Source organism: Lytechinus pictus, chromosome 11 (assembly GCF_037042905.1).
Source record: "Lytechinus pictus isolate F3 Inbred chromosome 11, Lp3.0, whole genome shotgun sequence".
In the NCBI taxonomy this organism is placed as follows: domain Eukaryota; kingdom Metazoa; phylum Echinodermata; class Echinoidea; order Temnopleuroida; family Toxopneustidae; genus Lytechinus; species Lytechinus pictus.
In genome coordinates, this window is record NC_087255.1 from 2,919,839 (window position 1) to 2,980,786 (window position 60,948).

At 37.6% G+C, this 60,948-nt stretch overlaps 1 protein-coding gene across 2 annotated transcripts; it reads right to left on the minus strand.

The window, feature by feature from the left end:
- Positions 1–14,543: 14,543 nt before the first annotated feature.
- LOC129270685 (uroporphyrinogen decarboxylase-like) lies at positions 14,544–51,769 on the minus strand. 2 transcript variants are annotated; one of them, XM_054908001.2, is made up of 9 exons: positions 51,591–51,769; positions 38,673–38,778; positions 33,386–33,465; positions 32,549–32,647; positions 28,022–28,183; positions 25,351–25,512; positions 21,642–21,779; positions 19,629–19,729; positions 14,544–18,966 (listed from the first exon to the last, which is right to left on the minus strand). In XM_054908001.2, exons 1-9 carry the CDS (start codon positions 51,609–51,611, stop codon positions 18,729–18,731), a joined length of 1,107 nt encoding a protein of 368 aa, XP_054763976.1. In that variant the 5' UTR covers positions 51,612–51,769; the 3' UTR covers positions 14,544–18,728. The 2 variants fall into 2 exon arrangements, with proteins under 2 accessions (XP_054763976.1, XP_063962499.1); XM_064106429.1 differs by having other exon boundaries at positions 51,404–51,599.
- Between the last annotated feature and the right edge of the window lie 9,179 nt (positions 51,770–60,948).

Here is a 60,948-nt window from a genome sequence, read left to right on the forward strand (position 1 = left end):
TATTGAATTACAAATCAAATATACACATAAAACTCATTAATATATTATTTATCATTTGCTTAATGATATATTATAGTTTAACAATCTGATTTGATGAGTTTTGATGATAAATTTGACACCCATACCTACAGTGTAGGGGAGATCGGGGTTAGTTGGAACGCGGGGTAATGTGAAACATTGTAATTTTCTTTAATGCCTGTAAAATAAATTTATGCAATACTGCCCTCAATTTATTGCTATTAATAAAACAACCTGTAAAATAGATTTATGCAATACTGCCCTCAATTTATTGCTATTAATAATACAACCTGTAAAATAAATTTATGCAATACTGCCCTCAATTATTGCTATTTAATAATACAACACTGTTGTATTATTAATAGCAATAAATTGAGGGCAGTATTGCATAAATCTATTTTACAGGCGTTAAAGAAAATTACAATGTTTCAATATACCCCGCATTCCAACTAACCCCGATCTCCCCTACGATTCCAAATTGGTAAATTATAGCTGATTAGCCAATTTGAAATTTGTAGATAACAGTGTAAAATTAACATTAACATTCATCAAATGGTTTTTTGAAACTATAATATCAAACACAGCTTTATGTGTATCTTTTATATATTATTGGTAAAATAAAATATATAATCGGCAAACTTATTAGAGATGTAGTTCGTCGCTGACGTCACAATTTTGAACTAACCCTGCGAAAATGGCGATCTCCATTCAGAGACTTCGAACCTGAAGAAACCCAAGTTTGAAGAGGTGGAACTCCGTACTTGGAAATTGGATTGGGGTATAAGCAGATTCATTTTGATTATCCTGTATTGTACAATGCCTAATTAGCTTGTTGTACGCGGGCAAATGGGAGGCTTAATGTCAAACATTCCTACTGTTGCACACGTACCATCCTTAATTCACCGTTGCATGGTCAGGAAGAAGGTGACATCACTAAAAATTAGGATTGAAAATGCATTGCACTTAGTAAATGCAAGTGCAATATGCATAGGGCTTACTGGCTAAATGAGCATTGTTGCTGCAGATCCGATACACATTTGACGGATTTTGCCTTTCACTTTCAATAATTCTTTCTTATTTTCATAGATTAGGAAAATATTGATAATTTTTCGTATTTTCGCTAACTTCCAAGGCGCTGTACAACACGAATAGCGAATATTCTTATTCATGCAATGGTGCAACATTTCGCATTTGGTGAAAAAAAGAGACGCTCTATTCACGTCTGCTACGCCTCGTTGAATAGAGCATCATTCTTTCACCTCACTTAAAGGTCAAGTCCACCCCAGGAAAATGCTGACTTGAATAAATAGAAAAAAATCAAACTAGCATAGTGCTGAAAATTTAATCAAAATCGGACGTAAAATAAGAAAGTTATGACATTTTAAAGTCTTGCTTATTTTTCACAAAACAGTGATATGCACAACTAGGTGAGTCAGTCGATGATGTCCATCACTCACTATTTCTTTAGTTTTTTATTGTTTCACTTTTTATAGATTCGACAATAAGGACCAACTGGACTGAACCATATACATGTAGTATCAAACAATGCTAATTCCACATGTTCAGGGAGGAATTAATCATTTTATCAATTGACAATGAGGAGAAAATAAGAATATTTCATAAAATGAAATACAAAATAAATAGTGAGTGGATGACGTCATAGTCTCCTCATTTGCATACCAGCCAGAATGTGCATATAACTGTTTTGTGAAATTAAGCGAAACCTTAAAATGTCATAAATTTCTTATTTTTCATCCGATTTTGATGAAATTTTCAGTGTTATGCTTGTTGGATTTTGCTCTTTTTATTCAAATCAACTTTTTGTTGGGGGTGGACTTGTCCTTTAAAGTATTGCACCATGGCACTCATGCCTATTCACTATTTGTATATTTGTCAATGATATTATGTGGTATTTATTGGGGGTTTCATTTTCCTTAAACTCTCCATCCATATTTTAAAAAGTTTTCTTTCCATCCAAAATGGCATTGTTTTGTGCTGATGACATCCTTTTTTTGAAAATAATTAAATTGTAACATCCAAGCGACAAATGATACATTCACTCTGAAATGAGATGATAAAAAAGAAAAAATAAATACTCCCTCCCCCCTTCCATTTAAGAAATTCAATTGACATTTTTTCGAATGCCTTTGAACAAATAAATGAATATCAATATTATTACAAATTTTATTTGATTATAAATTTTCATTCTTGTAATTAATCTTGAGAATAAAAACTAAGTTTAATTTGATTTTTCAGATCATATCATAGAACTCATAAACAGTGTATAACATGCAATCACTGATCAGTATAAATTGAGAATGTTTTACAATAAATTTTGATTTCAAATTAACTTTGCTTGACAATTTACTTTTTTGTCTCACCTGCATAGCAGAGTGAGACTATAGGCGCCGCTTTTCAGACGGCGGCGGCGGCGTCAACACCAAATCTTAACCTGAGGTTAAGTTTTTGAAATGACAGCATAACTTAGAAAGTATATGGACCTAGTTCATGAAACTTGGCCATAAGGTTAATCAAGTATTACTGAACATCCTGCCTGAGTTTCATGTCACATGACCAAGGTCAAAGGTCATTTAGGGTCAATGAACTTAGACCATGTTGGGGGAATCAACATCAAAATCTTAACCTAAGGTTAAGTTTTTGAAATGTCATCATAACTTAGAAAATATATGGACCTAGTTCATGAAACTTATACATAAGGTTAATCAAGTATCACTGAACATCCTGCATCAGTTTCACATCACATGACCAAGGTCAAAGGTCATTTAGGGTCAATGAACTTTGGCCGAATTAGGGGTATCTGTTGAATTACCATCATAACTTTGAAAGTTTATGGATCTTATTTATGAAACTTGGACATAATAGTAATCAAGTATTACTGAACATCCTGTGCAAGTTTCAGGTCACATGATCAAGGTCAAAGGTCATTTAGGGTCAATGAACTTTGGCCAAATTGGGGTATTTGTTGAATTACAGCCATAAATTTGAAAGTGTGTTGGTCTAGTTCATAAAACTTGGACATAATAGTAATCAAGTATCACTGAACATCCTGTGCGAGTTTCAGGTCACATGATCAAGGTCAAAGGTCATGTAAGGTCAAAGAACTTTGGCCACGTTGGGGGTATTTGTTGAATTGCCATCATATCTCTATAAGTGTATTGGTCTAGTTCATAAAACGTGGAAATAAGAGTAACCAAGTATCACTGAACATCTTGTGCGAGTTATAGTAGTTTTCAAAATCAGCACTGCTGCTATATTGAATCGCGTGATGCAGGTGAGACGGCCAGAGGCATTCCACTTGTTTCAGTTTATGAATGAAATCACTTACAAGCATTTTGCAGATTTTGGGATATGATCCTCATTTCTGATCTCAATGAACTATAATATATATTTCTTTTAAGCTCCTAAATTACAGAGTGGGCTTTTAGTCCAATCTAACAATCAAATTAAAATCTTATGTATAAAAAAATAATTTGATTAAAATACTATGCATTTAGTAACATACATGTATGTAGATCTGAATGATAGTCATGCATCACTGATTTTATTGAATTTTTCATATGTGACACAACTTTAATATTGTATCATTAGAAGTGACTGATTATGTTTCTCATTGGTTAACAATATTTTACAATGTCTGAACTAGTTTTTGTCTCACCTGCATAGCAGAGTGAGACTATAGGTGCCGCTTTTCCGAAAGCGGCGGCGTCAACAGTATTGAAATGACAGCATAACTTAAAAAGTTTATAGACCTAGTTCATGAAACTTGGAATTAAGGTCAATCAAGTATTACTGAACATCTTGCCTGTGTGTTTCAGGTCACATGACCAAGGTGAAAGACTCAAAGGTCATTTTGGGTCAATGAACTTAGACCATTTAGGGGGAGTCAATATTGATATCTTAACCTAAGGTTAGGTTTTTGAAATGCTATCATACATGTAACTTAGAAAGTATATGGACCTAGTTCATGAAACTTGGCCATAAGGGTAATCAAATATTACTAAACATCCTGCCTGAGTTTCAAGTCACATGACCAAGGTCAAAGGTCACTTAAAGTAAATGAACTTTGACCAAGTTGAGGGTATTTGTTAAATTACCATCATAACTTTAAAAGTTTATGGATCTGATTCATAAAACTTGGACATAAGAGTAATCAAGTAACACTGGACATCCTGTGTGAGTTTCAGGTCACATGACCAAGGTCAAAGGTCATTAAGGTCAATGAACTTTGGCCATGTTGGAGGTAATTAATAAATTGCTGTCATAACTTTCAAAGTTAATGGATATAGTTTATGAATTGTGGACATACATGTAGGGGTAATCAAGTATCACTGACAAGTCTTAGGTCGCATGATCAAGGTCAAATGTCATTTATTGTCAATGAACGTAGTATTGTATCATTACATGAATGGTGTTTTTGTGAATAATTATGTTTTAGTAGTTTTCAAAGTCAGTACTGCTGCTATATTGAATCGCGCGATGCAGGTGAGACTGCCAGAGGCGCTCCACTTGTTAAAAATAAGAATCTTGGTAGTGGTACTCTCTATTACATGAAATATGATAGCAGAGCACTCAATTATTAGGTACATATGTAATAATTTAGATTCTCTCTTTGCCTCTCTCTCCATATATGATGTCTTCTCATACATGTAGCTGTAATTCAGAACTAGCCAATCACAGTGCTCTCTCAAGTTCAACCAGCCAATCACAGTGCTCTCTCAAGATCAACCAGCCAATCAGAGTGCTCCACCATCAACCAGCCAATCACAGTGCTCTCTCACCATCAACCAGCCAATCAGAGTGCTCTCACCATCAAGCAGCCAAACAGAGTGCTCTCTCACCATCAACCAGCCAATCAGAGTGCTTTCTCACCATCAACCAACCAATCAGATTCCTCTCTCACGATCAACCAGCCAATCAGAGTGCTTTCTCACAATCAACCAGCCAATCAGAGTGTTCTCTCACCATCAACCAGCCAATCAGAGTGTTCTCTCACCATTAACCAGCCAATCAGAGTGTTCTCTCACCATCAACCAGCCAATCAGAGTGCTCTCTCACGATCAACCAGCCAATCAGAGTGCTCTCTCACAATTAACCAGCCAATCAGAGTGTTCCCTCACCATCAACCAGCCAATCAGAGTGTTCTCTCACCATCAACCAGCCAATCACAGTGCTCTCTCACGATCAACCAGCCAATCAGAGTGCTCTCTCACCATCAACCAGCCGATCAGAGTGTTCTCTCACCATCAACCAGCCAATCACAGTGCTCTCTCACCATCAACCAGCCAATCAGAGTGCTCTCTCACGATCAACCAGCCAATCAGAGTGCTCTCTCACCATCAACCAGCCAATCAGAGTGTTCTCTCACCATCAACCAGCCAATCACAGTGCTCTCTCACCATCAACCAGCCAATCAGAGTGCTCTCTCACGATCAACCAGCCAATCAGAGTGCTCTCTCACCATCAACCAGCCAATCAGAGTGTTCTCTCACCATCAACCAGCCAATCACAGTGCTCTCTCACCATCAACCAGCCAATCAGAGTGCTCTCTCACCATCAACCAGCCAATCAGAGTGCTCTCTCACCATCAACCAGCCAATCAGAGTGCTCTCTCACCATCAACCAGCCAATCAGAGTGTTCTCTCACCATTAACCAGCCAATCAGAGTGTTCTCTCACCATCAACCAGCCAATCAGAGTGTTCTCTCACCATCAACCAGCCAATCAGAGTGCTCTCTCACCATCAACCAGCCAATCAGAGTGCTCTCTCACCATCAACCAGCCAATAATCAGCAAGCTTCAGTCTCTTTCTTCAATGATTAATAGCACTATTCTTGACATCACCAATACTGGAACTGAACTCGTGCTGTCAAACCACCCACACCATCTGATTGTGATTGCATTTTTAATGAATTTGCTGAAGAACTTTGGCAAATTAAGTATTGGTCTCTAATGATTTTATCATATTATTATTTGTTGATAACATAACTGATATGAATTTTAAGCTATTTTGGGCTTCGTTTGAGAGGGAAAAGAATAATCTGCCAATTCTTTGAAAATCTAATAAGATTAAGAGTATTAATGTGGGACTTCAATTTGCTTATTGTCTTTTACAACCATGAAGATGGTGAAGCTGTTATGATGTGATTTGTTACTATGATTGTTTGTAGAGAAACTACAGAAGATATGTTCTGTATTCAACTAATTGTGTTTCTTTATGATACAAATAATTCTTTGTATAATGGGGTTTACAAATGGATTTTTATCCATTCATTGATTATTAAGAATGATAGGAAGGTGTGGATGCCGTGAAATAATCAAGGTTTGTATTTCATTCCAATTGGCTTTGAAAAGGACAAACACACACCTACTCTATGTTCATCCACTCATTTATCTTATCAAGGATTATACATTAAATCAAAGTTGTTCAGAACAACATTTTATGCTATTTTGAAGAAATATTTGTTTCATTACAACTGACAGTGCTTACAGACAAAGTGTGTTTTACTTTAAGAGGGGGTGCATGAATGCAAAAGTCATATGATTGTATTGTACGCTGTACCCTAATTGGATAAATCTTAGCTAAGATGACATTCAAACCAGTTAATGTTGTCCCATAAAGTATTGTTGGTCATTTAATAGGAAGACCAAACTTGCATGGCTGATTGCCCAATATTGTGCTTTGTTTGCTCTCCAAGATAATTGCATTACTTGAATAGGATTGAAGCAGTTATCTTTCAGTTTCCCATTAAGTTAGAAAAAATTGTGTGGTGTAAACAAGGGACAAAAATGGATCGGTCAGTAGGTATTTTTTCTCTTTTTTTTCTTCCCATGTCATGTATGGATGGTCTACTGCAACATTCACCAAAGGTTGGTCAGGTTATGCCAAATAAACTATATTATAACAAAAATAGCAAGTGTTATTACACCACATACATGTATGTAGATCCAATTGGTTTTATAAGATCCAGATACACACTTGTTTTCACTTGAAAAATAGGTATTTGTGGTAACAAACTATTAGAATCATAAAGGAAATATCAGATAAACAGTATTACTACTTTTTGGCAAGCTCTTAATTTCTTTTATTCCTGTTAAGAGTGGAGAATTGAAGAAGTTATCTATTGTATGCAAATTGTTGTCTTGAACTCATGATTCCATCCATTATATTTCTCTCTTGCTTTATTTTCAACAATAACTTGCATGGCAGTATTATTGTTCAATGTAATCGACAATGATTATATAGATTTTATCAGGTAATTCATATTACTACATTGCCAGTAATATCTTAATGTCTTGCCAGTAACGCAAACAAATATAAGTCTCTAGTAAATCTCAAATCTATCTTTGTACAATCATGTGATGTAATAAAATATATAGATTTTATATCCAGTATGTGCTACAAACTCTAAATACAGTTCAACTCATTATACGATGTATTTCATTTTCTTTAGCCTCAGCTTGTACTAAATTGTGTATTTTTGGTGTGTTTTAATAAGAAACTTATGTTTTTGATGATACAATTTGGCAGTATTATGCAAGATTTTCTTCCAGTTGTAATACTAGTGATATGTATAAGAATAAATTATGTTCTTTCTAATCACAGAATATCATACATGTATGTATTACCTGTATGGTAAGTATTGTAGTCCTGATGAAGTGAAGTTGTAGTTTGTGAAGAAAAATATGTCAGGAAAACAACTCAAATAAAACAAAGTGCCAATGTGTATTGGCACTTTGTTTTATTTGAGTTGTTTGTAATTTTATTAAGAGCTTTATGAAGCACCCCTAACATGTATGATTGTTCTAGCTATGCAACTGTATTCCTACAACAAAGATTCCCAAAGGATTCATTTTCTTTCAGTTATATCATTTGTAGCACTGGCTCATCAAAATGAATAACTGGGCTGCAGCACACACGAAGCAAAGGAAAAGTACTCCATGACTCAAGTATATCGGCCATACTAATACACAAGAAAAATAGAGAAATGTGTAGAACTTTTTGTGCACTTGACCTTTTGGAGTACTATTAATGGTCTCAAAAGAGTGTTGTAGCTCTATCCAGCTATTGATGGGCTAACTCCTTTCTAGCTGCCATGTGGAGGATGTACATTTTTCAGTGCCATATCGATGTTACTTCTTAATGAAGAAGAGAAAAGGAGAATGAAAGAATTGATTTTGCCATACATGGTCGAAAGCTTGCATTAACGTTCCTTTTCAACTGAGGACGCTTTTCAGTGTAACAGAGCACCGATACCAAATACACTCATTCCTATTTGATTCTCAAATATCCACAGATACATATGATGTAGCTAGAGGATTAACATTGACTGCTTCAATAGCACCTGCCTATGTAGGCACCTTACATTGTATTATACATTATATAGTGGCCAAGGGGCTAGCTACATGTAGTTGTCCCTTTGAATTCAAAGTATGAAAACCCTCATCAGCTCAATTGCTTCTCTTGTTTAATCATGTCTTCCACCACCGCCTCCATGAGGAAACTGTCTACAGCCATGCTTGGTACAGGTAACTGCTAAAATTATGTTTGGGAACTTAGAAGTCATAGATTCAACATGAGAGAAATTTGACTTAAATAGAAGAGGTATAACAAAATCTGACTTGATGGAATGTTAGACTTATGTAATACCTGTAGTTTATCAGTTGCAATTCAAGACAATATTAATGACCAACATTGTTTATTACCTACAGTACATGTATATGCAGTCAATAACAACCATATACCATTCTACACCCTTTTTTACTCATTGGCAATTTAATTTGAATAGTGAATAGTGTGTAATAACTACTGGAGGTGCTATCATTTTCTTTTTCAGATGTTTATATGAATATGAAAAGATTATAAATGTGTTTTATGCTGATGAAAATCTCTTTATAATTCACACTTGATATTAATATCCATATGTGGTGATGTACTTGCCAGAGTGTTACAGCAAACAAATGAGCTTCTATTGACTATATGATTTTGTATTTTTTCATATAACTTTTATAACATATTAATTTTGTCTTCCAAATAAATCTTTCGGTTTGAAACTAAAATTATCTCTCTTTTTAAAGACTTAAGATATCTTTCTTTGGATTGTAAAATGTACATAATAAACATTCCTTATTTTGTGATCTTACAATTGTAGATAATGTAGCCTTAGAATTAGTGTGTTACAAACATGTTTTATATATGATTATATCATTTTATCTTTCCTTTCATGTATGATTGTCTTTTGTATGATAGGATTGTTTTTATGCCTGTGAGTTATGCCCACATGTATTCATTAACCATCAGAGTAATGTTATATATGCTTTGGTGTATAGTGCAAAGATTGGTCACAAACCTCTAATACTCTGACTCCCTTTCAGCTATGATAGTATTCCTAAAAAAAAGCAGCTTATGTCTATTAATATTTTGTAACATCATGATCTGATAGCATGAAAGAAAGTGCCAAAATATTTTTTTATCCTGAAAGTTGACAAGTGCTTTTATAATTTTACTTTGCACTACTGGTTTTATTTTTGTGAATGTTGTCCATAATTTTATTTGCTAATCATTGGACTGGTGTTCATATACATGTATATCAATGACAAAGTTCACTAGCAACTCTACTCTAGAATATGATGTATTGTTTTTATGTTTTGTCAAGTAGTAGATCTTGGGCACACATTGACAACTGTAATACATACATATAAAGCTGGGTTTATATGCCATGCTGTTAAGGGTTAAAATGCATAACATTAGTATTGGTTAATTGACATACTTTTTTTATTTTACTAAAAATATCCCTTGCAAAATGTTTTACATGAAAAAACACATTTTGGGGACTAGGACACTTCTTAGACATGTATGTTACCGTTACGGGGGGGGGGGGGGTACTTTAATAGTGTAAATGTATGATACCTATGCCACAGTAGTTTAGTTATTAAACTTTTTTTGTCCCTGGTATTCCAATGATTTATATTTCTTATCTTGTATTGTTTATACTGAAATGTATTGTTTTTTTTAATTTTATTTGCCAAAAAATAATAATAGTATGTGCCACGGTCGAGACCGCCATTTTCAGCCTAAGTTTCCGTTCCAGCTAGTATCACCAATTTAAAAGCTATAGAAATTCCCATTTTTCCCTGTTCCAGAGACCCTCAAATGTGTGGTTTCTCGTTCCAGTGCCCGGTATTCAAGCAACGCTCCGAAAGACAGAATTCATGCCGTTCCAGAGCATTCATTTTTAGCAATCGTTCCAGAGACCCCCATTTTAAAACCAAAGTTTATTTCCAGAGCCCCTGATTTTTGTTTTTGGTGCAGCACACAGGTATCATTTTATAATTAGAGTACTCTTCCCCCCCCCCCCCCATGGTATTATAAGTGGAAAAGGGATTTTCTTAGAAAGTTATGCAATATGCTAATTGTGGGAGATAAGAACATTTTTAGAATATATTTTGTCAATAGAAAGCATACATAATTACAACAGACCTTTGTTATACATGTATGTTATTGTAGCAGCACATCTACATGTACATGTATATGTACTGGAAATAACTTGTTCTGGATCACATTTGTTTGTTTTAATTTTCGTTTTTTCATGCAAAAAAATATTTTATACAGTGTTTTATTTCTCTGTTAAAAATATTTCATAGATAATGATGGTGATTCAAGACATATTTTGATATTTTTCTTTCTTTCTTTTTTAAGCTGGTAATCTTTCCATACACTGGTTCTGTGATGATTTTCTCTAACTTTTTTGATTGGGTTTTTTTAACATCACAATAGAAGCATTTAGGTTTGTGATATCAAACTTAATTTGATTGAATTAATGTTTTTTTATTGTTTTGCCTTAATATCAGATTTTCTTTTCAAGAAAATGATGTCTTCCAAAATGGCAATGAGAACAAAAACATCAAATAAATTAAGACTTAATGATATATCATACTTTATCTGTTCAATTCAATAATTAAACTTGATATGTTTATGGAGAAAAAATATCATGGAAGTTGCAATCATGATCAAATTTTAACCTTGCAAACATGAAATGATTTTGCTAGAGTCAGGTTATCAGTGGTATTTCTCTTTTGAACACAGTAATTCATCTACAGTGTAATACTTTGCCTTTGTAATTGGTAGATTCTTGCCAAAGTATTAAAAAGCTAATTTTTACGTCATTTTTGTGATTAGTAAAGTAGACCTCTTTTTAAAATCATTTTGTAATGATATAGTCTGTTGATAAAAAGACTACATAAATATATTTACTTATCATCAAATATGTGTGTTGTGTGCATATATATGTGTAGATTTTTTTTAGAGGAAAGTCTGCCCTGGATAAATGAGTTTGGACCTAAAAAGAGACAAATGTTTAACACAAGCCTTCATTTGATGCAATGATAGTCAACGTCACCTGGTTACATGTCCATCTTATTGAGAACAAAAGCAGATCTGGGCCCTGTCTCACAAAGAGTTACAATTGATCTATAGCGACTGCACAGAAGCGCTGTTAGCAGACCTGCCAACCAGTACGTTTTTGGCATATTTAGTACGTTTTTGCAACCATAATACGGCAGTACATTTTTTTTTTTTAATGTTTTTTTTTTTTAAATCGTAATTTATTGAGAAAAATCGTCTCTATACATGTATGTCTCTATTTCATAAAACTTACATAAATGTGGTTATTAGACCAATGTAATTTCAGGTAACTTGTTTTTTTTTCAATCATTTTGTTAAAACCATGGTGAGATATACACATGTTTAAATGTTTGTTTTTTTCATCTGCAAGAGCAGTGCGCATTTTAGCTTGCATGCAGCTTGAGCGCCGCAATGAGCGAGTGCGCCACACATTTTATTATGAAATACACTTCTGGGGGGGGGGGGAAATACACTTTTTTTAATCACAGAATACACTTTTTCATTCCCAGAGGTTGGCAGGTCTGTGTTAGTGAAGGTGTTGTTAGTGCTAACAAGTCACTAACAAATCAACCACTAACACCATGAGCAGAATAAACGCACAGAAAGCGCTGTTAGGCACAGGTGTTGATAGTGGGTTTGAGCTTTATACATGTACATGTAGTTAGGCAAAATCTATGACATACTTAAGTGATCTATGTGTGGATTGATACAATGTTAGGGCATTTATCCCATAGGCTCAATGTATTATTCCCATTAACAGGGGCTTAGATTTGCAACAGAGATTCTTTGGGATGACATTGTACCGCGGTGTTAGTTACTGAATACTGATTATCTTAACCATAGTAGGTCCCCAGGTTCTGTTTTAACATAATTCATAGACCTTAACATCGATGAAAAATGATTTATGAATGGCAAAAATCAATCGTTTGAGAGGGGGGAGGCTATATAGGTTTGCTCGTAGAGTGGATGAATGACTTCCGTCTATGGAGGTGTATATAGGGAAGCAGGATGTGAAGTATAGTCATACAAACAATTGAACATTGTTTTAAAAATGATTAAAAAATATATGATAGAGTTTTGCATAACTTCCGTAAAAATCATATTACATACATGTATACTGCAGGCGAGCTGATGATGGCATTTGTCATTTCCCCACTTATAAATTTATATATATGAAATTATGTTCATTTAAACTGAATTTGTTCTTACAGTGGAAGTTAGATATGACCACTGTTTCAGTAATCATGACCATTGACAAGTTTTACATTGGCTTACACGTAGTGTTGAAACATAAATTTACCAGTAAAATCAGGAAAAGGGGAACGAGGTATACACTGTAGGAACTTTTCTATCTATGACTTTTATTGGATTAGCAATCACAAACATAATCACTTTGTTGGTATACTTACGGGGAAAAACAAGGTAATAACAGCAGTAATAATAACCATCATGAAAAAGGAAAATGGGACTCGGCTTCGTAATTCCATTCTAGGATATTCATGGTTGCATGGATAGGCATCAGTGTTTTCATAAATACTGTACAGTGTTCACTTCATTCAGTTCATTATCTTTCTTCATTATTTTCCATTGAAGAATTCTGTTATTGATTGAAATTACAGTCTTCTCATCTAATTTCATTTACTTTTCTGTTTGCTCTCTTGATTGAAATTACAGTCTTCTCATCTTATTTCATTTTGTTTTCTGTTTGCTCTCTTGATTGAAATTACAGTCTTCTCATCTAATTTCATTCTGTTTTCTGTTTGCTCTCTGGAGCACTGGCAGATCCAAAGCAATATTCATTTTTTTAATGTAAACATGCCAGCCATTTTTACCCAAGTGTGCCCCCCCCCCCCCCCCTTTGGAAGCAATGAAGGACTTGTCTAGTTTTGTTGGGACAATAACACCTTCAATTTTAGATGTAAACATATATATTTTTTATTTGGGGGGGGCTTGTCAAACTTTCTCAGGAAAATGTGCCCCCCTTTTAGAAGAAACTGGATCCGCCCCTGGGCTGGCGTGCCCTTTTAATTCGATCTAGGTCTATTTTCAGGTGTTTAAAGCACTTGATATAAAAAGGGGACAAGTTTTACGCAAGACATTCAAGAGATATTAACTAACATTGTCACTATCGGTGCCCTTGGCACTGTTAGTGAATAGTTCAAACAGCGCCATTGTAATGTTAGTCTAACAGCGCTAGCTAGTGATTGGGCTAACATTATGCTTCTGTGCGGGAAAAAACCTTGCTACAGTGCTGTTAGCGCTAACGTTTCTGTGCGGCCGGTACTGATCAACCTTAACTGTATGGAAATCCATCAATATCATAATTTTTTATACAGGAAATTTGCACAATATCCTTTGTAAACAAAGAAGCATACAGAATTTTCAAGAAAATAATGAATGTATGAATATACCATAAGTGGAGGAAATATTTTGAACAAACATGCATTTTAGATGTTGACGTTGCTGGCTTTCCAAAGTTGTGATTGATCAGATCAATCGCAAGACGAAGCCCAGATTTGATAATTTACAAACAATTTTCCTGGTCTTGATTGGGTTGGTGGATGTCCAGTTTCAGAATATACCTTTCAATCAACATGCTTCAGCTTTAGAGCAGCAAAATTGAGAAGTAGAGGATTTTGATCTCGCCTACATAGCAGAGTGAGACTAGGTGCCGCTTTTCTGATGACGGCAGCGCCGTTAACATTGAAACCGTAACCAACGTCAAGTTTTTGAAATATAACTATGAAAGTATATGGATCTAGTATATGACAACTTGGACAAGAGAGTAATCAAGTATCACTGATTTGTTTAAAGACTGAAGTAATCATAGGGAAGTTGTTTATGTATGACATCACACAGAGGCCTATACCCATTTTATTACTAATCTCATTCAAACGGTCATATTATTATTTATTTAATTGATCCATTACTTTTTTCTAGTTTTTATACAATTCAACTTGTTTCAAGGGTTTCAATCACCTTTAATCATCAATATCACATCCCTCAATATGAAAGTCAAAACTCATGTGGTTGGTAACAAGTAAACATTCATAAATCATATTAAACTAGCACCACAGCTGAAATAAAGGCTTTGAAAACTCTGATTTCATATGAATAGCTAATGTAGTGTATTATTTATTGCAACATTTTTGTCATTTGAGTACAAAATATACATTCATAGCCCTCTAATAAAACACATAGTGCTACATTAACCCAGCTCAATATTCCTCCTTGTAATAATGACCTATACTGTATTCAAGCAAACAGTCCCAAGTACAGTTAACTTTACCCAAGACCAAATAAATCTGTTTCAACTTAAGAAAATTTAACTAAGACAAGGTACGACTTGCAGATGGTAGAGTTTTACTAGTTTACCTGCATAAGCTACTACTAAAATATTGAATAGGCACTTTTCGCTCAACAACAGAAACAGATTTCTATGACGCTAGTTAATTTTGGAAGAGACTTTAAGTATGACATTTGTATGACGTGAAAATTTTGACTTTTGCAACGGGGACATTAGATCTGCGGTTGGTGTGCAAAATTCGAGTTGCTACTATGGTAACAGTGACATCTCGATTTAGGAAGATTTTTAGAGCCACATGATTATTCGCCGTAGAGCTCAAGAGAGCCTCTGTAATATGAAAGCAACAGTCAATCAGCGCCTCTAGATAGATTCTTATATTATTGCACACTCTGTACAGGGTACAATGTACCTATGCCTAAAATAAGTTCTTGATTTTCCCATTAAAACAAGATTTTTATCAAAATGAAGGTCTATAATGGATTCAGGTTTTGAAAAAAAAAAGAATCTAATAATCATCACCACCTCGGTATAATTTCCTAACAATGTTAGAATAATTTGAAATATAATCCCCCATTTCGGGGGAAAGTAAAACATAATGCCCACGGGGCATATGTCCTTCACATAGTGTGCGAGATGGCTTGCCGTTTGGGTAGCAGCCAGAAAAAGAAAAAAAATCTGGATAGATTTCCGACGGACTTTGCTATGCAGATATCAACGCATGCGAAATGGTTTAGCTGGAGAGGTGAATATGACGCACAGATTTAATTGCCAGCGATCCACCAATAATCCATGTTAGATCGATTCCATGGAGTGTAATGATATATACCTAAGCCTTAATTCAGTAAGATTTTTATCCCTCGACAATATATACTCGATTTGTTTGAAGAACCACTTTCTCATACACGCCATGATACACCATGTAGGCCTAGCTAGCGCTTCTCATGACATGTCTAGCCCAGTGGAGTGGCGGGCATGCTGTGATGAGCAGTCGTACGTGAAAGCACGGGATTTTCTCATGTCACAACTTACAAAATGGTTATGGCATGCGTGGTGTCGCATGCGTTGATCTAGACATGTCGCTGTTACCATACATGTACATGTAGTATTAACAAGAATTTTGCACGCGAACCGCAGATCTGCTGGGGCCCGTTTCATAAAGGACTTGCAACTGTTGTAACTTTTCCATTATGGCAACTACCATGGCAACTACCATGGAAACTTTGATTCTGATTGGCTGCTGAGCCCTGTTACCATGGTAGTTGCCATTATGGCAGAGTTGCAACAGTTGCAAGTCCTTTATGAAACGGGCCCCTAATGTAGCCGTTGTTGTGGATGCTAAAAACTCTGGCATATTTTAATAAGGAGGGAGAGCCTGAAAATAAATCGAAGAATAACCAAGACTTCTTCTTACAAAACAGAAATGACCAAATAAAAAAAATATATAATTTCAGCCCTGAATATGATTTGAAATTACTTTTCTGTTATGATTACTATCCATTTCTTTATTCATCCATCCATCACTATTCGTACTTCACTCTTCCTAAAACATCTCAAAGTATTTGTAATATAAACCCTTGAAATAATAAAGTTGAAATGATTGTCACATAGAAAGCAAACACTGAAACAATACAGAGACCTATTTGTAGAAATGGGACCCCTCTTACAAAGAGTTAAGATTGATCCAATCAATCTGACTACATGGAAATCCATCAATGTCATCATTCTTCCTACAGGAAATTTGCACAATGACCTTTGTAAAAAAAAGAGAAGCACACTGAATTTTCAAAGAAAAAACACCCCAATGTATTCATATCAATAAAATATTTTGGAAAAAAAATGCATTTTAGCATTTTAAATGTTGATGATGCTGACTTTCCATACTTGTGGTTGATTGGATCAAGAACAAATCTTTGATCTCAAGAGAGTGCCCAGATCTAACAAATCAGCTGGATCACTGAATAAAGGCTGTTATGTGGTTTCTATGAGAGAAAAATATCACCAACTTATAACAAGCTACCCTAACATAATAATAGCAATTGTCCAACAATAATTCAATCTTATCTTATGGACAATGAGATAAATATAATGGAAGACATACTGTACATATGACCCGCATTCCACAGAGAGCAAGACCTACAGCTGTAAGACAATGAAACTTCCTTGATCTTTCAAAGGTCTTTCAATCAACTTTCAAAGATCTCTGAGGTCTTTCATAATTCCTGATTGATCTTTCAATGGTCCTCATGAGTCCCAAAACGTTTTGAAGCGGTTCAAAACAATCTTTCAATGGTCTTTCAGGAAAGTGGTCTTCTGGTGGTCTTATCGTTCTGTGGAATGGGGGCCTAAGAAGTTTTTCACAGGTCTTTCAAAGTTCTTATTAGTCATTTAGTCTCTCAAGATTTTTGTAGAGATTGAAATATCTCTATAGGATCAGTCTAAATCCAGCAAGACAAGAAGTATCAATCAGTCTTTCAGAGTCCTTTGAGGAGTCTTTCTGAGCCATTCCACAGAGATGACAAATTTCAGTGATCTTTAGAGACTGATGTAAGACCTTGCCAAATGTTGGTCTTTCAAAGGTCTCCCTTCTGTGGAATAGGGGCCTTACCTGTAGGCATTCATGATTTTAAAAACATGTACAGAATGGCAAGAGCAGGATAAAAAAATAATACATGTAGTTGCCTGTCCATGACATCAATTAACATAATTTTTACCAACATCAGCATAATCAACAATACTATGAAAAAATTGTTCATAATTTGCATTTTATAACAAGGAATTTGTATAAATCTGTTCATCCATTCATTCAAGTATGTTAAAATATTCACTATGATGATAACAATAATAATAGTTACATTTATATAGTGCTTCGTACTTTGTGTTTCTAAGCACTTTACATTGTAATAATTATGGCCCCTGTCATAGGATCCATCACCGTTCCTCACATAAAGTGCATCATCTCCACTCCCTGGGGAGTATCCTGGCCTGACAACCGTTTATCGGTGCACACATGCCAATCTAATTACATTGACGTTCACATCCTACCGGGTACCCATTTAACACCTGGGTGGAGAGTGACAAACCTTGCCTTGCCAAAGGATATGAGTGCCGGTTGGGACTCGAACACTCAACTCTTGGTTTAAGAGTCAAGTAATACCTCGGTCACATTTGCTCTACGGCGGCCATATGGCGAGGCGAAAATACCCATTTTAACATTTATTCGTACCAGCTACATATGGGTGGTTTGAAGTAAGATTCATAAAACTGCTGTTTTCGACTCGCCGTATGGTCGCCATAGAGCAAATGTGACAGAGGTATAACTGAACTACTACACCACACCTCCACATTACCCCCATCCTTTACCTTCTATCTCCCTCTTACTCATCATCAATGAATCAATCCAAACCATTTTCAACAAGAAATTGACTTTAACATAAAGCATATGGTACATACAATAATTATTGGGATTGATTTACATAACAAACATCTTAATTTCATTTGGAAATGCACCTGTGTGGAAACACTGCTTTTAGGAAAGTGGTTGGTAACAGCTAAGCTCTTCTGGGATATGCTCCAATCAAAATGTGGCCTTTACATACACCTGTACCAGTACAATTCATCATTACAATAAGCAGGAACATGTAGCCATTAAAGAGATGAATACATTAAATAATCAAAGTGTTATAAAAAAAAAATCTTTACTCAAATACAATAGCCCATGTGGCATCAGTGATACATACTTTCATGAACAATTTTGTTGTTGACAACCTTAATCAGGTTATTTACCTCACCTCCAAAAACAAACGTGATTTAAAACTTCCATTCATGTCATTGATATTTAAACACCAAGTGACACTTATCCCAACACTACCCTCATTTTCAGTGTTTGATGTTGTGTCTGGTGTATTAATCAAATGCTAACACCAACACTAGTATTCAACACCGTACTTTAAATCTCCTGAGTTGCTATAAATTCCTGATTGGGTCACGCTTGGCCCGTCTTGTTCATATTTTCAGAATGTTGATGAACTGAATCAATAAAAGCCTTTACATGTTCTGGATCAAAGTCTGGATAGATGCCATGCCCAAGGTTTGCTATGTAACTCTGAGTTCCAAACCGTTCCAACATCTGAGCCACATACAAACTTATCTCTTCTTTTGAACTGTAGAGGGCACAAGGATCTAGATTACCCTGAAGTGGAAAGTTTGGTCCAGCTTGAGATCTGGAGAGGCAAGAAAGATTAGAAAGCTTTCAAATTTGAACATGTCATATTTTGAAGAACTCAGTTGAAGAAAATAAGTAAAATTACAATATGGAGTTATCAGACAGCTTTAATTCAATCAAAGAACATGAAATAAAGTTTTTAAAAAAAAAACATTTCCTAGCTAGTATGCTCACCTTGTAAAGTCCCCAAACTGTTATAAAAATCATTGGACATATAGGCCCGAATTATCAACTATGCTCAGTTCAAATTTATGCCTCCATCATTGAATATAATACACATATAACAATCATGGCATCTGTGACCTTTGAACTATTGACCCCTAAATCTTAAATCAGATTATCATCATTCCATTGGTGAAGTAACAAGTAATGATGATCCAAATGAGAATGAAACTCGGGATAAAAAGTCAATAGTTAAAATTAATCTGTGAAAGATGAAAATGCTGGCTTTTTAAATGATTGCAGACAGATGTCAAAGTAGGAATTAGTCACTTTCAAGAGTTCATGTATTATAGTGATAAACTAGTAAAGTACGATAACCTTCACTCTGATAATGCACAAATTATTTCATTTTCAAGTACTGACTAAATCTGAGTACAGTTCATATGGAACTAGCAAGCATAAATTATATATAATATACAATGGTAAGTAATACCATACCTTGCTATTTGTGGCTGTACATCCCAATCTAAACTCATGACATCATAATCACACTGTGATAGTTCATTGATTGCATAGTTAGCTCCTTTGGCAAATACAATCTGAAAGTGAAAGAAGATAAAATGAGCCTCTTAAAGGTAAAGTCTGACAAATGTTCATTAGCTATTAGCATCTAGAAATACACATGTGAAAAAAATAATAAAACCAAAGTTGGTTCATTACTTCGTGTAATTATGACCCCACTTGGAACAGTTACCATGGAATGTAGTTGATCCCTACATTCAAACCAATTCTGTAATGTTACAAAATGCTTCTTATAAGGGTTGTCAAGGCATTACCTGACAACTTCATTTTTGTGTGCAGCCAATGGTGTATGAAACACACACACACATATTGGACAAGGTAAGAGAGGACAAATTTCACTTATTTATTTGTTATCAGTATTTGGATTTATACCTCCTTCTCACTGTCATGCAATCCTTCAAGGCATTTCGTATTATGATCGCAAAATTTTTTGAACCATTGAAAATTTTTCTACGATGAATACAATTGCTACGACTGATCTGGGCCCCGTAACGCAAGGTTAGCGATTAATCGCTAATTTGAAAGAGCAAGTCTGATTGGTGCCTAGTCAGTCTATTAGGCAAATTGCTCATGCAACATTGATCATGATAGGCGATTTTATTTTGCGAATAATCGCTAACCTTTGTGTTACCGGGCCCTGATATGATCTGATAAGATCACTATAATTACTCCTTAAGTACGCCATTTAAATTGTGGCGCAAATCATGACAGTGTGAACGAGGTATAAGAGCAGTAAGTTGGTTTATAAAACTAGTCAATCAATGCATGTACAGTATGCTGGTACATTTAGGAGCCTAACTCTGTGTTCTTATTAGATATACCATGTTTGGTCTTGCAGATCTCGTATATTCATTGGCTCTTCTTGCACATTATTTGACCTTGAATACATGCAGTAAATTGTGTTGTGTGTATATTATTCAATGTAATTAAAAATGATTTACAAACCGGCTTGATTTCCTATTTTCAAACTGATTAATAGCTGCATGATGCAAGGCTTAACCCTAACCAGACAGGGATTTTTTTTTGTCTGTTCTCTAGCCAAGGGGAGGGGCGGGGTTGATTCTCGGCCACTGCAAAAATTGGCACAGTGGAAGTATGTGATGTAATCTACAAGGCTGTATGGTCAATTTTTCTGAAATAGTAAAGATTATATTTCATATGAATTAATTCTTGTAATTTAGGTATAAATCATAATTTTTGCTCTAATACACAAAATAATGTTTCTAGAGTGCTAATTTTTGGTGTAAATATTCTTTGTAGCATTTGTAACAATTGTTTAAAACTTTGGTCTGAAAATCAATTGATGAATTTCATCTGTTTCTTTAGTTTTATCACCAACAGATTAATGTTTTCCCAGCTTTTTGCCAAGACCCTCCGCTTTGCAGGGAACACTCCTTTACCAGAAGAGTATTGGTAAATTCTTTGACAAGGACAGCATGAAAATTATAGTTCATTCATGTATCACAAGTAAATTGGATTATTGTAATAGTGTTCTTTACGGATTACCTGATTCTCAAATAAGCAAATTGCAGAGAGTGCAAAACATATGTGCGCATTTAATATGTCCTCTTCCCAAATTCTCTCCAGTCACCCCATTACTGAGAGAATTACACTGGTTACCTGTCCAGCAAAGAATCATATTTAAGATCCTAATGATAGTCTTTAAAGGTCTTAATGGTCTGGCCCCAAGTTAAATCTCAGATCTCTTGAAATTAAAATCCTGATCACATGACCATCACCTTCATAGCTCATAAGATTCACTCACACTCATGACATTTCAAAAACTTAACCTTGGTAAAGATTTCAATGTTGACGGTTTCTCTGCAGCCGTCGGAGAAAGCACCCAGTTTTTCATAAAGTTGCTTAGCACTACCCTCAGCTTTATGAAATGCCCCCTCCCTATAAACCCGATTCTGTTTACTTTCTTACCATAGGGACAGGATCTACTGACTTGGCTCTGAGTTTGTCTTTAACTTCCTTGGCAATCTGTTGAAGGTATGGAAGACAAAACTTACAAAACATGTCGTATCCCAGGGCACCAGCATGAGAGTCAAATACCTGCAGAAGCTGCCAAATAATGGGGGGAAAAATAAACAAATTATATTTGTGAAAGATAAACATAAAGATTTGAAATGGTCATATGAAACACATCGCCATAGATCAGGTACATAGGGGAAGCCGGGGTAAGTTGTGACACTTTTTGCATTTTGCATGTTAGAATTGATATGAATAACAGTATTGTAGAAATAAGTACCTTGCCTTTAAATTTGATTCTTGGGAAATATTTTTCACCTATATATAACTTTCTACCCCTACAATGAAAGTCATTGTGACCTTTGAAAAAAACGATGTCAAATGGCTCAACTTGCCCCATCTGTGGGGGTAAGTTGTGCCACCTTCTGGGGTAAGTTGAGCCACAAAAACTATGTACAAAAAGTATACAGGAAGAACCAGCATGCCAATATTTTATTTAAAGTCTTTCACTTGCTAATTCTCTATAAATACTAACATCCTCTAAAAGTAAAAGAACTGTCATGTGGTTTTGCTCCTTTCTGCCTGCATATCAATGGCTTTTTAAAGATTTTTTTAATATTATTATTATACATTACCATAAGAATTATAATGGCTCAACTTGCCCCATGTTGGCTGGCTCAATTTACCCCAGCCCGAACTTCATGCGATATTTTCACATCCACACATTTCTTATGCATCCATTATGTAAAAGACTATGACAAGAATGAGAATCCATACCTGGACTAACAATATTGTTCGTATTTTTTTAATTATATTTATAGACCTGTGTGGGTAAAAAGCACTGATCTATTTCAAACCCTTTTCTACTTTTTTGGCTGAAATTTATACTTTTCCCTCTAAAAAAGTACTTTTTGTTTCAAAGTTGTAAACAATGTGGTGGGGTTAAGGGTTATGTAATGGGTCATCAATACATGACACCACCATAATGTCTGAGTCATTCATTGGCCTGGGGCTGGTGGCTCAACTTGCCCCTATGCTCAACTTGCCCCTATGCTCAACTTGCCCCTATGCTCAACTTGCCCCTATGCTCAACTTACCCCTATGCTCAACTTGCCCCTATGCTCAACTTACCCCTATGCTCAACTTGCCCCTATGCTCAACTTACCCCGCCTTCCCCTATATATTACTCTAAAAATATGTACTACATGCACACTATGAGCAGATTATGCTACTTTCAGGAATGAAATCACTGAAATTTGAAATTCTCTTTATTGCCATCACTGCATATGAGAAAAAAATCCAATGAGTGAAAACAACCCATGATTATACATACATGTACTGAATCAGTAGCGAAATGTGGCAACATATTATATACACTATAATACTGGCATATATTGATTTGATTTACAGTTGAGGCCAGAAGTTTACATACACCCAGGAAATTCAAAGAAAAGTTGACACTTGCCAATCATCATAACATTTACTGTATCCTATAAAATATTTGTGCTATCATGACGAATTTGATATCATACAAATGAGTATGTCATGCTCCTTCATCACATTGCTTTGTCATCATGAGCTGAAAAAATTTAGGCGTCATTTTTCCCCCAAATATCTTCATATTTTAGACAAATTAAAAATAAAAACTTGACAAAAACATTTCATATTTTTGCTAGTTACTTCTCAACACAAACATTTTAGATTACACTTTTGTGTTTCGTGGTGACATATCATTATAGAAAATGTAATATAAATCATAGATTTGATATTTATATATTTCTATGAAACAATGTTTGAAAATCTAATAACAAACAATAGAATACATTTGGCATGAATATACATTTGATACCAAATTCGTCATGGTAGTATTTATATTTCTGAAGATATAGTAAATTTTGAAATGTTTGGCAAGCGAACAAATTTCAATAAATTCCATGGGTGTATGTAAACTTTTGGCCTCAACTGTACTTGATTCCTAAGACCTAACATATATAAACCTAATCAATACCACAAATTGTTTAGGGTCAATGTTTTATCTCTTTCATGTCACAAATGATACTCCCAAATCAACACATTCTACAATGGCGTTATACCGGTAATACCGACTGAAATACTCCTTGGAAATAAGTGCACAATCTCCTCAAGGATCTAGTGCAATGGCATAGGCTTACTTAGACCCAAGAAGATTACAACATAGAAATACTAACATCTTCAAATTATAACTTGAAGCAACAATATAAAGACTGGTCACATCTCATGAGATAGCATTGGAGCTGCTAAAAAGGCACTATTGTTAAGAGTTCAAGCTAAATTGCCCTTCCTAGTTGTATAATTCTTTGGTCATCTTAAGTTCAGAAGCTAGTTCTCAGCTGGTATGAAAAACCCTCAAATCAATTTAACATCTCCATTGAAAGGAAGCATTCCGACACAAATTATTTTTGTTGGGAGCATACTGCTTCAACGTAGTCATACAACTGAAGTTTGGAGTGTGTGAATGAAGGTTAATGGTTTTGAAGGCTGTTATGTGTAGGAAACAATTGGTTCCTGTTCAAAAATTGATCTGACAAATTATGAAACATGTTTTGAAACATAAATGCTACATGTACAGTAGTTGTGAAAATCTAAAAATGATTTTGAACATATTCAAATAAGGTGACCAACTAAGTATTCATATGCATTTCTCGTAAAGCACATGTAATTGCTGAGAAATTAACAAAATAAGCATGGTATTTATAAGGCCATGTGTCAGGTCTTTTTTCAAACAATAATAATACTGTGTGTGACAATTAGCTTACAGGAAATTAGTTTGAAATATTTTCATGATGGTTGTGTGGAATGAGAAGTCTACTCCTCTCTGCCAAGACTCTACGTCTCATCTACCCTTCCAAGCCATTGTATCTCATTTGGATTATGGTCCTTATGAGGACTTCTCCTAATCTCAGGAACAGAACACTCCCATCTATCACTTTATGGCCTTTTAATCCCTCTCAACTCTTCAACCCTAACTTGCCCAGGCTATTTTGCGACCTTAAAGTCCTAAGATCTCGGCCACGAATTGCACAATCGCGACAAAGTGGATGACATAATCTATTGGTTATGACTTTTGCAATTGAATAGACGCTGTGTTTGTGTTCAGCATCTCTATTAATAAGTATGGTGAACTTTGCAAGTAGTAGAGCTCAGTCAGTTTTGGTTTGATTTCCGTTAATAGGGATGTGCGCCTTCCTTCTCCTTCTGAAAAAGATATTTTGTCTCAACTTGGCAAGATTTGTCTTTTTATATTGGACTGGACACTCTTATCTACAATTTGAGGAAACAATATTTGTTCTATACAATAAAATAGACTTCAACTAAAATGAACTTGTTCCCTTTTTTATTCATTTCTTCACCATAATATACTCCTAGAAATAGCAAACATCCTAATGATGAAAATAATGACAACAACAAAAACAACAAAAATGATAATAATAATAAAAATAATGATATTAATAATAACAATAAATAATTATTTTACTACTACTAATAATAATAATAGAATAATAATATGATAATAATAATAATAATAATAATAATAATAATAATGATAAAAATAATAATAATAAAAACAATAATAATAAAGAAAAAAAAAATAATAAAGAAAAAAAAAAAACCATTAGGAACATACCTGAGCTCCAGCTAGGACCTGGCCTACAAGATAGTCCACGATGGTGGTAGTAAGAATCTGTAAGAGTTTATGGCTATCCTCTGGCTGGGTATATAACCATTTCTTTGCCTTAGAGAATGTGTTTGACCCCCCACCTTCTATACAGTAAGCCATAAGTGTCCACTAAACAAAGAAAAAAAACAACAGAGGTGTTATTCAATCAATCAGGTGCACAAGGAATCATTTTAAATATAAGCATATTTGTCTCGCCTGCATACATGTAGCAGAGCAAGACTATAGGCGCCGCTTTTCCGATGCCATCGTCAATATTGAAATTTTAACCAAGGTTATGTTTTTGAAAGAACAAAAGAAAGGAATGAAAGAAAGAGGGAAAGAAAAAGGTTTCCTTCTTTCTTTGAAGGAAAGAAAGATAAAGAAAGAATTCAGGAAAGGATGAAGGAAGGGTGAAAGTAATGGAAAAGAAAGATGGACGGAAAGAAAAAAGAAAGAGAGAAAAAGAAATGGGAGAAGTAGGGAATGCGATAAAAACAAAGGAAAGGAGAAAATAGGGGAATGAAAAAAGAAAGAAAGAAAGAAATAAAGAACAAGAAGGGAAGGCAGGATGAAAGAAATGGTGAAACAAAGGAATGAAATAAAGAATGAAGGCAAGAAAGAATGTAGGACAGAAAGAAAGAAAAGAAGGAAGGAAAGAAGAAAGCGAAGGAAAAGAAAAGGAGATGAAGAGAGAAGGAAGGATTCAAGAAAAGAACAAAAGAAGAAATGCAAGAAAAAGATGGAAGGAAAGAAAGAAACAAATGGAAACAGAGAACTTTAGGGTCAATGAACATAGTATTCTATTGTCATATAAATTGTTTTTTTTTCCAAATACCATACAAGCTTCCGAATGTCTACGACCCGATCATCGACCATTACGTCACTAAGGTCAAATCGGGTCACATCGCTGACGAAGGTTGCAGTTAGCAGCCGATAATTTCGAGGTAACTCTTCGTTATTTTTTCTGTTTTTTGTGTTGTGAACCAAAGTTCAACAAAGTTGTTATCTTTTACCAACACAGATGAACTTTCATGATCGTATTCAATAGTTGTTTTTCAAAGACAGCACTGCTGCTATATTGAATCGCGTAATGCAGGTGAGACTGCCAGAGGCGCTCCACTTGTTTGGTCATAAAAGAAAAAGTCTCCACTAATTCTGTACACTCCTTTAAAAAAATATCTGCTACACAAAGAACTTTTTGTGCTACAAATTACGAAAATTATTCCCTGGGTGCAATGAAACATCAGTAATAAAGTATTCCGACAATCTTGCCTATGGTAGAATAAAGGAACATCTTCTGTTATGATGGGGATCTTGGGAATACCATTCAAAATGACGCCAAGTTTTCACTTCTGAGAGGTTAAGAAATGCTAGGCAGACTGTATATACATGTATGTATGACATGTTGACAATTAATATTATATTATTCATCAAGTTTTAAGGTACACTAAAATCAGAATTGCTTTCACTCTATAAAGACGTTCAGTGATTCAAATCCCTGCTAGGAAATTTATTTTCATCAGCAAGAAATAAATCATTGTTGTGCTTCTCTCAAATATTGTGTAACTACATGTAGGTACCAAGCAGTTCACCTGTTGTAATGGCTGCCAGGCTAAATACATACTTCTAAATGCATTGAGAGGCATTTCTAACTCTCTCTTTCTCTCTAAGTGCATTTATTGCCATATTGTTTGACTTTGCCTAACATACCATTTGTCAAAGTCTTTATGGTTGGCTACAGCCATCTCTACATGAGCAGCATTTGAAATTCTTTCCACCCACTCCAAGGCTATCCATCTTCTCCTTGTTTCACCCTGTCAAACCACACTTTCTCTAAGCCTTCTCAAAATAGGATGTAACCACCTTTAATCTTTAACTTCTCTCTTCTATTGCTGATGTGGTTTACGGTACACCATGTGGAGTGTTATAGAAACAGTGGATAGAAGAAGAGAAGAAATGGATAGGAGAGAAAGTGGAGATTTGAGAGTAGAGTATTCTTTCTTGAAAGTAGTCCTGAAAAGGACTGTAAACCAGGAAAGATTGATGAGTTGAGAACAGCTTGAGTAGTAGAGCTGATGAGGAGATGCTGGCTTGATTCGGCGAGTATAGATGATGAGTAGTAGAGGGACTCGATGTTTCGGACAGGTTGACTGTCCTTCTTTAGGAGACGAACAGTCAACCTGTCTGAAGACGGACAGTCATCCTGTCCGAAACGTCGAGTCTCTCTACTACTCATCATCTCTACTCGCCGACTCAAGCCAGCATCTCCTCATCAGCTCTACTACTCAAGCTGTTCTCAACTCATCAATCTTTCCTGGTTTACAGTCCTTTTCAGGACTACTTTCAAAAAAGAATACTCTACTCTCAAATCTCCACTTTCTCGCCTATCCATTTCTTCTCTTCTACTATCCACTGTTTCTATAACACTCCACATGGTGTACCGTAAACCACATCAGCGATTGTACATGCCACCATGCAAACCTTCAAACTACTCTCTTCTAAATCAGACTTTACCATTTGGTTAACTTCAAATTTCCAAACACTCCTAAAGCTTTACAAAAGGTGTATAGGTATTCTCTAGAGTGGATACAGGTGTTCAATTAATGGTATTATCATCCTATCACAGAGGGTGACTTACTGGTGCTCCTGAAAATCCTATAAGAGGGACCTTCCCTTCCAGTTGTTTACGAGTCAGTGTAATTGCCTCAAAGACATAGTTCAGAGCCTCATTAACATTGACTCCTGCATTGAGACGAGAGAGATCATTGGGTGAGGTCAAGGGCTCTGGGAATGAAGGACCCTGTTAAAAGAAGAAGAAATTGGGTAAGGGATGCCAGTTTGAATGAATCATAAACTTATAATACATACTATAAATCTGTTAATTTATTTCACATAATTCTGATTTAAAAAAAAATAATAAATCTCTGTTTGATGCACATATACAATAATAAAAACACACACCCACACTTTACTTTGCATAAAAAATATAATTGATCTGTTACCTTAGGGCTAATCTCAACAGTTCACCTACAAGATTTTTCTTGTGTATTTTATTATTATAATCAAGTATTTCTTTGGTATTTACTTTTTGTTTTTGGAATGGAAATTCTCGGCAACTTTATTCTGACCAGAAACAATTTATGGCAAAAAGAAGCTGCTGAAAACTGCTTATCTAATAAAAGAGAGCCAATGGAGTAAATTATAAAGTCAAAAAGGGGCCTAAGCTTTCGATCCTAGCAGAATCTTCGTCGGAGGCAAAATGACAAACATATAAAGTGGAACAACCATAATATAGACCACAAACAAGCTACAGCAACACTAGAAACAAGGAGACAAAAGGGGCATTAGTGAGTAGAGAAGACCAATCAGGTTAGTGAAGGGGATGAAAGAAAAGGAGTAGGCAGACACAAAGGGAAGTTAGGTGGGTATCTGTGGGTTTAGAGTATAGGGTAGTGGTGATACCATTAGACTTTTTCTGGACTGTAACATCAAGGAAGTGGGTTTCCTGTTGGGAGAAATCAGAAGTGAATTGGATGGTCCTGTGGAAGGAATTGATGTGGTCAATGAATGTATGGAGGCTGTCGTCATCCCTGGTCCAGATGAAGAAAATGTCGTCTATGTAACGCCACCAAATCCATGGGCGACAGGGGGCTGAATCTAACATCTGCTGTTCCAGCTTCGTCATGAAGAGACAGGCGAATGAAGGAGCCATCCGGGTGCCCATTGCTGTACCGAATATCTGTAGGTAGTGCTTGCCCATGAATGTGAAGTTGTTTTTTGTTAGTACATGAGACATCAGAGATTTGATATCGGATATGGGGGGACTGGAATGTCCACTGGCGGCCAAGGCTTCACATGATGCTTGGATACCTTCGTCGTGGGGAATGCTGGTGTACAGTGAAGAAACATCGAAAGTGCCGATGATCGCAGTCTCGGGTATCTGGTCCTTGATATCATTTAGTTTCCTGAGAAAGTCTGGAGTGTCGTGGATGTAAGAGGGTGCACGTGAGACAAGGGGCTTAATGTGGTAATCAACAAAAAGGGAGATGTTCTCTGTTGAGGAACCATTTCCTGAGAGGATGGGTCGACCGGGGTTGCCAGGTTTGTGGATCTTCGGGAGGAGATAGAAGCGGGCAGGTTTAGCATTAGTAGGGGAGAGAAATTTGTGGGCCTTCTCAGAGAGATACTCGCGTTCTTTCATGTCATTCAGTGTCGATTGGATCTGTAGGGAGAAATTACAAGTAGGATCAGAATCGAGGAGTGCATAGTGAGATCGATTATTGAGATGTTTCATGGCTTCATCGATGTACTGCTGGCGGTCCATAACAACGACGGCTGATCCTTTGTCTGCAGGCTTGATGATGATGTCGGACCTGTTTTTGAGTGATGAGAGAGCCTGGCGTTCTTCTCGAGGAAGGTTGTCATGTGCTCTGGTGTCGAGGGTATCTGTGGAGCGAACTTGGGATGAGACAGCTTGGATGTAAGTTTCAAGGGAAGGAACTCTATTCTTAGGTGGAATCCATGTGCTTTTCTTGTAGAAGGGCTCGGGATCAGAAGGGGGTGCATCTAAAAAGAACTCTTTGAGACGTATCCTGCGATAGAATGTAGAGAGGTCTTGGCTAAGAGCTATCTGTTCAACTTCTGGTGGCGTGGGGCAAAACTTGAGACCTTTAGAGAGAAGAGAGGTTTCTGCTTGGGAGAGAGGGGAGGATGAGAGATTAACAACCAAATGGGGGGATACATCATTGTTGTTGGTATGTCGTCTAAATCTGTTTGACCGTTGTCGCTTCTTTGTGAGGTTGCCTATTTTCTTGTTCCTGCGTTCAGTGAGGAGAGACCTGTGTTTAGAGAGATCAGATTCAATTTCATCATTATACTGAAGCCATTGGGTTTGGGTACAGCAAGAACGTAGTTCGTCTTCCAGGCTACTGATGTCAGCTGAAAAAGAATCAAGAGAAGCAATACACTGTTCAGAGAGGATGTTAATTAATCGAACTGAAGCTCCATGTAAGGTCTGGTTCCATCGTTTGCGAAGTTCAGGTGTGAGCGTACCGAGACCGGGAGTGCAATGAAGTTGGAGGCCTGTGGGTATAATGCGATTAAGGGAATAAAATCTGTAATTGTCCTGGTGAAAAGAGGTCTTGAGGGCCTTCAGCTTGATCTTCCTGAGCTGGTGAAATAAAGATAAATGGTTAGTCATGGTAGAAAAGAGACCTAGAACAAAAAAAAGTGTAAAACAAAGAAAATGGATATTCATAACAAATCAAAATATAAAGAAGGAGAAAAGTCGAGTAGATTTGAACTAGACCTAAAACAGAATGATAATAAGAATACACAAAGTTAATTGAATCAAGCTGAAAGAGACCTAGAATAAAAAAATAAAAAAGGTGTAAAACAAAGAAAATGGAAATTCAAAACAAATCAAATATAAAGAATGAGAAAAGTCGAGTAGATTTGAACTGGACCTAAAACAGAATGATGATAAGAATACACAAAGTTAATTAAATCAAGCTGAAAAGTAAAATCGACCAGACAAAGATACCAGAAAAAAACAAAAAACAAAGTTATGCAAGTTTAAGTATGGAAGGAAAGTAAACAAGAAAACACTAAAATACAAATACAGAAAATCAAACATATATGGATAAAACAAGACAAATTAGATAAGGAGGATCACATGGGAGTGATACAACAGCAGAATAGGAGATCAATGGCAAAAAGAAGCTGCTGAAAACTGCTTATCTAATAAAAGAGAGCCAATGGAGTAAATTATAAAGTCAAAAAGGGGCCTAAGCTTTCGATCCTAGCAGAATCTTCGTCGGAGGCAAAATGACAAACATATAAAGTGGAACAACCATAATATAGACCACAAACAAGCTACAGCAACACTAGAAACAAGGAGACAAAAGGGGCATTAGTGAGTAGAGAAGACCAATCAGGTTAGTGAAGGGGATGAAAGAAAAGGAGTAGGCAGACACAAAGGGAAGTTAGTGTAAGTAAGGCCAAGAGGGATTAAGATAATGAGGCAGGCAACATCAAACAGGATCTGGAACAAAACAGTGATAGAGGGATGAATAACTACAGAATTAGTGAGAGGTGGGTCAAACAGGTTACAAAGAAAGGCTTAATAAACTGGTGCATAAGAGTGGGGGGAAAAAAGAAGAAAAAGAATGGGGAACAACTGATAATGTGCAAAAGACATATAAGTATATATGATAAAGCATTAAACAAACTAAGAGAAGAAGGTAAGTGTAAATATGTATCTATAAGTGATATGTATATAAATATATCCAAAAAAGAAATGTATATGAAAAAATATATAAATATATACACATATGGTGTAACTGATATGGTAATCCGCTAGGTGTGACGGGAAAAAACATAAGACTATATGGTAGGAAAGAAAAAAAATCTGTATATGTGAAAAAGAGGAAGCAAATTGCCTAAAAAGGTAAAAGCAAATATAGAAGAGAGGGGGTGTATTATGAAGAAACCATAGTATACATGTAAATAAGCAAATGTGGTAAATCTAAAAGAGGTGAGTGGAGAAAAAACAAACAATTTAAAATTAATTGAGTTTTACCAGTAAAAGTAGAAATGATATAGATTTATGAATTTTGTCTAAAAATTTTTAATGTTTACAAAAAGTCATGTTTTTTAGCAATTTTGTGTCCGACATACACTTACGAAATGTTGCATGATTTTGTAACCAATTACCTGGGACCAAATTTGGTCTCAAAAGTTGCGCGAGACTTGAAAATAAAGTCAGCGAGTGATGTGCTAAAAAAATATTGCGCTGTGGATTTATCACAAAAAAATGTAGAAGTCTTATTAGGGTAAAGTGTCAAAGCTCAATTGGATTGATTAATGCAAAGTAGCATACTTTTGAATGACTCAGTGCCACGATTGCAAGTAATATTCTCTCTTTTCCCTGCTTTTCTGTCTTATTCAAAGAGCACATAGGGACACAATTGTGCACATCCACTGAGCTTGAATTGACCAATGAGTTAATTGGTCATATACATACACAACCAGGAATAAAGTGAGAATGTACATGTAAGTTATCTTTATTGTAAGTTTTATCTTTATAAAACACCCCCCCCCCTCGAATCTCACAGAACCAAAGCACATACACACCCACTCTAATAGATATTATAATGAATTTTACCTTGCCAGGGATCATCTCAACAGTTAAACCAAGAGCTTGAGGGATCACCAGAATATCACTGAAGATGATAGCAGCATCAAGCTCAAAGCGACGTATTGGCTAGCGGTATACAATCATCAAACAAAATACAGTTGGGTTATAAATGAATCAGGGAAAATTACAGGAAGACAAGGAATTCTCTCAAGAATAAAAAAATTTCTCATTTAACGATGACTACTTTCTCATCATGAATATGAAAATGCTTAGACTGACAGAGTTAATTATATAACACTTGCCCTTTATTATCTATCAAACAATTAATGTATTATTTTCAAGAAAGTCTTGCAGCTGCACATAGTTAAAAGTAAACCAAATCAAATATACTGTATAAGCAATTAAATAGAACTGGTCCATACTTCTCATGCTAATTCTGTCTGACTCTGTTGGAAATTACTAAGCCGATTGATTACTAGTCCCTATACACATGCTCAATGTAACACCTGCTCTGCTATAGCCAGGGTAATTATGCTGCATTTACTGTAGAGTGCTTAGAGAAGTCTGATCAAGCAAGTGCTAAGCGCTATGTCAAAGAAAGTATGTTTATCCTTATCTGTAGTAGTGGTTGTAGTACAGTAGTAGTAATAATAATAGTAGTAGTAGTAGTAATAATAATAATAATGGTGGCTACTTATATAGCGCACAGGTCCACCTTTCGGTGCTCATGGCGCTTTAAAAAGGCACTGCAATGTAGTAGTAGTAGTAGTAGTAGTAGTAGTAGTAGCAGCAGCAGCAGCAGCAGTAGTAGTGGTAGTAGTTGTTGTTTAAAGAAATAACAAAAAACAAGGATGATTGCCTTACTTGTAATGTGACTTCACATGCCAACGAAGGGGTCTGACAGACTTTGAAGAAGTTATGTTCAGCCCTCATCTCACGAAATTCTAAACAGAGAGAGAACAACATTAAAAAATTAATTTTCTTTAATGTATTTTGGAGTAGGATAAGCACTATTATATTTGGATGATAATACAAAGCTACATGTATGCATGTCAAAATAAAGTAACAAATCCTATCATTTCAAAATAAATATAGTCTTGTCTTATTGACACAAAGTTTTATTGAAAAATGTCCAGGGTAAGATGCTCATCCAAAATTGCGTTTGTACTGAGGAAGAATTTCTTTACAAAATTAAAACGTAAAAAAAGCTCATCCATTCAGAGTTTTTATAAACAGATAACATGTCAAACATCATATTTCTATTCAAAATTGTGAATAGTATACAAATATTCAAAAAAAAAATTGTTATGAGATCGTTCCGAATATTAGTTGAAAGAGTCTATTCAACGACACGAAGCAGAGTTGAATAGACTGCTTCAACTTGTACCGAATCTTATCTTTGAATGGTCACAAGAATGACAAAACATTGGATATGTTTCTTACAACAATTGATTTGGAGACCAAAATTAAACCAAATAACCAAAATAGATCAAATCGTCAGTGATTATACCAACTGGCTCAAACCTCCTCTGGTCTCCAAAACATGATTTTGAGATAATCGCGTTCAAACTTTGAATGTTTTTCAGACCCCTATAACTTCACGCTTTGAAAGAAATCTTATCAATTATTTATACCAATTTAAAGCATCCATTCTATTCTTTTATAATTAATATGCAGAATTTTGTCTGCAATTCGTAATCAATCTCTTTATTTTTGAAATAAAGTGCATTGTATGCATTTTAGAAGCTGCTAATTTTTCCCCCAAACAGGTGGTTTGAGCCAGTTCGTAAAATCACGCGCACCATGCATACTGATCTTTAGAGGCACAAACCCTGCGCAATCCACGATTTGAGCCAGTTCGTAAAATCATTCATGATGCGCATGATCTTTAGAGGCACATACGCACCGCATACGCGCAGCATCTAGGTCGGGTCGTTGACATGAGCGCGCCATTCCAGAGACTTTGTAGTACACAAAGTATAGTTTTAAACCAGTTCGTAAAATCAAAAGAGGGGGTTCGTAAAAGAATTAAATATGCTCTTATTCTTTAAATAAAACAAATTTTGATCTGAAATTTGGCAAATCAATAGAGTGAATTACGGACTTTCAGAATATGCAAAAAAAAAAAAAAAAAAAAAAAAAATTGACCGAAAATTATGTTTTTGCCGGTTCGTAACATCACTGACGAAATGTTAGGCCTATGGAGGAATGAGTAATATGACTACATGTAGATCTACTTGAAGTATAGATCTGCTCAGGCCTTACTTGAGAATTTAATTTTGCTAAATTTTAGTCATGTGGTGTATGCAGCTTAGTGATGCTGGTACATACCAGGCACAGACCATTGTACATACGTTAATTGAATTTACACACTGCTGGCTCTATTACTCAAGCATGCAATAAGCATCTTCTGGCTCTCTTGGAGAGGTGACTATAATTGCACAAGTGTTATATGTTGGCATGCTATCCAACAAGGAAGTATTTTTGGCCCAATCCTGTTTATCATATTTATCAATGACCAGATCCTGTATCAAGTAATATTCAAATATATGCTGATGATGCAAAGATTTTAGTGCAATGAGAAATGTGTCCAAACTGCCTTGACCTCTCAAGAGGATTTAAGTATCGCCAGTCCAATGACTGGCAGTTAAAATTCAATAATACTAAAAGTAAAGCTCATTCACCTTGAATGAGGAAACCAAGGGTGCGTTTATGCGCCACTTTTTTACCCTAGAATCATGATCTGAATCATGATTCTGCAGAATCACGATTGCGTTTAGTCAAAAGTGAAAATAAACGTCTTTCAAATCACAAACATGAAACACGGAAAAAGGGGCGTTTGGAAAGACGTTTCTGTAGAATCACAAACGAAAAAAGTCGTATAGACGCAATTGTGATTTGAATCATGATTCTATGACGTCACTGTGTCGGGCTACTTTCGTTTTGACTCTTGCCAAGCTCAAGGCGCTCTATATGCTCAGTGTATTTACATAATTATGTGCTACGCATGCATTTCTTGTCATGTTCAAGTTCTGTGTTCGTCATCACATCGTCCACTACTTTTCATTTTTTGGTCATAACTTCAAGTTCTAGTAAATGAATTAACTGGACAGACAATGATCTCAGTTGTTGTTGAGTTAACAGTGTCAATATTAAATTGGATCCACGCTGAAATTCACTTTCGAACACCATTTTCGATAAACCAACAAGATAAATAGAAGCCTGGACAAAATGAGGTATAATAGACTGAATTCTGGAAGCAAAAGATTTTTCGAGAGCCGAAACACGTGCGAAAAACTTCCTCTGTCAAACTGTGCACAAGTGATGCGCACTGGATTGGCCCATAATCTGAGGAGAAACAGCATTGGAATGAAGGCCGTCTAACCGCTGGTTCTGTGATATCGTGATTCATGTTTGTGTTTTGAATCATGATTCAAATCATGATTCTGACTTGAGGTCGTATAAACGCAGCCCAAGATACAGCATGGAAGGTAACAATCATCCATCAAAGAAAAGGACCTTGGCATTCTTGTTGATCAGGTATTAACAATTCACAAGCATGTATCGCTTGCAGTAAATAAAGCTAATCAGACACTTAAAACACTCCTTATTTTTAAACAAAGTGACACTACCTATCGTCAAAACACTCATCAAACCTCATTTGGAGTTTGGGAATAGTCCTAGATTTTATCGACATTGATAAACTTGAAAGGGTCCAGAGATGTGCCACTAAATCACTGCCTATCTTAGCCAACAAACCAAATGAAGAGAGACTCGAACATCTAAAATTACATTCTCTCGTATATAGAAGAAAACAAGGTGACATGATACAAGTGTATAAATTTCTACTTTCGTTAAGTTTTTCATAATGCACCAATGCCTGTGAAACTAGAGGTCACTCGCTGAAAATCTTCAAGCAACAATACAGACTCAACCTCAGAGGGTTATCTTTCAGCCGTACCCCTGGTAATGAGACGAGTTGTATCTATTTGTACTGCACGTATGTAAACCCCTTTGCATGCAGGGTAGCGCGGCGGCACTGTCCGGAGTTACTGAATAAAGGACTGGTCAACTTCAGTCATGTAATGTTAATGAATTGTCTCTGAATCTTTATTTGTATAGGAATACAAATCACTACATCAGCCTAAGGGTTTTCAACAACTGGTACATTCTTCCAGAGCTAGTGGTCATCGCAAATAGTTTGAATATCTTTACAATATCATTAGGCATTTATTAGTCCAAATTTCAATATGTACAGCATATGATTGTAGTGATATGAATAACAGGTGCAAGCATACATGTAACTCTTGGGCATACATGTAGAGCCTGAAGTGAATTGTATTGTATGCCTGCACCAGGCAAGGTGCTACTGCTTATGAATAGAAACATTCTTGGTTTGGTGTATATGAGGCGTGTCCTGAACAGGACCATTGATACATGTATGTATTGAGAGAGTAGACAACATGTACCATGCTATAAAGTAACCTGGCAGTTGACTCTTCATGCTCTTCAACCTTGTACATGTAGTTGTATGTGAACTCGGTTCTTGTAAAGTCTGAAGACTATATTGGAGTCAAAAGCTGAATAAAGTGAATATCAAAATAACTTTCTGATCTCTATACCTGTATCGTTATTTTTGTACCCCGTCTATTTCATGATTTAACTCTCTAACATGCCCTCATAAATATCATCTGTAATTCCCAAGAAAAGATGACTGGAAGACACAAGGAAAACCTTCTCTTCCATATATTGTTCATGCTGATGAATGTCATGTGATGCGCATTTATCCAATCGGCTGTCAAGGGTATATGTATGTGTTGTATAAAAATGAATATCAAGTTGCACAATTTGATAATCAGTCTTGTATTATGTCTATTGCTTTTGAGTAAAATAACACTTTCAGTCATAACAAGAGTGTCGCTATAAAGGCAACATAATACGCCCGTCTGTAACGCAGAAAATGGAGCTATTGGTCAAGCAAGAAAAGTGGAAGATGGCGACTTCGCCTTTGACCTTCTGACCTCAAAATCAATATATTGCTAGGATCTATGCTAGTACCATACACACCAAATTATATGAGCCTAGGTTAAGTTCAACTTAAGTTATCGCACTAACAAGGACTTCAGAAGGGTAAGATGAAAACATGTCACTGCGATCTTGACCTTTGACCTTTTGACCTCAAAATCAATAGGCTTCCTGGGATCCATGCTAGTATCATACACACCAAATTATATGAGCCTAGATTAAGTTAAACTAAAGTTATCACGTTTACAAGGACTTCAGAAGGGCAAGATGAAAACATGTCAGTGTGACCTTGGACTTTGACCTTTTGACCTCCAAATCAATAGGCTTCCTGGGATCTATGCTAGTATCATACACACCAAATTATATGAGCCTAGGTTATGTTAAACTGAAGTTATCGTGTTTACAAGGGCTGCAGGAGGGTAAGATGAAAACATGTCAGTGTGAGCTTGAGCTTGACCTTTCATTGACCTTTTGACCTCCAAATCAATAGGCTTCCTGGGATCCATGCTAGTATCATACACACCAAATTATATGAGCCTAGGTTATGTTAAACTGAAGTTATCGTGTTTACAAGGACTGCAGAAGGGTAAGACAAAAATGTCACTGTGATCTTGACCTTCAACCTTTTGACTTTAAAATCAATCGGCTCAAATTATATGAGCCTAGGTTAAGTTAAACTGAAGTTATCGCCTTTACAAGGACTGCAGAAGGGTAAGATGAAAATGTCATTGTGACCTTAACCTTTTATCTTTTGACCTCAAAATCAATAGGCTTCCTGGGATCCATGCTAGTATCATACAAACCAAATTATATGAGCCAAGGTTAAGTTAACTGAAATTATCGTTTTTAAAAGAAAGAGTTAACGGACGGACGGACAGACAGACGGACGGACACCAAGCGTGATACCATAATACGTCCTGTTGAGACGGGCGTATAAAAAGAAAAAGATGAATTTTCTAAGTTAAAGCTTCATATTATCTGTCAGACAGATTTAGAATTTCAACAAGCACTTTGAAAATATTAATTCATACGTATTTTACAGTACAAAATTATGACAGTAACTCAGCACATCCAAGCATTATTTCAAAGCCTGGAAATTCTAGATACTTTGACATTACTCATTTACCTGGAAGATATCTGCCTGCTTGCCTCATCAACCAAACAGGAACTCTCTCTGTTCTTTCACCTCTTGCTGCTCGGAGAATCAAATCATTCTTCAAAACAGGGAATTGCTGATGGAGAAAACAAATCAGTCAAGGATAATAATTCACGCAGAAAAGAGGAGAAGGGGGAAACGAGAAGGCAAAAAGAAAGAGGAGCAAAAGGAGGAGTGAAGGAGGAAAAGGATGAAACAAAATAGAAGGAAAAGGAGAAAGAAAAGGAGACGAGGAAAGAGGAGAAGGGGAAGGAAGAGAAGAATTCAGGAGAATGAGACAGAATTAAAAAAAAGACAATGGTGTCACATGTGTCTTAAACGTAAAACTCATAAACAACATGACCTTAAAAACATTAAACAAGTGAAACGCCTCTGTCTTGCCTGCATTACGTGATTCAATATAGCAGCAGTGAAAACAGCAATTAAATAATCATTCACAAAAGAAAACACTCATATGATAATACTATGTTCATTGACCCAACATGACCTTTGACTATGATCAAAACAATCATTCATACTTGATTACCCTTATATCTATGTTTTATGAACTACATGTACATGTGTAGATCCATAAACTTTCTAAGTTCTGATGCCAATTAAACAAATATACCCCCAACATGGCCAAAGTTCATTGACCTTAAATTACCTCTGATCTTGGTCATGTGACCTGAAACACGCATAGAATATTCAGGGATACATGGTAACCCTTATGTCCAAGTCCCGGCTTCCATTCACGAGTGGATACCATGCGCGACCATGGGGTCTCGAAAAGCACCCTAAACACGTAATTTCCATATTCTGAAAATGCACCCCTTAACAAGTATTGGTGTGTGAAACCCTACCCTTAACAAGTATTGGAAACAAAACGATACTCTTGGCAAATATTCCCTGAAATAAACCCCTAAACAAGTACAGGAATGTTTTATTGTTACGGGTCCTTCGGTCGTCGGCTTTACCTTATTTGGTTTAGTACGACCCCACCTTCTACATCTCGCGCAAATCGGACTCTAAACACGAAGTGTTGGGGCAAAATGGACATCCTTTATAAAACATTTTAATTTTGTTTTATCATTCCCGCAAATTCGACCCTAAACACGTAATTTTCCTACCGAAATAGACACCCTTTTTTCATTATTTTTGTGTTTTTGACACCCTTATCACGTTACGTACGTAACGTGCCCTATCGTGAAAAGGACATCCTTTTTACGTGTTTTTTTGGTCGCGCATGGTATCCACTCGTCAATGTAAGTGGCCCCCCCGGGGTCCAAGTTTCATGAACAAGATCTATAAACTTTTAAAGTAAAGACAATTCCACAAATACCCCTAACATTATCAAAGTTTGTTGACAGTAAATGACCTGAAACTCGCACAGGATGTTTAGGGATACTTAATTGCTCTTATAAATGTCTATAGTTTCATGAACTAGATCCATAAAATTTCATAGTTACGATGACAATTCCACAAATATCCCCAACATGGTCAAAGTTTGTTGACCCTTAGTGACCTTTGACCTTGGTCATGTGACCTAAAACTCAGGCAGGATCTTCAGTGATACACTATCACCCTTATGTCCAAGTTTCATGAACTAGGTCTAAAAACTTTCTAAGTTATGAAGACATTTCAAAAAGTTAACCTTGGTTAATTTTCGATATTGATTCCCCCAACATGGTCTAAGTTCATTGACCCTAAATGACCTTTGACCATGATCATGTGACCTGAAACTCAGGCAGGATGTTCAGTAATACTTGATTACCCTTATGTCCAAGTTTCATGAACTAGGTTCATATACTTTCCAAGTTATGATGACATTTCAAAAACTTAACCTTGGTTAAGATTTCATGAATGTTGACGACGCCGCCGCCGTCCGAAAAGCGGCGCCTATAGTCTCGCTCTGCTATATGTAGGCGAGACAAAAACCAAGTCCATTTCCCCCTGAATGAAGGTTGTTCACAGGGAAATTGGTTTTGGTTTATTTTATATCATAGCTAATATGATAATTGATTCTGTTATGATGACAAGGCTAGAGAAAGACTCAGAAAATAATAATTAGCAGCCCGTCGTAACCCCTTCCGAACATGTACCGTAGACGTCTGCCAGTTCACAACACATCGGGTGACTGGGCATACCTACCTCAAGTGATGTTCGTGCAGGCTCCACTCCACTTCACTACCGCTACACTACGCTCCACCTACCCGAACATCAAGACAGTGAACTCGTTCGGATACTCCGAGTGGCAAAGGTGGGAAAAAATGCACATTTATTGTAAAAAAAAAAAAAAGACATCAACAATAAATAAATCTAAAAGCTTCTTACTCTTCACCCTTATTTCACTCCATGTCCATCCTCCGGTCATCCTCAAAATTGGTGATTTTTGGCCAGTATCTAATTCCTCACACGTAATTTCACGTCCGATTTCAAAACATCGCACGCGAGGGTCGCAGCCTCAAACAGCATGAATCTTTACATTATATTGGATGGCTCAGAATGGAATACCAGAAATATTCCATGTTTGGAAAAATATTCCACGATCAGTGGAGTATTTTTTTTTATTTTTTACAATAAAAAAGCATTTTTTCCCATCTTTGCCATCAGCGACCGATCGCATGCGATGTTTTGAAATCGGCCGTGAATAATACGTGTGAGGAAAAAGATACTGGCCCAAAATCGCCAATTTTGAGGATAACCGGAGGATGGACACGGAGTGAAATACGGGTGTAAAGTAAGAAGATATTAAGTCATTCATATCCCTCTTTATATTTTTTTTCTTTAATTTTTACGATAACCAAACCATGATTGCCATCCCACCTTTTATGACTCGGAATATCCGATCTAGTTCACTGTCCCGATGTTTGGGTAGGTGGAGCGTAGTGTAGCGGTAGTGAAGTGGAGTGGAGCCTGCACGAACATCGCCTGAGGTAGGGTAGGTGTAGACCAAAAGCTTCGGTCTCTGTTATGTTGGTTGTTCAGCTGGGGCCTGTTGCATGACGAGATGAGCGATACGTAGGAACGTCCTAGGACCATTCTTCCGAGATAGGAAGATTGGCGACAAATCAGCGCTTTCCGTTTCACGAAGGCAATTTTGTCTTCCAAGTCCGCGACATCGTTTGATATCGATAGTATCGGAAAAATATTTAGCCTTCATCGTCACCTGAACCTTTTATTTCTGAATGACGACTTTACATAAAATCCGATATTTCAATAAAAGGAGATCAAATAATGTTTATTTATTACTGATAGTAGAATTGATGTATGGAGCTTACTTTATGAGGTTAAAAGAGAAAAAACTTTAAAGATTCACAAACATAACTAAATAAAATCGAAATTTTCATTATTTCCCTTATTTAGAACACGGTGTCTTTTTAGAGACACCTTTTATTGATATTTCAACGAAAGAGACCCTTGTCCGACATAAAAATTTATTTAACTAAGTAATTTCGACATTTATTAGTTCAATATTCTGTATTTTTATAGAATACTTGTATATAATGATAATTTTGCAAATTATGTGTTAATATGTTATTTGTTGAGGTAAATATAGGGTTTGAATGGAGTAAACAAAATCAACAGTGTCTGATTGTATGAGACTAAAAAGGAAAATATGAGAGGCTGCGTGTGAAAAATCTAATGTATTTATTTTATTTGTCAGATATAACGCAAGAAATACAAATGTGAGTGTTTAGAGTATAAACATACCTCAGTTGCATGATTAGTAACAGAAGAAAATGAAAATATGAAAATTGCTGCAAACATGTCCAAGTGGATAAAGTAGTACTTTGCAATAATAATTAAAACATAGAAAAAGGTGTGAATCAATCCGCAAAGGAAAAAATACTTTAACAGAAATAATGCTAAATATGACAACGATCATAAAAGCTGGTCATATTTAAAGATGATCACTTAATTTATGGAAGTTTATATAAGAATGTAAGGTTTAAGAAATAACATAAAAAATATATATGTTCAACATTTCAAAGTTAAGGAGTATAGAGATTATATGCTATGACATAAGGGCCGAAATGGGCCTACCCTAAGATTTAAAATGCGCCTCTTCGTATGGACTTTCCATAATCTTTTCTTTAATGAACTTATCTTCATTTGTAATGATTGTGATGGATTCGTTAGCTATAGGCTTAATCTGTATCTTAAATTCAATATTAGCTGCAGGTTTTTTGTTTTGTTTCACTGTTTCAAATCCAACAATTAATTTTCATTGATTAAAATAAATCTCAGCAAAAACTAAAAAAAATTATAATGAAAATAAAATAAAAATAAATAAATGATTTAGCATGTTTAACATCTTAGTTTTGTTTGTCTTTTTTTTTTTGCTGAATGTTATTGAACACGTTTTTTACCTTACATAATTTCTTTTAAAGAAATTTGTTGTTTATCTATAATGAGAAAGCATGCATGAGGGGTCGGCTAAAGAGATATAGTGCCACCCATTTCAAGTATTTCAAGTTTATTCTTTAATAGAAAAGGGGTGGGGATAAGACAGAGGGAGAATAGAAGAAAACATATTTTAAAAAATATTTGGCCCTATACATTACCCCCGGGAATAATACATGTAACCCGGAGAAGTTAAAATGACATCCGTTTTGGTCGTCCTGAAATTGATGACAACTAGCCCCCATATAAAAAATAACTTGGCGCCATCCCAGATAAAATGCATCAGAGTGCAACCAAAAAAATGTTTAGAGGTGATATGTCAGTGTGGCTTGCCGTAAATGCATTTTCTCTCAATGCCGACGGTGGCGGGCGGTGTGCAAAGAAGATCATGCCTACGTAGGACATGTCTGGAGGGACTCGGTTTTGGGACTCGGTTTTGGCGCGCTGTGTGAAGGCTGCTTTCCAATTTTGCTGCAAAAATTTGCTCATAAATTTGTCATTTTCTGTCATTTAAACTTGACAGTGGTGGTTATTTATAGTCATTTAGTCCCATACACCTCTTTTGGTGCATGTACTCTATGCTGTGGTCTGTGGACTGCCTGGGACTGACAACACAAGCTCCCCGACCCTGTGTCATTCATCAGGTCTCTACTACTTAGTCCTGGATGCCAGTGTAGACTCTAGTAGTACTTTTGATGGTCCATGGTCAAAGAAATTAATTTAACCACATGACATAGCTTAGATCCCACAAATTGGAGTTACTTTGGACACAGGATCGCGAGAGGACTGATGCAACACACTGACAGCCCCAGGCGGAATATGAGATTCTGACTTCTGAGTATCTGGACTTCTTGTCTCTGAGAGCTGAGCGAGAGCCTCATCACTTCTTAATCAAGTCAGTATACATGTGCTTGTTGTCATCTGCCTGTCAAATATGTGGCCCTGTTTCCTGTTCTGCATGGTGTAAGGTATACATGTAACTGTCACGTCAGATATTGTGAGTGTATTGTACTGCATCTGTCAATCCAACGTAACTGTTGCTGTATGTACATGTAATGTATGTAGTCTCCCTTCATCCTGCTTTGTATGTAGCTGTACCTGTGGAGTGTACTGTTCATCCAAGCCTGTTGTGTCTGCTTAAAATAGCCCAGATTCCATCATCTTGATTGAAGGTGCGATACTGTACTGTCCATCGTCCTTGTTTAGTACTCCACTTACTCATTATCTACGTTAATTTTGTCAGAGATTTTTACAATATCTCTGTGGCAATTTATCTGTCAAACGCACAACATTCATCATGTCAACTCCATGTACACCCTCAAATTCTGCTGAGCCCATGGACTTTCTAATTTCTTCAGAGGGTCGTACAAAAGGTGGTCATAAATTTGTAAACGTAGCACTCGAAAATGATCTGTACGCAAGAATGAAAAATATTGTTTGTGACTCTCTGGTTAGAAATCCTTCTTTCAACCCAGCACACATGGCCGTTCCATATCGTGGCCAAGTGAGCTGTGGCTTCGAAATCTACAATAAGAAAAAAAGTGGAGATGCAGGAAAGGTAAAGAAGTTATCCATCTTATTCTTTGAGGAGACCCACCACATGTTTGTCAGTGGCAAACAATTTCACTTGCTCAACGAGCTCAAGTCTTCCCTTCTCCAAGAAGTCGACCTACAAGTTAGCGATGTCACATCTGACTCCTCTATAAGAGTAAGCTTAAATTGCCTCATGGATGAAATCTACAGGATAGCAAGCTCACCACAGAAAATTGGAGTTAATGCTACAGCCAAGGTATGTGAGTGTTCCCCTGACGAGCTGAATCTGTTGTGCCCCATCTGCAAGACACACGCATGCTACTATACGATCCAATGTCATGTATGCAACATATGGATTCACTTTGAGTGTACAGGGCTGCTGGACCAAGATTTAGCACAGCTTATCAATGACAAGAATGCCCCTTTCACTTGTATGTCGTGTTCTGCTATTACATGTAAGTCTGCCACAAATTCAACCACATCTGTTAACAGCGAGTGTTCCCTGCCAAGCCAGTCCAATACTGAAGAGCAATCAGGCTCAGACCTGGACTTCCTGACATGCTCGAGTGTAGCTCAACCCTTGCCTGCCAGTTTACACCCTCAAGACAAGTCTGCCCATGACAAGCGCAGTGAGTTCTCGCCAAGTCATCCATCCAGAGAAGCCTTTACAGAAGATCAATTTGAAACAGAGTTAGACTTCTTGACGTGCCCGGGAGATGCTCATTCCACAACTCCTAGCCCTCGCTCCTCCATCAATGGTCTGCTACGTCTTTCTATCTCGCCGGAACAGCCTGATGTTACTAACAAATCTAAGGACAGCAGCGGAGAAGCACCTAATGTTCAAGAACATGCCACCCAAACTGAATCCATAATGGCTACTCTTGTCAGCAACCACAATGATTACCCACCAGTTGCTGGTTGTGAATGTGCAGATGGGAAGAAGGATCCTCTGTGCCCGGGAGACAGTAGTCGTGAAGTGGGAGCAAATGATGCTCTACATAATACCAATGATAGCCGACCATCTACTTGCGTGGAGTGTGCTTCTTCTTCCAAACAGTTGAAAGTTCTCAGGGAAGACCTAAAGGAAAAATCAAGTATCAATACGGTCATTCTAATGGAGAATGAGCAACTCCTGAATCAGCTCCGACAGTTGCGTAGGCATTACAAGAGTCTCCAAGACCAGCGTGTTCATGATAAGATCATACTCGGAAATAAGGACAAAGAAGTAGTCTCCTTGAAAAGTGCGCTGGTCAAAAAGGAAGCCGAGCTACGATCCCTCCAACTGCAAGTTGACTTTTTGTCAGCAGTTTGCAAATCCCATGGTCTCCAAGATATATCTCGGTGTGATTCTGCCTCATTGGATAGGTCACCTCCACCTAGTCCATCTGGTGTTAATAGATCACATCCTCCAAGATTACAAAGGAGCAGATTCTTTATAAATAGTGCCCAGCGTCAAAAGAGTAGGGATAACAATAGTCATGAGAAATACCACCATCGCTCACAACCTGGATCATCAATATATAACCATCATGGTCAACAGGCCCGCACCAACCTTTCTTCCAGACCTATGGGTCAACACCAGGGTGGACATCAACAATCAGCTTGTGGAAAAGATCATGCACCACATCGTGGGAGCAACAGCAAAGACTTGTCGCCTCCTTTTCAAGCTGCATACTCTACACACTACGATAAGACTGGCCTATATAACATTCCAACTAGCAACAAATTTGAGAGTTTAGCTGATGATACTGATGTGGTTCCTGGGTTTTCTCGGAATGAAAACAGCACCCGTCTGCCTAATGAATCATTGTTCAGCCACAATGCAACATCAAATGGCTCAATGTCCACAAAGCAAAGCTTGGAATTCACTCAGAAGCAACATCACTCTGGTAGAAGCCCGGTGGTCAAAGCAGGGTCAATGAAACCTCTGTCTCGCCAGTGTACCTTTCCTGTTGTCACACCTGGTGTGGATGGTGAAGAAGGCAGGAATCAAGCTGATCATCTTCCTGAAGGTAATCTAGAGATGTCATCTCAACAGCACCCTGGTGAGCCAACACCTCGCACTGGGGAGGAAGTGCGTCCACACCAACAGTTAGGTAGGAACAGCCGACCTGCCCTGGATAACCGGAACACAGATTCTGCTGAGAAGTCAAAGTCAGGGAGAACTGATGGATTTGTTCTCAACCTCCATCCTTACAATGACCAACACTCGACTGTTCCATCATCGAGAAATAACAACGAGCCATCACAGACTCTGTCTTCCCTGTCTGCTGAAGCCCAGAGGTGTAGCAAGGAGGAAGGGCAAAATTTTGCAGGTTTAGGGACTCAAGATCAGTTAAGGACAAGAGACACTACGTTGCAAAGTTCTCCTTTTCGGCATGGCCGCGCATCAGCTGCAACGTACTGCGGGCAAATGGAGAGGGTATACTACCTCACAGCATCTCTACTGAATATGTTGACAGTCCAATCCTTAGGTCCTACCAGCACGATCGATGTCTCAATCAGGGAACTTCACCTCCAAATCATGGACCTCACAAAAAGCAGTCTGCAACTGCTTCCTCCTCTGAGGAGGTAAACGCCACACCAAGCCTACACATATCTTCTCTCAATACTCGTGGGGTAAAGTCCAACAGAGACTTCATTCTTCTACTACTCAAACAGACTGATTTTCTACTACTTCAAGAGCACTGGATTCATGAGGGTGAACTAGGTTTCTTGAATAATCTTCAGTCAGATTTTCATGCCTTCTCCAAAGCCCATGATCAGCTATGCTCTCTCCCAACTAGAAGAGGCAGAGGAGGTGTTGCCACCCTTGTCAAGAAGGTGCTCCCATGCTCACTAAAGGTTATTCCAACAATCTCTCCAAGGGTACTTTGTCTCCATTTGCTCTTTGGAAAACACAATGTGCTGGTTTACAACTGCTACATGCCTTGTGATGCCTCATCTGAAGCCCTCGCCGAATACCAGGCCATCTTAGAAGAAATCCAATGCATCATGCAGCAGAACAGGTCTAGCAGTGTCATCATTGGTGGTGACTTGAATGTGGATCTCCATAACAAGGAACGGAAAAAAAGAGCATTCAACATTCTTGACTCTTTCATGGCCGAGAACGACTTGGTGTGCCTATCAAGGACACTTGGGGACAGCGAGGCCTACACTTATCAAAGTGATGATGGCACCAAACGGTCCAACATTGACACTTTTTTAACCCACAGCAAGTCTGCTGGTGACTTCTCCAACCTCCTGATCTACAATGATGAACCCCTCAACCTGTCCGACCATTCTCCTATCAAGGTAACCTGGTCACCTGCATCATCTAGTGTATCCGAAGCAAGGACTCACCACACAGTTCCCAGCAACCCTCTCCGCCGTCCAAAAGTCAAGTGGAAGGAGTTGTCTAAACAGATGATCAAGGAGCTGTATACAGAACCTCTTGATGTAGCTTCGGAGGACATTCTTGTTTCCCTTGCGGACGTTATGCCTGATGAGAATCTCCTTGACTTTGTTACTGCCAGACTGCAGTCAGCCCTTGTTCAGACCTCTATGAATCTTCCTCACACAAAAGGGAATGGTAGAGGTAAAGGGAAGACTGAGTGGAGTCCCGAAGTGGAGGAGTGTTATCAAAGGCACATCAACATGTGGAAAGACTGGAAAAGATCTGGAGAGGACAAGAACAGTCCAGTTGGTGCGTTATCTGCCGATTTGAAAAAAGCCTTTCGTGCCAAGCTTAGGCAGGCAAGAGCTGCCTGCAGGAATGGTCTTCTGTCAAGAATTGAGGAAGCCGACGAACACAACGACAGGCTGTTCTATACACTAGTGAAAGAACAAGGCCCTGGCTCTGATGTGCACCAACTCAACCTTGGAGGTCTCACCTACTCTGGGCCCGATATCATCCAGGGATGGACTCGGCATTTCCAGGACCTTGCCACCCCATCTGTCTCCAGTCCTACACAGGTTCTGAATCCAACACATCCTGAGAATATAGACTCCCTTGTTATACACCATCCACAAGGGCTTGACCATCTCTTCACTTCGAAGGAGCTGTCCCTGGCCATCTCTTCCTTGAGGCCTGGCAAAGCTAGTGGTCCGGACAACATCTCTCCTGAGCACCTAATGTACACTGGTTGCACCACTAGGATCCTTATCCTCATCATGATGAACTGGATGATACATCTGAAGCACATTCCTCTCAGTCTTAAAGATGGCCTTGTCATCCCTCTCTTCAAAGGTGGGAACAAGAATCCAACAGACCCAGGAAACTATAGGGGCATCACTCTGACTCCAGTCTTAGGGAAGTTGTTGGAGTTGTTGGTAAAGCCCAAACTTTCCCAACACTTACAAGAACACCAAATTCCAGACCCGTTGCAATTTGGCTTCCAACGAGAGAGGTCCTGTACTCTTACAGGTAAAGCACTCGACCTTGTCATCGAAGTGTACAAGTCCCTCAACCAACCTTTGTACATAGCTATGTTGGATGCCCAGAAAGCATTCGACACGGTCTGGCAAGATGGTCTCCTTTCGAAGATAGCAGTGACTCGTCCACCTACAGTGCTGCTTGATACCATTTCTGAATTTTACAACAGCTGTTCAAGCAAGGTTTTCTGGAAACATGAAGTTGGTCCCTCCTTTCCTGTCCTCCAAGGAGTAAGGCAGGGGGGAGTGCTTTCCCCCATGCTGTACACTCTCTACATCAACGACCTCATCAAGCGTCTGAGGGAGTATCATCTTGGCTGCTCAGTCGGCAACCTATATGTTGGGGTCATAGCCTTCGCGGATGACATTGCACTTCTTAGCAATGAGCCCATGGAACTGCAGCAGATGTTGAATGTCACTTTCCATTACACTAAGGAGTGGAAGTACAAGATCAACCCCTCCAAGAGTGCAATCATCGTGCTCAATCAAGACCTTCTGAACAGTGACAACTCTTGGCAGATCAATGGTGAACCGATTGCACAGGTCTCCTCACACAAGCACCTTGGCATCGTCAGGACTGACAATCTTCAGTATGACTACGCTGCTGATGCTATTACAAAGGGATACAGATCATTTTATGCCCTTGTGGGAACCTCACCACTGGGAGCAAGGGTAGTTCCCCATGTCGCTGCAAAACTATGGAAAACTTTTTGTGTTCCCAGGATGATCTTCGGCTGCTCCAGCATTCCCTTCTCAAGGGCAATGTTGAATCGCCTAGATAAGGCACAGATTCACCTAGTTAAGCGGATTCTGGGTCTACCAACAACATCAGCCGACGAAGCAGTATATCTTCTCACTGACGTAATCCAAATTAGCCTGTTGGTCACCAAGGAAAAGCTCCTACTTCTGGGACAGATCTTGTGCACCGACATGGACAGGATAGAACGAAGGATGCTTCTTCATGGTATCTGTGCCAACACCAAATCCATACAAGAATGGCGTAATGCACTTCAACAACTTAGCCTTCCCCCACTTGATGAACTTGTAAGGAATCCCCCTAACTACCATCTGTGGAAGCGAATGGTTCAGTCGGCAGTGATTCAGGTGTCTGAGGCCAGGCAGCACAACGCCCTCACCAAGAAGACATCCTTGTCCTTATGGACTAGAACACCTAAACCAAAGGCGAAGGATCTGTACCCTGGGCACATTTCCAATCCAAGTCTGCGGTCAGCCATCACCATCCGTGCCCAGATCTCCTGTCAAGTCTATCTGACCCAAGTCCGGCTCGCCAAGATTGGCAAAGCACCTGATGATTGCTGTCGTCTGTGCATGTCAGCCTGCGAGGATGTGGAACATCTGGTTGCTACCTGTCCAGCCCTAGCACCTGTCCGACAGGACCTTATCCAGCGGCTTAAAACTAATCCCAACACCAAGCAGTTCGGACCATGCTTTGAATCCACCCCTGCTCTTTTTGTAGAGTCGGTCCTTTTTTTACCTCCTGGGCGTATTAGCTGCAACACAAAAGCCCAATTACATACGCTTATTCTATACTTCTTACGCAACCTCCACACAACTCGTCAAAACTTACTCAGTACTTCATGATTGCAACTTAGAGCCTTAAATGAATTGCGGCCCTTCCAACGGCGCCGTTGATCTCCGACCTTAGCGGAGGAAGAACACATGAGAGAGAGAGAGAGGTGTCTTTCCAAGGACCATTCTTCGTATCGCCCAAATCGGCTTTGTGAAACAGTTGAGCGATATCTCGTTCTTACGTAGAATGGTTCTACGAAAGACCCTTTCATGCAACAGGCCCCTGAACTCCGTTGGCTTCACTCACCAAATACAGAGACCGAAGTTCTAGCGCGATCTGTACAGGGGACTCAATGGCCATATGTTTATGTGTATTTAAGTTCGGATAAAACAGGGCAGTGAAGTTGCGCGACAGCAGAGGTAAGTCACTGTTTTTGTTCCTTTTAACTTGATTTTCCCCGTTTTTTGGCAATTAATGCCAAGAGGGAATATTAATTTGCATTTCGGTCGCGATAATTTTCAAAAGTTTGATTCATTAAAGACAAAAATTGAAGAGCCCCAACGGGGGGATTTTGCATTGTAAGTGTCTTAGTAAGTCCCCTAATGGTGGCTGCACGATAGCGGGCTTAGCCGTCTGTGTATGAGGAGAAATTTAAAAAATGAAAAAATTTTAAAAAACTCCTCGAAACAGACGGCTGCCAGCTGTCTAGGGTAGGTGGAGCGTAGTGTCGCGGTGCGGTAGTGATAGTGGAGCCTGCACGAACTTCGCTCGAGGTAGGCAATGCCAAGCCCAATGCAATGCCAATGGCCGTCATAAAAAAAACAGTCGTTGTTTTTACTTGCACACTGTACCGGTACTGTAGTGCAGTGTAAACAAGTTTTATCAGATACACTTGCACACTGCGCTTCACTAGTCCAACAATACACCAGACGGTGGTCTGCGCTGTTTCCGGGACTGTTTCCAGAAGAAGAATGCTAAATTTACATCACAAATCAAACAAATATTAATTATAGTTTTATACTCACGTGTCGTGTGGAAGCTGCCATGTTGATGTTTACAACCTCGTATCCACGTGATCGTGATCGAGTGATCGACTGGTGATATCGCGTAGTCTATTTGCCTTGCATGCTATAATATAATGCAGCGACGATAAGACAAACTGCCACGCCCACTCGACTCAAATACTTTTTTTTTTTTAAATTTTTGACATTTTTATTGCAAAAATCCAATTTTGTGATAGATTTTGACATAATGTTAAAAAGATGATATCATATTTCACCCTCCTCTCTTTCCTTTTTTCTCTCTTTTTTGTGTACGCCACGGTGAACAGGATTTTTGTTATGATTGTGAGCATCAGGGCGAAGCTCTATATGCTCGAGGGGGCCGAGTATGGCGCCTGTGGCAAGAAGTAGCTTAATATAGGTCCCGTGTGAGCGAAGCGAGCGAGATAAAAAAAATCACCTTTTCATGAGAATCTAACATGAAGATAGATTTTAACGTGATATTCAGAAAAGTATAATACATTTCCCTTTCTTTCCTAATTTTTTTGCTTGGTTGTAGAATTTTGGGAGGCCATGGTCCAAACTCATCCATATACATGTAACAGTGCTTTATGTGTGGGGTCCAGGGCAGAGCCCCGGAACCTCTTGATATTAAAGCCATTTTAAACCTTACAGATGGCCACTTATTTTAATCAAATTGCGTGTATATTTATATAGCTTTCACACAACACATAAATTCAGTGCAGTTGTGTATCGTAATCATCCAAATATTGTGAGGGGCACATCATATAGAAAATGTGGGAAAATTTGTAAAAAGTCGCCAGCGAGCGAAGCGAGCCAGAAAGAAAAATGGCCTGTTAAAATGAAATTCTAATTATGTGATAGATTTTTACATCATAGCAAATATCATGTCATATATTTTTTTCATTCATGTCATTTCGCTGCCTCCTTTATTTTCTTTTAATTCCCCTTGGCTGTGGAACCACCCCTCCCCCGTACGCCAGTGCTTCAACGCAAAGCTTAATGCAGGAAGGGTCCATATAGGTGCCCGTTATCGTAGAACCCATTAAATGTTACAGATGAAGAGCCCCCACTGCACGGGGTCTTGACTCTTGGACAGAGCCCCTGGTAGCTTTGGAGATTTAGCAAGTTTATGATAGACTTGCATGTACGACATTTTTATGTACCATCCATCTTTCTTCCCGCTCGTTATCTTCAATCCTCGGCAGCCCGGTAGTGTACGTTATCTTGTCCCTTTTCTTTATTGTCCAATTTAGATTTTGGCTAATTCCATTCTGCCTTCATTTCCCGCTTTTGTTTGCCTTTTTGTCATCTTTAATTTATTTCCCTGTGTTACTGATCATGCTATGTATTTGTATATCGGGGAGAATTGTTTTTTCTGACTTGTTCTGCTTTCTTTCCTTTTCCAGTTTTCTTTCCGTTTTCGCTTTTTTTTAGATTTCTTTTCCCTTTCCTTTTCCCCCTTTCCTCTTTTTTTTTCTTTCCTTTCCCTTTCCCTTTCTTCCCCCCTTTTTTTTCTTTTTCCCGTTTTTTTTTTATTTTCCCGGTGAGCTCCGCCAGGGGGGGGCAGCTTGCCCCCCTGTCCCCCCCCCGCCTGTTACGCCACTGATATATATATATATATATTAATATCAGATGAAAGATGAGATTCTAAGCTTTACATTGGTAGGTCATTTGTCTATTTTATTTGTGATTAAGTTATGATAAATCATCGCTAAATCTCGGCTTCGTTTTTTCTGGGACGCACTGTATAGTACCCAATAATTGGTTCCAGTTAGGATTTCCGGTTACCCAACTGGTTCAAGTTAGGATTTCCAGTTACCCAACTGGTTCCAGTTAGGATTTCCAGTTACCCAACTGGTTCCAGTTAGAAATCATCCCGGGAAATCAGTTACCCAAATGGTTCCAGTTAGAATTTCCAGTTGCCCAACTGGTTCCAGGGGGTTCCAGTTAGGATTTCCAGTTACCCAACTGGTTCCAGTTAGAAATCATTTCCAGTTGTAAGTCATTTCCAGTTACCCAACTGGTTCCATTTACGATTTCCAGTTGCCCAACTGGTTTCAATTGGTTTCAACTGGAAATTGTTAAATTCCAGTTAAAACCGATTGAAACCAGTTTGAAATCCAACTGGTTTCAATTGGATTTTGGTCCTGGGATATATACTTACCTGAAAACTATTTTTAGGAATTTATGAAAAGCATGACCTTAACATACGTATCTCATCGGCGTAATGCGAGCGCAAAGCGCGAGCTGATTTTATATTACATACCCTCACCTAAAAAGGGTCATTTTAATGATTGTGTGTAAATTAAGATTTGTATTCTCAGCGCGTGATGAAAAGCTTTGACAATTATACCAGAAAAAATATGTATTTCAGATCAGTTTGTAAGAATTAATGAAAAGTAACGTATTACTGAAATGTAAACCTTGAGTTAGAGATGAAAAATTATGTCATTTGCGATTAAAAAGGGAATCTTTTATAAGGAGTGTTTGTTGGAATTCTTGAAGAGAATAAGTATATCCCTAATCAAAAGTTAACACGAATATTCATCCCTGGGTTAAGACATGCATGATTCGTTTTCTAAATGTGCCGGAAACTGCATTACCATGGTAATAGCATATACACTCTTAAAAATGTTGGGCAACATACTGTTCACACAACAATAATTGGTTAACACTTTATCAAATTCTGGGTAGTTTTAAACCAATAGTGTTTGCTTTGGGTGAAAACTACACAGTATTGTTTTTAAACTACCCAGAGTTGGATAAATTTGTTAACCAGTTGTTGTGTGGAAACTATGTTGCCCAACATTTGAAGAGTGTAGGATGGGGTATATAGTGGTATTCCTTTTCTGCGCCTTTATTCACTTGCCTTTTCTCTTCATTTTTGTTTTCCTTTTCTTTATTTGCGCCCCTCTTTCCTTTTTTGCGTCTCCCCCCTGAAAGTGGCTCCCGGGGCACGTGGCCCCTTGCCCCCCCCCCCCCCTCCGCTAGATACGCCATTCGTCAGATTGAAGAAATTTACAGCGCCATGCCATCTCAAAATGCTTTTTCAGACTTTCAGTGGAATCAAACATGCAGATGCAGTTGAAAGTGTCTTCAAGGCCTTCTTGTTGAACAAAAGGGATCAAACAGAATTTGTTCTTGTTCAGTTAGAAACAGTTGGTGTCATGTACATATTGACCTAAGCTAATATTGAAGACTTATTGTGATCACCATCATGCATTACACAACCTTAAAGTGTAACAAATTTCAATTTCCTTTATAAGAAATCAAAAGCAAAATATTAGTATTGACAGTCTCATGTAATATTTACAACTGCTAATAAGCCAGTCCGTATAGTTCCATTCTGCGCATGATCAGAGGAAGGTCATTAGTATGAGATAAGCACCAACTTTGAACTCCTGATTATTCATATATTCTTTTGAATTGTGGTTTTAATTTGCATCCACAAAAAACAACAATGCGTCCACGACCGACTGGTATTTCACAGTTTGCCAAGTACATTGTAAACATGCTACAATATGCATTCAAAGTAGAAATGCAACAAATACCTTATTACAGTATTCATTGGAGTGCTATTCATAGTCACCTGGTCTATTCAATTTCTCCATCCTGCTATGTAAGGCATGCTTACGTAATATCGTGCTTTGAAATCTGCCTATCACAATGAAAGAAATGAAAAGTCGTTTGACCAAAATTGTCCATGAAGTAACTACGAACTGGTCTATTCCATTTATCCCCTTTTCTCCTTTTATGCCATCAATTTCTTGGTATCCATGTGGATCAATAAACGTTTTATGTACCTAAAAATCAAGGATGTCATTTTCAGGAGAATTTCATTGATTGTACCAAGTTTTGTGCACTTTTTGCTATTTTGAAATTTGATGTCATTCCATAGTCTACATTAGTCAACTTGAAGTATAATTTATTTAACAACTTAAAGCATTATTGTTTTACCTAAAAACTTTTCAAGCAAATTCATATAGATCCCTATAGATACATGTTTTAACTTAACTAGTTGTTTTCAGCGAAACAGACCAGTTCGTAGTTACTTCATGGACAATTTTGGTCAAATGACCTTTCATTTCTTTCATTATGATAGGCAGATTTCAAAGCAAGATATTACGTAAACATGCCTTACATAGCAGGATAAAGAAATTGAATAGATCAGGGGACTATAGAATAGCACATCAACGAACACTCTATGATGGTATTTGTTACATTTCTACCTTGAATGCATATTATAGCATGTTGTACAATGTACTTGGCAAACTGTGAAATACCAGTCGTTCATGGACGCATTGTTGTTTTAAAGGGGAAGTTCACCCTGAATTAGAAAACTTTGTTGTAAAAATAGCAGAAAAAATAGTAAAAAATATTGGTGAAGGTTTGATGAAAATCCGTTAAAGAGTAAGAAAGTTATTAGAGTTCAAAGTTTTGGATTTGTGACGTCATAAACGAGCAGCTGCCCCATGTGTTATGTAATATAAAATGCATGAATTTCAAATTTTGTATGGTTCCTGATGACTTGATTTTTTTTCTATTCATGATCGGGTGTGAAATGATTTGTCTATTGATATACAAAAGGTACAGTGAAAACCATTTTCAATTTTCTGAGAAAATGACATTTCATTGATTTTTTTACCATTCGCTATGTAGGAATGCTGCTCGCACATGACGTCACAAATCAAATAATTGAAATTCTAATAACTTTTTAATTATTTGATGAATATTTTTCTCAAACATTCGGCAATATTTTTTATTATTTTTTCTGCTATTTTTACAATAAACTTTTTGTCAGGGTGAACTTCCCCTTTAAGTGGATGGACATGAAAGCACAATTCAAAAGAATATGAATAATCAAGACATCAAAGTTGGTGCTTATCTCATTAGAATTTAAACCACCATGTCACTTTAGTACAAATGACCTTCCTCTGATCATGAGCAGAATCTTCTGATCATGCGTAGAGTGGAACTACGAACTGGCTTATTCAAATACAGACGCGGATAGAGAGGGCCGAGCCGGCCCCGGCCTCCCCCTATTATTGGACAACCTACAGAAAATGTGTCTTTAAAAAAAAAACTTTTTATACGTGAGAAGGATGCGCTCAGGGAGGCCGTAAGACAGAGAAATAATAGCCCGATTTCGACATGCATGGCGGAAAAAAAGGAAGCAACAGCTCACACAGTTTTTCCCCGGAGTTTTTCACACAAAAAAGTTTGTTCCCGACTTTTCTACAAAGTAACAGCTTAGTATTTATTGAGATACGCAGCTTATTCTTATTCAAAAAATTATTACCGAGTTTCAGATCAGAATATAAAAAAAATCTGCTCATGCTTCGCGTTCGCATCACGCTCGCATGATTAATGTAGGAATTATCCCAACACTCTTTTTCATGATTTACAAAACACTCCCGTTTTTATATGAAATCTCAATTTTTTCCGCTCACGCTTCGCGCTCACGTCAACTATTTAGTTATATTTAGTTTGTAGAGGTGTTGTGGCTCAGTGGATAAGTCTCCGGACTGTGAACCACAAGGTCCGGGGTTCAAATCCCACCACAGCACTAGCGTCCTTTGGCAAGGCGTTTATCTACATTTGCCACTCTCGACCCAGGTGTAGTAAATGGGTACCCGGTAGGAAGAAATTCCTTGAATGCTCGATGCGCCCGATCAGGGTAGCCGTGCTAAAGCCGGGGTAATAGTATGCAGCGCTTAGAAACTTTTGTATTAAGCGCTCTATAAATGTTGCATATTATTATTATTATTATTATAACTATCTTGTTCATGATTACAAAAAGTGCTTATAGAATGTCCATTAATTTGGTCGTAATGTCATACATTCGTAATTCCGACGCTTCGTTATTCCAAAGGTTCGAGTATTCCGAAGGTTCGTTATTTCGAAGGTTCGTAATTTCGAAGGATCGTTAGTCCGGAAACGAAATAAGGTTCGTAATTCCGAAGGTTCGTTAGTCAGAAAACGCAATAAGGTTCGTAATTCCGAAGGTTCGTTAGACCGAAAACGAAATAAGGTTCGTTGTTCCGAAGGTTCGATAATCCGAAAACGAAATAAGGTTCGTTGTTCCGAAGGTTCGTTAATCCGAAAACGAAATTCTTCCGAAGGTTCGTTAATCCGAAAACGAAATTCTTCCGAAGGTTCGTTAATCCGAAAACGAAATAAGGTTCTTTATTCCGAAGGTTCTTCGTTATTCCGAAAAATGAAATGTTGGCGAAGCCGGGAAACCCGGAAGGCCGGGTAAGCGTGGTGGAGGGGGGGGGGCACTAGCGTACGTACGGGGGGGGCAGGGGGCAGTCTGCCCCCCCTGACGAGTCACAACCCATGCAAAGGACGTATCCCTGCCCCCCTGACGAGCTTGAAGAGACCTTTTTGCCCCCCCCCCTGACGAGCTTGAAGACCTCTTTTGCCCCCCCCCCCGAGCTTGAAAACCTTTTTTGGGGGGGGCTTGTCAATATTTTATCTGGTACGAAATCATTTGAAATCCTTTATTTCTGATTGAAGACCTTTTTTTTTTTTTTTTGCTTGTCAAATTTTTTTGCGGACGGTTTTGCCCCCCCCCCCTGTGGAAAATCCTAGGTACGCTACTGGGGGGGGGGAGAACTAAAAGCACCGTTGCTGTTCAAATAAGGATGGGGAGGCAAAAGAAAGGGCGGTGGAGCAAAGTAGAGCAAAGCCTCCTTACTTTTACCTTACTAAAAAATAAATGATAACAAAAAAGGGATTTTCTAATCTAAAGTGAATACATTAAAAAGGGTAATTCATTTCGAAAAACGGCAAACTTTATTTTGAAAAAATAAGGGAATTTCCCATTTTGGAAAAATAGTATTTCGTTCCTACGGGGATTTTTGTTGGGGGTGCAAGTGCCCCCTACTCCCCCCCCCCCCCCCGCGCTTTCACCGCCCCTGCGGGAAGGGGCTGATCTATCGTTACCAGGGGCGTTTACGTACGCAGAATTCTCTCAAAGGGAAGATCATATAGGCTTATGAGGCGAGTTCATTTTTTTCTCTCATTGCTATAGCCCTGCAAATATTTATTTTATTATTTATTTTATTTATCCGGTTTAAATATACTATAGTTAAATGTAACATGATACAAAGGTACAAGGACCAAACTGAACATGTTTACAATAATTACAACTTACAACAAAGACAACTGAACATCAAACATATAACATAAATGCATTCAACATGTTCAACGAGAAAACTAATATAGAAACCCGTATACAAAGAGCAGAATTATTATCATAGAAGTTATCAAATCAAATATCGCTAAGGGCGTGTTGATGCATTTTGAAATTGTTTTGTCAAAGTTCAAAATGTCCACTAAAAGATACATTCTTAATTAAATGTTTACCACTTATATAAACCTTTAAAAAATCGCTTTGCGCGGGACCAGAATAGGGGTGATTAAGACCCCAAACCCCCTTTTTGGCTGGGGCGGGGCAAAAAAAAATCCGCAGCCATCGTAGCCTGCTTTTCGGTATGAGGGGGAGGGGCACACTTATTTCACATTAAATTTATATGTGTATGCATGTAATATACACATTTAATTATACAGATGTTGATTGCGCTTTTCCCAATAAGGGGGCGGGGGATGAAACGGCTGCTCAAAGCTGTTTTTTTTTTCTTTGAAGGGGTAGTCCGAACAGGGACTTCTTAGCTTTATTATTATAAACAAGATAATTGTATCTCATAATCCCTAATTGAATAATGCGATCGCGAGAAGCGAGCTAAATTTTATAGAAATTTCGGGAATTTTGTCCAAAAAATTGAACATTCTGAGCAATGTTTGTGATTATGAACAAGACGCGTATGGAACTAACTATAATTACTTCGAGCGCGAAGTGCGAGCTGAAATCTTTGGTAAACTGTCATAAAGAGGATTTTAAGCAAATTGTTAGAATTCATATAGAAGTAGGCCCAAAACTAATGAAAATGCGAGCACGCAGCGCCAGCTGATAAGTTTTTCCGATCAGACCTGATTGAAAAGGAATATTTTGCGAACTTCATGGAATATACGAATAGAATAAGTACTTCAAATGTACCGGTCATTTCGGATTAACGAACCTTACTTCGTTTTCGGACTTACGAACCTTCGGAATTACGAACCTTATTTCGTTTTCGGACTTACGAACCTTCGGATAAGATAATAATAATCGCCGTAGGAACTAAATACTATTTTTCCATTTTTTTCCAAAATTCCCTTGTTTTTTTTCCAAAATGAAATGTGCCGTTTTTCGAAATGAAATACCCTTTTTAAAGTATATATTTTAGATTAGAAAATCCCAAATTTGTTTGTTATTATCAGTTATTGTTTAGTAGAGTCACTAAAGTCCTTAGCAGGTTCCTTTTCTGGTCAGTATATTTCAGCTCGCACTTCGCGCTCGTGTTAATTCTTCAGTTAGATGCACGTCTTTTTAATGATTGCAAAAACTGCTCATAATGTTTTGTTTTCATTTCTTATAAATATGTCCAAAAGTTTGAGCTTGCGATTCACGCTCGCAACACCTTTCAACGACAACTATTGACAGTTGACCAAAGAAAAAAACGAGTTTTACAATATCAGCTTTGAAAATTTTTCCAAAGTAAAGCCTATATATCTTACCATAATCAGAAATAACTTCAAAAAGGCTTTCCTCTACTTACTACTTTGCTCTGCCGCCCTTCTTTTTGCCTCCCCATCCTCATAACAATTGAACAGCAACGGTGTTTCTCCCCCCCCCCCCCCCTTCACCACCCTTCCGTTTTTCCCGGCTTCGCCACCGATTATTCCATTTTTCGAATTAACGAACCTTCGGAATAAAGAACCTTATTTCGTTTTCAGATTATCGAACCTTATTTCGTTTTCGGATTAACGAACCTTCAGAAAAACGAACCTTATTTCTTTTTCGGATTAACGAACCTTATTTCGTTTTCGGACTGAAGAACCTTCGGAATAACGAAGTTCGGAATAACGCCACAAATGTTCGGATTGATAATAATAATAGACAGTTCTTGTATAGCGCATAACATATTATGCCCTTCCAAAGGACTTGGATATTATTACCCCGGCTGTAGCACAAGCAGCCTTCCAGCGCTCAGTGCATTTCAAGGAATAAATTCCTGCCAGGTACCCATTCACCGCACCTGGGTTGAGTGCAGCACAATGTGGATAAATTTCTTGCTGAAGGAATCTACGCCATGGCTGGGATTTGAACCCACGACCCTCTGTTCCAAAGTCCAGGGACAATCCACTGGGCCACAACGCTCCAAAACTAATCCTTTTTCGTTTTCGGATCAACGAAAATCGAGGTATAGGCAATTTACGTGTTTCGGAATTACGAACCTTCTGAATAACGAAC

Excerpts from the sequence above, each read along its gene's own strand:
- LOC129270685 (XM_054908001.2), bottom strand. The coding sequence starts at position 51,611 with ATGGCAGCTTCCACACGACAC. Across the intron at positions 33,466-38,672 it reads AGCAGGCAGATATCTTCCAG|AATTTCGTGAGATGAGGGCT; the intron begins GTAAATGAGTAA and ends CTCTCTGTTTAG. Across the intron at positions 32,648-33,385 it reads CATGTGAAGTCACATTACAA|CCAATACGTCGCTTTGAGCT; the intron begins GTAAGGCAATCA and ends GTATACCGCTAG.